This window comes from Cyprinus carpio, chromosome B14, assembly GCF_018340385.1.
Source record: "Cyprinus carpio isolate SPL01 chromosome B14, ASM1834038v1, whole genome shotgun sequence".
Classification (NCBI taxonomy): domain Eukaryota; kingdom Metazoa; phylum Chordata; class Actinopteri; order Cypriniformes; family Cyprinidae; genus Cyprinus; species Cyprinus carpio.
The window spans coordinates 15,556,326-15,628,414 of NC_056610.1; the positions used below are offsets into that span (position 1 = coordinate 15,556,326).

At 35.6% G+C, this 72,089-nt stretch overlaps 4 protein-coding genes across 4 annotated transcripts; 3 read left to right on the forward strand and 1 right to left on the reverse strand.

Moving 5' to 3' along the window:
* The first annotated feature begins 30,563 nt into the window (after positions 1 to 30,563).
* LOC122139631 (H/ACA ribonucleoprotein complex subunit 1-like) lies at positions 30,564 to 33,901 on the forward strand. The gene is made up of 7 exons (XM_042738231.1): positions 30,564 to 30,707; positions 31,103 to 31,263; positions 31,377 to 31,531; positions 32,003 to 32,062; positions 32,591 to 32,702; positions 32,846 to 33,034; positions 33,393 to 33,901. Exons 2-7 carry the CDS (start codon positions 31,113 to 31,115, stop codon positions 33,401 to 33,403), a joined length of 678 nt encoding a protein of 225 aa, XP_042594165.1. The 5' UTR covers positions 30,564 to 30,707; positions 31,103 to 31,112; the 3' UTR covers positions 33,404 to 33,901.
* Positions 33,902 to 34,465: 564 nt separating this feature from the next.
* On the forward strand, positions 34,466 to 37,905 carry LOC109098299 (alcohol dehydrogenase class-3). The gene is made up of 9 exons (XM_042738232.1): positions 34,466 to 34,611; positions 35,139 to 35,240; positions 35,704 to 35,845; positions 35,954 to 36,041; positions 36,132 to 36,351; positions 36,433 to 36,693; positions 36,955 to 37,090; positions 37,440 to 37,578; positions 37,697 to 37,905. Exons 1-9 carry the CDS (start codon positions 34,594 to 34,596, stop codon positions 37,719 to 37,721), a joined length of 1,131 nt encoding a protein of 376 aa, XP_042594166.1. The 5' UTR covers positions 34,466 to 34,593; the 3' UTR covers positions 37,722 to 37,905.
* A 370-nt stretch (positions 37,906 to 38,275) lies between these two features.
* Positions 38,276 to 42,081, forward strand: LOC109088767 (eukaryotic translation initiation factor 4E-1A-like). Its single transcript, XM_019102903.2, has 8 exons — positions 38,276 to 38,425; positions 39,632 to 39,735; positions 39,830 to 39,925; positions 40,048 to 40,111; positions 40,194 to 40,307; positions 40,420 to 40,559; positions 41,082 to 41,209; positions 41,305 to 42,081. The coding sequence occupies exons 1-7, from the start codon at positions 38,408 to 38,410 to the stop codon at positions 41,179 to 41,181; spliced, it is 636 nt and encodes a 211-aa protein (XP_018958448.2). The 5' UTR covers positions 38,276 to 38,407; the 3' UTR covers positions 41,182 to 41,209; positions 41,305 to 42,081.
* Positions 42,082 to 42,924: 843 nt separating this feature from the next.
* Positions 42,925 to 53,536, reverse strand: LOC109088716 (alpha-1A adrenergic receptor-like). The gene is made up of 3 exons (XM_042738804.1): positions 53,497 to 53,536; positions 49,671 to 50,558; positions 42,925 to 43,630 (listed from the first exon to the last, which is right to left on the reverse strand). Exons 1-3 carry the CDS (start codon positions 53,534 to 53,536, stop codon positions 43,155 to 43,157), a joined length of 1,404 nt encoding a protein of 467 aa, XP_042594738.1. The 3' UTR covers positions 42,925 to 43,154.
* Positions 53,537 to 72,089: the final 18,553 nt, after the last annotated feature.

A 72,089-nucleotide genomic window follows, 5' to 3' on the forward strand; every position in this document is an offset into this window, starting at 1 on the left:
CCTGTGCAGATCATGTTGTAAATATAGTGGAAAACCACTTTTTGCTGTTCCATTTTAATATAATTGAAAATTCTACTATTATTTACAACAGAATCTCCATACATACATACATATATGATTATATTTGATTACATTTTGCCAGTGTGATGCAGCAGTTCTCTCCTTGTTAAATGTTATTATGAGAGCTCCTGCCAGAAAAACCAAGCTTATAATTTGCCCTAGGGCTGCCCCATGGCACTGCTCTAATCAAGCACAGCTTCTGATGTGCAATAAGTGGCTCCTGACACACACACAGAGAGAAAGAGCAGTAAACCCATGGCTCATGTAATAAGACAAAACCAGAATGCTGACCACCCTGCATGAGTAATAGAATCAGCCTTAAAGGAATGTAATACAGTTCACAGCTAGGAAGTCTTAAGGAACATTTCTAAGGGATCTGCAGCCTCAGGCTCTTTTTATTTTAATGCAGCATATTAAGTTTATTTTCTTTGTTTCAAATGCATGGGTGAGCTGTCAGTTCTGACAGATTTTATATGTGATGTCATTTAATGATGGAATACTCTCGACCCTGCATCATCATCGTCGTATATGAAGATCTCCAAACGGAAATGCAAATGCATATCCTTCAGAACTGTTCCTCTGTCTAAAACAAAAAAAAAAACTCTTTTGAACTGACATTTCTAAAGAAATGTAGGGTCACACTTATCTCCTCAATGCATACATATTACATTTGCGTTTGATCTTTTCTGCTATCAAGTATGTAGTGCTAGATTTACTTTTCCTTCCATCAGTGTGAATGTGAGGTATTTATGTGATGGGATTGAAGTGAAAGGGATCATTCATGTTATGCAGCACAGTTTTGTGTCTCCATCTTTTATTATTTAACATACTGTATAAAATATCAAACTGACAATATTTAAAAATGAAAATCAAATTTTCTTTTACAGTATCAAATTTAAAGGAATGTTTCCTTTCCTTGATCATATTTCAAATAATTTTGTCTAAATTTTTCACTAAATGTTCAATTCGTTGGAATTGTTGATCATTTTATAAAATTAAATTCAAGTTTGATAACCTCATGTTAGTGAACTCTTTCTCTCATGCCTGTATTTTTTGTTTGTCATTCTGCCTGTTTTCTTGCCATTTTGAATAATCAAGTTATAATTAAAACATTTGAAGTGCCTGAGCTTGATTACAGTGTATGGCAAACCATTTTTTAAGAGCACAACCCTATAGCACTAACCCGGTTACAGATTTCAAAATGTGCTGCATAACAGAAATGAAACACAGAGGGAGAGTGTGTGTGTGTGTGTGGGGGAGAGCTTATATAGCTAAAAATCAAAGAGATTATTGATGAATGTGCACCAGGCTTCCTCTTTAAGAATCATTCTCTGCTGAAAATGTCATGGAATAGAACTGAGAGCTTATATAGCTAAAAATCAATATTGAATTATTATAAAGGGCCAACAAGAACTGGCTAGAGTAGATATCTTTTCTATGATACAAACCTGAAGTATTTTGTAGTGACTACTGAGAGAGAGAAAAATAGAGAGACATTTAAAATGAACCTTATTTTATGTTCCACAGAAGATGGAAATCCATAGAGGTTTAGAACAACATGAGGGTGAATAAATGACGACCAAATTTCCCATCTATCTCTTTAATTAAACTACTACGGGCTTAGTAATTGTAAACTCGTCAGATGTCCTTAGCAAACTGGTTTAAATGGAGCGTGACTAAATTATATCTCCCTTTGATTCGCTCATTATCTTTCTGAAGCTTTGTTTTGGTTTGTTGTTATTTGAAAGTATTTCCACTGCTTGTAGTTGTGCACTATCAAAATCAGCAGCTTTCAATTGGACCATTTTAGGAGGCTTGCCATTGTTGCTGAGAGAAAATAAAAAAGCAGGCCAAGAGTTATTGAAAAAAAAAAATCTGATAACAATATCTATAAACACATGCTGATCAGAAGGAATCACATAGCACTTTACTCAAGGGACGGGGAATAATTTATTTTCAGTTATCAGCAATTATAGATAAACTGCACAAATAAATTCATAAATTGGAATAATGATAATGCTGTTTAATTAATATGTAAATAAGTTTGTGGTCAGGGTATTAATGTGTGTAACAACAGTTTTTAGGGGTGGCACATATAACATGGCTTTCAAAACAGCTGGCCAAGGAAAAGCTATTTACAGTAAAAACAAATGTTCTCATATAGTGTTTTCAGCAATATACTGCAAAATGCTTCAATTTTAGGAGGCTCCAAACTATAAAATCCTGTGGCAAAGTCTGGAGTTCAGTGGATATTGTGATGGTATTAGACTAGATTTGCTGGAAATCACAAATGGAAGACGGGGGCTCTGAAATGTACTTAATGGAAGATTTGGAGGATTAGACTCAGTCGCTGTATATCCTGGCCCTATTGATACTCTGACCATATATGGCCAGTCAGGGAAACAGAAGACTGAATATAGCAATTACAGATAACCAGAAATGATTTGCAGGGCTAAATAGGCCATGTTTTACACCATTGTTGTTATCATTAAATAAACCTAAAACAACATTGACTAAAAACAGTTTTAGTTAGCTGAAATAATTAAAACAAAATACAAATATAACTATTAGATGAATAACAAACTTATGAAAATGAGAAATCCTTGGAAACCAACCCAAATATATTAAAGTTGAAGTACTACAATTACTTATACTACAACTGAAATAAAAATAAGTAAAAATAAATAGAAATATTTTAAAACTAATAAAGCACAATAAAAAAAGACAAACACATTACAAAATCGCTAAAACTTCAACTAAAATTGCAATGAAAATTATTTATATATATTTATATATTATATATATATATATATATATATATATTATATATATATATATCTATATATATATCAACATACTAGTAGTAATAGAAAGTTTCCATTCAGCCAAAATGAAAATTAAAATGATAATGCAATGTCTCCAGGACAGTTTGAGTGGAATACTCATTTACTTAATGAGTGTACTTGTATTAGATTTTAGAGTACTTTTATTACATTTGTATTAATATTAAAATTGCAGTTCAGTTGTGTGCACTTCACATGGCTTACATTCATATTTCAGTAATTATTCATTCAGCAGATGTTTTTATCCAAAGTGAATTATCTGTTTCACTATATGAAAGCACTCTTCTCTAAAGTTTCCATTTGGATTGTTTTCAACCACTTAACCAGCAGTTTGAGCTTTGTTTTAGTGCATTTGTGAGTAGTTCTTCACATTTGTCAAGAATGCATCAGGGTAGATTAGCATGTACACTACAAAAGCACTGTAGACACATGCATTTCTGACTACATCTGAATTTGGCTTGAGATGGTTGTTGGGTATAAATGAGGACAATGTCACATTTTAAACATATTCCCATTTCAGCAGACCTGACACCATCTATCCCTTCAGTTTTCAGAGATGTCTCTTTTTTTATGTACTGCTGCAATGAACTCAGATGTATCAAACTTATTGAGTTAAGAAAACCTTTAATAAGAGTACAGGCACCAGTACAGTTATTACTAAGTGTTTTCAGAACTTCAGGAGTTTGTGGAAACTTGGCCTTGAAAAGTGACATTCAGCATAGAACTTCAATCTTTGCTTGTTAACTGTTGGAATTCATGTTCTTTATCCCAAAGAAAGAGAGAGTTTCAAGCTCCGTTCTATATACAGAAATGAAAGACAAATGCTAGAGTGCTCAGACATTTATTTTCAGCATAGCTTACATCAGCAATCACAAGTGACAGATGTAACGCTCGGCCTGAAGAACACCCACCGACAATGACACATGGACTCAATAACAAACCTAATAAACTGTCACAAAGACTGCAGCTTGAGAATAATGCAGTTACATCAGTGGGGTAATGTTTATTCACATAAAACATCAAAATCTCATGCAATCACTCACTGGATACCTTTGGCCTGACTCAATTTAAAGAGCAAGGTGTTGGTGGGAAACAACTGTAAATTAGGCTTGTGTTACTGTAGCTATAGGTTTGGATAGTTAGCTCATGGGTACAAAACTAGTGTACTTGTTTAACATAACTAGTTCCTATAACTGCTTTTGAGTTAAATGGGAATAATAACAGATTACTTTCTTCAGGTATAGCTCTTTGTGTTGCCAATTTCTATTCAGCTAACAAAACTATGTCCTCAGAACATTTTGCTGATGTTCCCATTGTCATGATAACATTATTTCTGAAAGTTTCTAAACATCCATTTTAACAATTAGGAAACTTTCTTCTTCTTCTTCTCTTCTTCTTCTTCTTCTTCTTCTTCTTCTTCTTTTCTCTTTTCTTCTGATCTTCTTCTTCTTCTTCTTTCTTCTTCTTCTGTCCTGAGAAACAAGGAAACCCTCAGTTTTATCATGTTGCAAACATTATGAACATGTTACTTTTGAACTGCTCTCTGAACCTATAGCAAATAGTAATGTTTAAAATGTTTGAATAGAATCCAACTGAAGTGTTTTTTTTTTCTCTCTCTCTCTATAAACTAGCATTCTGATAAGGTTCTCTCAAAGTTCTGAGAACATGTCCTGTTAGCTGGGTTTGGAAAAGTGCGGTATATTAGGTCTTTGATAAATAAATATGAATTAGATTTGACAGACCGATATTCAGTGTAATTTAAACAAGAGTTTTGAGATCTGATTGGAATGTGAAACTCTAATTGTAATTTTTTTTTTTCAAGCAATTTTCATTATTAAACTGCATTTCAAAAGACTTCCGAGAGCTATCAAAATGTTATATTTTATGGCATAAAACCTACATTTGTAAGTTATGGCATGAAGTTATTGCAGAAACCACTTTTGTACTTTGATGATGGTTCAAAACAATACACAATCGGCAGCTCAGAGGAATATTGCTTCATTGTTTCATTCCACGTGTGAATGCACATCAAAGATTCTGACTATCTCCCAAAAAGAAAAAAATAAAAGAACAAGGGAATGGAAACATTTCCAATTATTTACTTGCAGAAATTAATCTATGAGTCTGTGGTGAGCTGCCCTTGGACTGAAGACTGCAGAAGAGCAAAATGACTATTATTCCTGGCAGTGGGTCCTCTGGGAGATGCACTCCTCCTCCTTCCACCCTCCTGTTTTAATTCTGTGGCTGATGAGCACCGGTATCACTGAGATGTGTTTAGTGCCAGCCCCAGCGTGGCCAAGGGGAAGCTGGTGAAAGACACAGTCAGAGATAAAGGTGAAGAACAGAGGCTTTTGGCTCTGGAGACAGAAGATCAAGACAGAAAGGTGGTGTGGAGGCTGAAACAGAGAATTACTTCCTCCCTCCCTAGTTTAAATTGTGTTGATTATGATGAAGTAGTTCTGACTCGCTTGTGCTCTAGGCGAAAAGACATCACAGAAGGGAGAAAAATATGTTTTTTTTTCTTTCTTTCTTTTTTGGATGTGTTAAGTGTTGGCTAAAAGTATAGTATTCAAAAGTTTGGGGGAAGTAATATAAAAAAATTCAGCAAGGACACAGTAAGTTTGACAATTATATTGAATTATATTGTATTCTTATATATATATATATATATATATCTATAATATATATATATATATATATTACCATCTATATATATATCTATATATATATATTTCAGGATTCTTTTCTATTTCTTTTCTTTTCTCTCTCTTATATCTATATATATATATATATATATATATATATTATACCTCGTTGTTTAAATTACACTGAATATCGGTCTGTCAAATCTAATTAATATTTATTTATTTCAAGACCCTATATATATATATATATATATATATATAGTATATATATATCTATATAGATATAAGTATATATTATATAGATATCTAGAAAAGAATCCTGAAACATACTAATGCACAACTGTTTTTAAACATTGCTAATAGTATGTTTCCATAACACCACATGAGTATATTAAAATGACTTCTGAAAGATCATGTGAGACTAAAGACTGAAGTACATGAAACTTCTGAAAATTCAGCTTTTTTTAAATTGTCAATAATATTTCTGAATCAAAAACTGTTGTTGACTGAGTTAGAACACAGCCTTGGTGAGCATAGGACTACTTCATCAAAAAACACTTCTTTCAAAAACATAAAAAAAAAGCATACCGTTAGGTGTGAATGTGTGATTTCTGCCACTGTGAGAGTTCCACAAGACCATACGGAGTTGTGTAGAATAGGTGTATAAAAACAATGCAGTGGCAGAGCAATCGAAGTACTAGTGAGAAAAACAAACATCAATATTTGAAGCTGCAGTTCTGGGTAAACATCAGCAAAATAGGTAATACAGAATGATAAGAAAAATTGAATTTACAACAATAGAACAGGGAAACATTGATATAATCACGTCAGCTGCAAAATCAACGTACATCAAAAGAGCTTCAAATATTTTTTATTAAACTATGTCGCAGAGATTAATTCAAGAGGAGCATCTTTGGAAAGGGATTCCGTGGGTGTTCTACTGAGTACTTCGTGTTTAACTCCTTAATTTGTTTACTGTGCGTGCTTGAGTGTGTCATCGTGTCACAATGCAGCTTGTGGAGGGGTTGTGCAGCATGGAAATAACACTGGTCCCTGCATAAAAATGTACAGTATGCCCTGTCAACACTTGTGTATTTGGTAATTGATAAGTCTAGTTGCAGTATTTGGCTGGCATCAGTAGAACACATTTAAGAACACTGGATTTTATTTTTGTCTATAATTGCTTTAGAGGACACATTAATACCTTATATAAAAATAAACAGCAAGAATTTAGTCCTGTAATCCTCACTGTAGTCTTGTTGGTGGTTCTAATATCAAATGTTTAAATGGAACTAAAGAGTATATGACAGTTTTGGCATGTTATAACAAAGCTGTATTCAGCTCAAGAGATATCAGGACTGTAAACCACTAGAGAAAACAATCAAATCACAGGTTTAAATCATATTACATCAAAAATAACTTCAATTCAACGTGACCCTAACACAAAATTCTAGACACACAAGAAAATTGAAATACTTATGCATTACTTTGAAACAAATATATATTGCTAGTTAGTAAGGTAGTTAAGTGTAGCTATGATTATCGGATCTAGAATATGGTCATGCAGAATAAGACATGAATATGTGCTTTATAAATACTAATAAACAGCCAATAGTAATATGCATGCTAGTTAATACTGCGAATTCGGTCCTTAATGTGTACACTCATGTTAGCACCATTGCACCTTATTGTCCCAGTTTTACCAAAATTTCAGTCACTCAGCTCATAAATCATTATTACAGGAGAATCTGTACAAAGTTTCCAAATTCAACAATATCATGAAAAACTAGCAGCTCTGCCCCTCTAACAAAGAGAGAAAAAACCAATATTTCTCTCCATTAGTCCTGCAGTTGTCAGGCAACTGTGTGTTCTCTAATATTTCAGAGAAATCGATGAGCCACAGAACCGGGTCTTGTAGCTATTCTGACTAGAGGCTTTGTCTTTCTTTCTTAGTGTTCATTCTCCTACCATATGAGGGATTCAGCAATTCTTTGAAATGAAGATAAAGGCTAAAGCAGTAATGAAGGACATTTGGTTGTTAAACTTAGACATTATTGTGACATACATTGCTGCTGTCAAAAATAGAGGTAATGAAATAATTTTTGAAACTATTTTTATGGGAAGACAGACATCTTTATCTCAGCTTTTGCAAGGAATTATGAAGTAAAATTTATTTTGTGACCTTGTGAAACATTTTAATGACAAAAAAATGCAAGACTTTAATATGTTTCCAAATATTTTAAAAGAGCTTCAGTGGCGCAGCGCTTGCATTTGATTTAATGACATCTTTAAAAGTGTTTGGAATTCACCCCCTCTGCTTTCTACTAACACGGGGTATAATATTCGTGAAACAAATTTTATGAAGAGCTTACATCTTATTGAACCAGTAACTCTGACAGCATAAATGAGAGGTCATTGAACTAAAGAAAGTCTTTTACTGAACAGAAGATAAAGCAAAGTAGACAGATAAGATATGAATGCAAGTGATGGATGTGGAAAATTGCTTTTGCTATCTTTTCGAGTGTGATTTCTTTAGGTCAAAATAAAATGAAAAGAGCTTAGTGTTGTTTCATGTGGAAGAAATCAGTTTTTTTTCTGTTCTTACCTTTGTTCATTTTATTCATTCTCTCATTTGTTCCTATCATGGGTTGTGTGTTAGAAGCTAAATAAATAAAAACAAAACAATAATAATAATAATAATAATAATAACTTTCACATTCTAAATAAATAAATAATTAAATAAATAAATAAAACCATAATAATAATAATAATAATAATTGTGACTTTCTGAGTTTATAGAAATGCTAGATACATACTCAGAATTACAAAACATAAACTCTTTCTCATATCTAATTTAATCTAATCTAATCATATGTCTAGTCTAGTCTTACCCTCAATTATGTAAGTTACATGAGCAAATAAAATGAAAGACGTACAAGCCATCTAATAAAACATTAGTTTTCAATTGTGATTTATCTGACTAAAGGTTTTTTTTTTTTTTCTTCTCGCTCCTCCCAGGATTACATTGGTGAAACCTGTGAATGGCCAAAAACTAGACCTCTGCGGTTTGTCACCAGCATAAATATACTGATTTTGTATATTATATTAGTGGAGTAGTTTTTCATCACCTCCTTCTTAAAGATACATAGTTACGCCAGAAGGGTGGTGTCATTCAAAACACTGATTCATTTATGAGTGAAACACAAAACCAAGTGCCTTTCTGTGAGTCATTGAATCATTTACTCAACCAAGTTGGTTTAAAAAAAACAATGTCAGCCCAAACTTTGTATATATTCCAATTAGAAATCTATCCATCTAGAAATCAATCATCTATCTATCTATCTATCTTTATCTAACTAAATAAATAAATATCTATCTATCTACCCTGTATCTATCTATCTATCTATCCATCCATTCATCTATGAGGCCTTCATTCCTCCTGAACCTTCTGTTACTATAGGAAAACAAATGTCAATATGGGTTTCAGCACAAACAGTGAGTAGGTGTGACATCCCCTAGTTGTTACAAGTCAGCTGGTGAGGCAGCACCTTAATACAGTGGAATGATTCTCCAAAAACATCTGATGCCTACTGTTCCCTGCTGACATCCAGCATGATCTATCCATCTTGATGAGATTGTGATCCTTTTTCCTCTTCCCATCTATCTCCCAAAATGATTTAGTTTATGACAATGCATCTGGAGCCTCTGTCTTCAGAACTGTGGCCCGAGGGGAGGAAGACCGCCTGCTGCCGTGTCATTTTGACTTTTTCCTGTTCCCAAATCTGATGCTATGTTCCTTTGCTCTTTTGTAGGATTCACATGTGGGTGTAGTTCTGATGTTTTTAATTGTGTTTAAATTACCATTTCAGCCTGTAATTCTGTTTTAATGGAAGCTTGTTTCCACCACAGGATTAAAAAAATAATAATAATAATAAAAATAATTACACCTTTTTTCTCACAATTTAAACTTTTCTCTTGCAATTCAGAAACAAAAACAGAAACACATCAGAATTGCGAGATGTAAGAATTGTGCTAAAACAAATGTCAGAATTCTTGTTAAAAATTCTCTATTTGTTTTGTTTGTTCTGACAGTGATAAAAAAACAATATTTGTGTGTTTTAAAAAATGCTATTACATTTATGTATATATGTATTTATTTATGTTTGTGTTATTTATTAGTTTTTTATTTTGGTTTATATGTGGTTTTATTGGAAAGCACTTTGGTCAATGTGAGTTGTCTTTAAACATGCTATACAAAGAATAAACAAACAAACAATGTATTTATTTTTATGTATTATTATTATTATTTTTTTTCATGGTGGAAACAGGCTTCCGTGTTTTGCAAAATATATTTTTGAACTCACCTAAACCTTATTTATTTAACCAAGCCAGATATGATCCAATATCCAATATATAGCAGAAGAGAAATCAAAGCATTCTAATGGATTAAAACAGCTTTTCAAAATCTAAGGTGCTGCTCAGTGGGCTGAACGATTCCCATGTTTCCCACTTAAGAGATGTGCTCCAAATGTCATGTTCCCTCTTGTACCTGTATGAAGAACAAAAATGTTCAATGCAGGTATGATGAGCACAATGAATAATACAAGGGAACTGGTAACCATTATTAGATGGGGCACTGTTATTTGGCCTGGGGTGAAAACCATGTATGCTATAAAGGTTACTGCATAGCGAGGTAAAACTGAATCTCCGATACCATTCAGAATTGATCCACGTTCGCTCAAAACTAGCGTATTGTCACACAGCAGATTAACATTGCAGTGACAATGGCCTCGTAACATTGCTGTTAGTAATACAATTATAGACTCATAAAATGAAGCTCAATAAACAAGAGAAGCCTAGGAAGTCTTTAGTGGGAATGTTGTCAGATGTAAGTGATCAATTAAAGCCAGCTTGTTATGTTTAAAACTCACTGATCATTCTTAATGATGTGAAGTTTTGCCGCGCACACAAATACCAATTGATTAGCTCTTGTAATGATGCATTGTATTTCTGCATTGTCTTCTGTGTCCTCTTCCTTTTCTTTAGCAGTAAATTTGCCTGCAGTCTGCGAGGGACATGTTTCTCTTCAGTTGCCTCAGCTGTAAATCTGCCTGCTGACATTTGATCTTACTGTAAGTCACCCGCATTGGAAACGGCTGGTTTTGAACAAAGAACTTTTTTCTTTTTAATTCCCCCACACTGACAATAATTCTAAAGCAGTAGTCAAGGCAACATAGGAGAGGCAGACAATAGAGACACAGCTGCTTGTAGGCATGAGGATTCAAACTCCACAGTGCTGCTGCTGTCTCAATCCAGCTCATTATCCACAACTAAGGCCCATGTAGGAGGATGAGGCATGGACTTCTGGGACAGAGAGAGAAAAGGGAGAGAGTGAAGGGGAAGGGAGATACTTTGGCCCGACAAGTTTGAAGTACTGTTTGTAATTGTTTTCGCAGCCTAGAGGAGGATTGTGTCAATGCCAAGCAAAAATAACGACAATGCAAAAGATAAAATTAGTGTTTATGTTATGAGTGAACTAGGCTATATAGAGATTGAAGGATTGTTTTAGCAATGCCAGCAAAGCTTACTTAATTCTGAAGTGCAGAAGTGCACACTTATTTTTTGGGGAGATACTCATGATTATGTAGGTATTTGATTTTGTTGTTGTTGTTTTCACCAGAATATGTATTTAATTTTAAAAATAGGATCTTGTGATGCCTAATGAAATTGTGATCTGAATATCTGAACTAATCTGTTTCACCCAACAGGCAGTGTCTTTGCAGGGTTTCTGCTGGTCTTAAAAAAAGGCTTTAAAAAGTTTTCATTTGCCCTTCCACAAATTATGGCCTTAAAAAGATCTTAAATCAGAGCAGAAAGTCATACATTCACAAAGTCATGGCATTAGATATTGCATGCACTGCGAAAAAAATAGAAAAAATAAAATACTGTAGCTTCTGCTGTATTTTGTCTCATTTTTAGTACAAGTATCTAAACATTAAAATCAAGATACATTTACTTGAAATGCAAAATGAAAAGTCTAAAGCTACTGTAGCTTCAGGATTTATGTGATTTATACCAGTAGAACACAGTCCTATTGGTTTCAACCAATCCCTGACCTTTGATTTTAGAAGTAGTGTTAAAGTTTGGATTGATCAAAAATGTTGTTCCAAAAAGAAACAAAGATGTTGATCCAAGATAATCTCCCACACTGTGCCAAGTGTACTCGGATGTTCGCGCTGTCGGATCAATGGCAGAAATGAAAGGTCAAAGGATGTTCAAGGTGGCCATGAGCTGATTTTTTCCTACAACAGAATCTAGTACATGAACATTAGATGTGTGAGAACCCCATTATCTGTCAGTTCTACTTATATAAATGACTATTTGTTTATTTACAAACCTCCTCTCACCTGCATCAAGAAAATAAAACGGGTCAATAAATTCCACTTTTATTATTTCTATCTGCCAGGTGGTGAAATTAATTACCCTGAAAAATGAACAGCGTTGTAACATCATTCAGTTTAGAGAACTGCAGGGGGGCTATGTAAATATCGTCAGCAGCAAGATGGCTCCTCCAAAGCTGTAAAAGCTCTCTTTGACACTCAGCATTACCTCTGCTACAGCTGATGTCCTGTGAGGAGAACTCTCTCAAAATAAAAAATGAAAAGCTTTTGATGGTGTTAAAACGCAAAACAATTTCAATCTTTTATTCCTCTCAGGTAGCCATTATATTCCAGGAGACTCTACCTAAGAAGTGCCGTCCTGTGCTGCCAAGTGATTTCTAGCCCATTTACTGTCCTTTTATGTTCTGCCTTCCCATTTAGATGTCCTGATTTCTCACCCGTTGTTTTCTACATGCTGCTGTTTTCTACATCAAGCTCTGAAGATGCTGCCAGGAGTACTGGAGAATCCTCTTTCTGACCGAATCCTATCACATTATATTGTTGAGATGGTTTTGATCAGATCTTGTTTGTACCTTTTGAATGTGGATTGTCTGCAGCCTCTAATCGAAGAGATTATCTATCTATCTATCTATCTATCTATCTATCTATCTATCTATCTATCTATCTATCTATCTATCTATCTATCTTTAGAAATCAGAGTTATATTCAAATAACATTTATGCACTGTAAACCTCCAAATATCAACATATTAAGTAAATTCATAGTTAATGATTTAGTTTGCTGTTCCACTTGAAATTAAAACACTAAAAGAAAAAGTATGTTTTTCAAACTGTACAATTTGTAAAACTTGATCCAGAGTTATGATATCTAGCTGCTGAAATGATTACTAAATAATTTAAAAACAAATAAATAAATAAAATAAAAGTAAGATTTCAAAAAGTAAGATAAAAAGCACTAATACTTTGTTTTATATGTTGCCAGCCAGGGGCCTACTGCACAATAAGGGGCCAAACACAGGCAAACACTTCAGTTTGGGGTCTTTTATTCTCGACTGTGACCAATGGGACACAGCATTAAAAGTAGCTTTGGCTTTTTTGGGGGGTTGAGGATGTTATTAAATATGGCAAAAATAAAATAAATTTTTAATTTGGAACACAAGTAATCCAACACGAACCCAAGTTACATGTTTCAAAATACTTGCATAAAATGAACAAAATAAAGAATAATACTTCAATATAAGGCAATAATAACTCAGCCTGAATTAATGACCACAATCCGGAGCTCACAGAGGGCCTACTCAGCATTATATCTCCCCTCTGATAATCAATGAGAAAAGCATTACTGAACTATTACACAGCAAATAGGTTTCCCACTGTATACAATTTTCATAGCATATTATATTATGAAATAAGCAAATACTATACTTACGCTCTATGATTCATCAACAAATTTGAGACACAAACAAAAGCCATGTGAGCTCGCAATCAATGCTCATCAATTGTTGCAAATCACCAAACAATTGCCTCTGTATATACTCGCTGATGGAATATGACACGAATACAAGTGAATATTTATCACCTTTTTGGTGTTTTATATAGTTTATATCACCTCTATCTCTCAAACACACTAGGGCTGTGTTACACTCCACATTTAGACACACTTGTGAACTTCCCTAAGCACTCCCCCTCGGGGGAACCCCACTGCCATTTTGAAGTGCGTTCCACTCCACGAGGAAGTTTTTTATGGACAGACCCTCGACCCCTCGATTTTGACCGAGGGAGCGAGTCTGCTTCATATCGCGTTTCATTTATCCCCACCCCAAACAAGTCTATAATATGTACAAATATATATATATATAAATAAAATTGATCAAAAATACAAATAAAAACTTTTTATAATATAAATATTTATTTTTTTTTTTTTTTTTTTTTTTACTTCTATAACAGCCCAACAGCCCAGACATACCTATGTTCCTATAGAATGCTGCACCAAACAAATTCATACGGGGAAAAAGAATAAACCAACTGAATAGTTGATTCTAAGTGATCAAGGGCTTAGGATGTTCCAGTTCAGCACAAGGGTTCTGTCAGATGTAGGCACTCATGCAACGTAATCAATGACGTACATCTGAGTAAACGAAACGGAGGGAAGTTTGCAAGTGAAGGGCATTAAAAAAAGGACTGGAAGGCAGCCCTGCAATGTAGTACACTCGGCTAGGCACTACTCCCACAAGCACTCTCTCAAACGTTATCTTGACTCGCTGAAACCTTAAAGCGCCAGCATCACAATGTGCTTATATGAAACAGTTATCAGTGTCTTTATTGTAAATGTATTTCTCATAATATATGTTTATCTAAATTAAACATTTACATATCAGGTAATTTTTCCCTATTACATATATATGGATTTTTACATGCTGACATTTGATGTCATTCGCTTACTTGAAAATATAACCACACTGCCCACACTTGAAAACACTTGAAAGCAGGTTTCTGTAAGGATGGTCCTTTCTTTTAAAAGTTAAGACAGCCCTGTTGAGGCAGCTTTTTCCAAGCTGCCATGCAGTTCACCCATGGGAGGTAGTGTCATGTATAACGACAACTAGCCTTCCTTTGTCTGAGGCTGAAGGATTTAATAGAGGCCAACCAGTGGATCATGGCGAGACACTTCACACACCCCTGCGGTGGAGAAGAGCAGTGAGGTGACAGTGGACTCTTTCTATGATGCAATCAGGCCTGCATTTGCCCTCGAGGGGCCTGTGATCTTGTTGATTTTGTCTATTTTCCCTGTGATGTATTCACCATGAGGTGCGTCGCCCCACAGGACTGTGTTCCAGGACCTGATCTAATGTTAGGTTGTAAAGCTGGAAGGCAAAAGGGAAGCCATTTCATGGCTCTCAAGCTCAGATGTGAAAGTAATACTCGGTATTACAGCAGGCCTCTCTGGATTGAACCTGTCATATTTAGTTATTTCACTGCCATTGAGGATGTGTGTATATAAAAAAAAAAACACGACTAAACATTGCAACCACGTGCATGGTTGATGCACACTCATAAGCTAAATGATTCTATATAGATGGACGATGCGTGAACTCGCAATGACATAAAAGAATGAGCGGCTGATATGTCTAGACATGATCCAAACCTCAGAGACAAGAGGGAGCAAAAGGCCCTTTTGAAAGTTTTACCAGCAGAGTGACATTGAAATGTCATTCTGGCCGTTTTTCCCATCCACACTGCTGAATACGCCATTACAGTGGCTTTGTTCTTGACGGGCACTTTCACTACAAAGGTAGGAACCGGACGCGGGGAGAGTTTTGATGAAGCAAATGCCATCAGAGGGGCATCCTAGGTCTTCTAGTCCACCACAGCTGATGGGATTACATTTTGGGAATGGAAAACTCCTGCCTTGTCTGCACAAGCCACATGTCTATTCTTCAAGTAGACAAAGTGGAGCAAGAAAGGAGGCGGGGGTGTGGATGATTAAATGAAATGTTGTTTGGGTTAGTATGCTCAATGGGATTGAGGGTTCATTGTGTTGGACAGATAGGGAAGAGGCCAGAGGGAAGTTCTGTGGTGAGATTAACTCTTAAGCCTTCCATTCTTTCTGACTACGTATACTTTCAATCAGAGTTCTGTAATCACTCCACTCCAACTCCATTCCAGGTTTTCCATTTCATGCTCATTTGTGAGAAAACACCACAATAAAGCTATTACATTAGTGCAGGATTAGTATGATTTAGGATTAGTATGATGATATGATTGCTTATGATGATATGAGTAGGATTAGTATGATGATATGATTGCTTGGGATTTCAAAAAAGACTACACAGTCATCACATTTCAAGTTTTACACACATTTATTTAACTTGTTTATGCATTACATTAAAATAATAATAAAATATATTTAATTGTTACTACTACTTCAGTTGATACTACTTTAATTATGTTTCTATAAATGTCCAGTTGCAATGTTTAGATGTGCAAATCTATTGTGCACATTAAATAAGTTCACTCAAAGATGAAAATCACCCCATGATTTACTCACCCTCAAGCTTATTCTATGCATGTGTTTTTCATTATTTTAGTTTTTATATTTTTAAGCCACAAAGTTACAAAAGCATCTCTGCATTGACTCATCAGCTACATTTGTCTTCAGCATATTCTTGAAAATAATTATTAAAAATTTGAAAACAATTTTAATTGAATCGTGACCAATTTCAATATGCATCAAACTGCTGTCAGAGCAAATATTTGCACCCCTATACATATGATATAGATGAGAGCTACAAATTTCTACCACACATTTTTTTGTGTGAAATTAACATTTTATCACATTTTTCTCACCACCTTTTATATTATTCCACAATATGTATATATATATATATATATATATTATATATATATATATATATATATATATATATATATATATATATATATTGTTCTCTGCATCATTTTCCCAAGATGTCTTTCCTATAATTTCACAAATTCCTTTCATCATGAGTGTCAATAGTCTGTTGTTGACCATTCTTGTTGACATTCAGTTGCATTATGGGCTGATGTGTTGCACTCGTGATGGAGTGATATCAGAGTGATTTTGGAATGAGAGAAAACACAGACGCTCCAGCTTTACACTGCTTACTCCAGGCACATATTCTGCTTTCAGTCCTCGTGTATGAACAGGCATTAAAAGATCTTTCCATAGTTAAATACACAGACTGACAATAAGATTAATTTTGGCCTGTTTACCAGAGATCAAATGGGATCAGCTGACGTGATGAGTTGTTTGCTGAAGGATGAAGTAGCACGAGAACTGTGAGTGTTGATGTGTCACACTGACCTAGCCAGAACAGCTCTGCATCATGCCACTCGCCTAATGAGGTTTTTGACAACGGCCAGCTGTTCCTGGAGAGGTGAAGAGGGTATCATCTCCAGAACCATCACACTTGCCCACTTTGTGCCAGCTTACTGCAGTCTAATTGACATCTGCCTGACTCTGTCTTCACAAAAGCTGGACGGGAAAAAGCTAAAACCAATTAAAATCCGATCAATGAGTGCTTTCTTCACGTACACAAAGAGCTTTGTGCGGTTCGGTGCAAGTTTTTCTGTTTAAGCACCCGTGTGGTTTGTTTTCTAGCTTTGTTTTGTACCAGTAAGCTCAGGCTGGGAGAACAGTTATTACAGGCTCTTTACAGAGGCTGTGTGTGACCCCTGTCTGAAGGTGAGCGCCACCGGCTGCTCCAGCATAGTCCATCACAACACCGCTTTCCATTACACTCCAGGTGCTCTTCAGTACTGCTGATACACACAAAACACACACTCACACACAATGTAGCTCCATCTCACCTGAATTGTACCTTGTAACCCCTCAGCCCACACGCGTACACATCCACGGGGCTGTTTAAAATACAGTCATCGCTCAAATCCACCTACCCACTAATACACCCGCCACTTATAAACACACTCACGTGGGTCGTCGCAGTGACGGACTGAAGTGAGGCCTCACCACCTCAGGTCCGCGCTCCTCAGAGAGGCAGCCAAGGGCCGAATCCCTTGCGGAGGACTGTAATAAGTGTCAGCAGTGGCTGCAGATGGGGTCAAGTCTTTATTCAGAGATGAAAAAGGGAAATGAAAGGCCACAGTTCACTCTGTAAGTTACATGGCACACTGCAAAATAGGCAGTTTCTAATACTGCACTTGTTTTGAAGTAAGGGGAATTTACAGTGATGAAATGTGGCTGCTGATAGTGCAGTTAATGGCTATATTGTTCAAGTGCACAAATGCCACAATTTAGATATTTATGAATATGCATTCATTGTCTTTGAAAAGTGAGTCATTAATGTAAAGTGCTATATTAAATATTCTATTTAAATGTATGCTTTTTGACAGTTTGGTGTTTAGTTTAAATAATTGAATAATGGCAGACATAAAACAGAATCAAGGAGATGCATCTATGGATAAACTATAAAAATCTATAGGCCTATGAATTATGAATTATGATTATATCTATGAATTATATAGGCCTTTATTTCACTTTAATATATCAAAAGCTAGTTCAAAGCTATTTTAGATTATTCCATTCAAATGACATATACCCTAGTGAAAAATATATATACATAAATGTATTTTAAATTATTTCATGCATTCATTTTTTTTTTTTTTTCTATTTACGTACTTAATAAAACTGCAATTGTACTTTTAGTATACTTAACTGGTCTGCTAAATTGGAACAACCAATTTTGTACTCATTGCACTTTAATTGTGCAGAAGTAGTGCTAAAGTACTATTAAAGATATACTTAGTATATTTGATTGTGCTAAAGTGGAACTATTGCAAGTACACTTCAGGTACACTTTAAATATTTTATATTTAAAGTCTGATATTCATACAATCCTCATCAAAAGTGCCATTACAACACATTTTAGACTTAATATTAAGAAAAGTGCACTATGCACAAGTAATATGCAAGTAATATGCAAGTATACAAGTATACAAGTAATAAGTAGAGTTTAATTATATAAATATATATATATATATATATATATATATATATATATATATATATATCTATATATTTTTTTATTTTTTTTTTTTTTCTCTCTTTTAATAACTTGGGTACACTACCCTAGTGGCAATAAATACATTTAAAAGGAATATTTCATATAAATTCTGTTAATTTTAACTTTATATTCATCAAAGATAAAAAATGTATCATGGCTTTCACAAAAATATTAAGTAGCACAACCATTTTCAACATTGACAAAAATATTAAATTCTTGAGCACCAAATCAGTAGCCTGTCTTACAATGATTTCTTATGGATCATACAACACAGAAGACTGGAGTAATGGCTTCTTAAATTTACTTTTGAATAAATATTAAAATACAATTGCAGTAAATTGTAATAATATTTCACAACATTACGGCTGTACTGTAATTTTTATTAAATGCAGCTTTGTTGAGCATACAGGAATTCTTTCAAAAACATTTCAAAAGTGCCAACCCTAAACATTTGATTGACATTGAATGATTTGAAATGTTATTATTGAATTTAGAAATGATAACTTTATCAGTTCTAATAATTATTAAATCAAATACTAAAAACACCAGCATGCTGCTGAGAGTTTTTTTTCTCACTTCTGAGAGGGCGTCTTTAACCAAGGATCCAAGGATAATTTTCCACTTCAAAATGTCCACCTCCATAACTTCACTGGTTTATGGCCAATTAATGCTTACGCCCAACATACCAATCATAACACAGCTTTTTGTTTAATAAAATGTGTTTTCACAGTATGTGTGTCCCTTTATAAATACAAAGGCATCACAATGTTTTCTAAAATCCCATTTTTCTAGCTCCTTTTCAAATGGTTGTTTGGCCCTGTAAACACTTGTATCAGTGTTTCACTAACCACAAACATTGCATTACATGTTAGTAAGAATCCAGTGACTTTATTCAATCTTATCTGCATAGTAATGCTCTGGATTTTGTACATTAGAGTGACTGAAATGATCAATTTTTATACTCTTTTGCTTCAAACCAAGCTTGCGTTAAAAGATGCATTATACTTTTCAAATTACATTTCAACTGCCAATGCATTTCCTCTCTCTTATCCTTTTCTCATCCCACACATTAGTGATCGCCCTAATGTGGTCATGAATCTTATATGCCCGGATATTCATAGATTTGCTGAGTCTGTGTTTAGAACGCAGATTTAAGAAGCTGTCAGTAAGAGAAATGAACGACAAGCTCATATATAAATCTGATCACCTAGATCATTAGGTGTATTATAATGTTATGTCATTGACATGTATAGGAAAATCATTTGTCAAAATCAGGGAAAAAGCATGGATGCACTGAATTAGGAGACATATAATGTTCTGCCAACTGCATTTTCTAAAAAACCTGCTAGATTAACCTTTGACTTTTCTCCAACATGTTCACAGAAAAGTAAATCCATCACTTTTCCAAGAATCAAAGTTAACCTTTACATTTTCTTCAAGATGTTCGCACTTGGTTATGACCCGCAGGCTAATTAGCATATATGAACAGATAAGCACACAAATTACATCTATACACCCACACATCCAGATTCTGTATTTCTGCCTTTCTTTCTCTCCCTCTTTCTGCTGACCAAACCAATTATAACATGAATGCTAACGATCACATCATGGATCAAATGAGTTTGTTATCAAACACGTTTACCCGCACTGTCCCAGCACACCCCCACATGAACACACATGCACTCGAAATGGCAGTCTCGTGTTCATTTCAACCCTTTCATCTCTCTCAGCCCCTACTTTTACAAACATGCACTATATAGCACTGGCGCTAACATGATAGAAACCAACCGTTCCCCTTTCCGAAAGCTCGAATCATCCACGCTTCATGCTCGCAGGCAGTTCAAACTCTCTCCTAACTCATTAAAGCTGATTTGGGATTATTTACATGCCGCTGGGAAGCACAGTAAACACGATTAGGTTGGACAAATACCGGGGTCAATATTTTGCAGACGTTCCAATTAATAAAACATACCATACGATATGAAGCTACCGCTATCTGCAGTAGAAAGGAGGGCAGCTAGGCAGGGCATAATTGGCAAGACAAAGAAACAAGGACCCCTACTGTTATGCACTGACATGCCTGTCACTGTAAAGACAAGGCGCTACACCAGTACGCTAGCTCGAATGAGCATCGATGAACTGAAATATTCTTGGAAACCAAAGGAGAAATTGAAATGTAAAGAGAAATTGAGGTAAAAGGGGAAAATAATGAAAAAAAAAGTGAAGCAGAGATAAAAGCGAGCCACGTAAAAGCACTGAAGTGATAGAATGCTGAGAGGAAAACTGCAAACATACACACATATCCACATATACTTGAAGTCTGAGGAGAAAAAGACACTTCACAGCTTTTCACTTTATCACAAAGCCTCCCCTTGTCCCTCGCTAAAATTAGCCGGTGTTGACGAGAGCTCCTTGCGTGGCGATAAAAGAGATGAATTATGCAAAGGGATTGCACAGAGGAGAAATATGAGGCAGGTGAATGTAGGGGGAGAAGCCGAATTGCACTGTGAATGTGTGTGTTTGAGGAGCTGTTTATACATGTATGTTCTATGTATACATACAATATTCATTACACTCAGCAGACATCTTTGAAAGAGCCTGAGCAGCTATTTTCGATGTAGGAAACAGGCACATAAGCTCCAGTATATATTTAGAATGAGGAAAGAGCAAAATTAACAAAACTGGTTGTCAGAATATGCATACATATACAGACAACCAGAGCTATGTATATATATATATATATATATATATATATATATATATATATATATATATAGGAATATATATATATATATATATATATATATATATATATAAAGAGTATGCAGATGTGAGAATGAGAAGAAATGGCAAGTATGCGTGTTCATACATCCATCTTAAATATGTGAGATTAGAATCCCAAAGCATAGTATATTGAAAAGAATATGCCAAAAGTCCCCTGATGGTCTCCTATTTCAGGTTGATTTTTGAAGTGTGGATCCGTGCACACTCTCTATCTCTATATATCTCTATCTCTCTATATATATATATATATATATATATATATATTTTTTTTTTTTTTTTTTTTTTTTTTTTTTTTTTCTGTATGGTATAGCTACAGTAATGCATCAGTGTATTCTATAGTTAAAAATGACAATGATTTGATCAAAAAGTCAACTGTCTCTTCAAACTAGTACAATTGTCCATAAAACAATTGTGGAATATAGAATAGTATACACATATAAAAGTGATTAGCATTGATAATATGTATAAACTGGGAATATTTGACTGTATGCGAAGAACACTGATTTCTATGCAAGGCCCATCTCTTTCTTTTCTCTGAAAACTCTCTCTGATAAAGCAATGTGTATGTACTGTGTGGGTTTTATTCTTCTTTATAATATTTTAAAAGACAAAAAGAAAGCCCAAGTAACACAAATGTACATCTCAAAGGATGAATTATTGTCCACTTTTCAAAACAAACATGAGGTAGAGGCAGAGTTCGAGATAACACTTTAGATGTACTGCAATGAAAACTGTGGACACAACGGGCATAATTCAGAGATGGAGAGAGAGGAGGGAGAGGGGAAGGACGGATGATGCCGTTTAACATAGAACTGCAGATGAGGAGCTGCTGCAGTATCAGTGAGGGTGGAAGTGTCAGTGCTTAAATGACCCCCATCTTCTCCCTCTGTTCACCCCCACCTTCTCTCTTTTAGACAAATTTACCTAGGCCAGCAATAGGAGGTCTGTCATACCTGAAGAAAGCTATCCACTTACATTCCCATTCATCTCAGTTGATTTGAAATCTGCCATCTCTGCTGATAGGTGCTCAGTTCTGCAGCCAGGATTTTTTGAGGTCTGGTCTGGGGTGATTCTTTTGTTTCTTAGAATCTTGGTCTGTCATCTGTGAAGCATGCTGTGCAATCCAGTCCATGAGTGAGAGAGCATTGTGCATGCTGCAGACAAAAGTAAAAATTCTGTCATTACTTACTCAACTCTGTGTTGATCCAAACCTATATGCTGTTATCGTTCCTGTGAAAACACTTTTCAGGTACTTTTTCAGCAGTTCAGTGACTATAGCTGTCAAGCTCCACAAAGAACAGAAAAACACTTTAAAAAAAACATAAAGTTCCATATGACCTGTACTTTACAGTATATGCCAAACCTTTTTGAGCTTTGTGTGAGGAACAAACTGAAATTTTGGTCTGTAGTCTCTGAAAATCATTGCCCGTTGCTGCAGATCTCAGAAACTCTTCTCCAAATTTATCCTTATAGTGTTCATAATAACAGTAGTGAAATACATTTTTGGGTTAACTATTCCTATAATTATGGGTGGTGTTGGCAGGAGGGTAGCAGTGACACATTGCATGCCATTTTTAATATCATTGCATGCCATTTACTTATATTTGGATACTACTATCCACTGTAATCCAATCAATTTTAATGCGAGTACCATAGAAAGTTCATATAAGTTTCAATAAATTGCTTAATTGAACAAAAATGTGAAATAAATGAATAATGCATTTTAATTAAATTCATTAAAACATTATTTAATAATAATAATAATAAAAAAACAACTAAATATAAAATTAATTTAACTGCGTTACCACAAAGGCCCCACAGTAACCAGTAAAAAAATAATGCTTCATTTCATCCCTGCATCTGTCATGGAGACTTGTAAGAATGTTAGTAATTGTTTAATGTGTCATTGGTGGCATGACTATGGAATACTCAGCTTGGATTCTTTGTTAACAACTAGAAAACTCTCAATGGTAGAAAAACAACACCCCATCAGCAGGTACAAGGACATATCACGTCTTGCTGTGTCTGCTGGGCTCTTGGCACTGCATGAATCAGCACTGCTATGGTCGGCAGAATATTTTTGATAAAGCAGATATTAAATATAAATGGAACCATATTGGGCACAAACACAGTGGCTATTGAAACATTGATGTGACATATAATGGAAAAGTGAGGAGGATTTATGGGTGGGGGGTATTTTCCCTCAAAATGGCTTGGGAGGAGCAGCCCCAATACACAATTTACGAAGTATGATTCAAGAAATAAATATTTAAAAATGAGAGACATGTTTTTTTCTTTACTGGGCATGCCACACATGCTGTATAAAATGTATGACTAAATTTTGCCATGACTGACATTATTTACAATAACTTCAATCAAAACCTGAATAAGTAAATCAAGGTCTTAGGGTTCACTCAAAAATTACATGCAGGTGTCTTGAAGCCAAGTTAGAATTAATCTCTGTAGGAAGGTGGACCTCTTGAAGTATGTGTGTGTTTATCTGCTATCAGATGAGATTAAAGAAAAAAACTCACACACTCTTTCTAAATGTTAGCAATCTTCTCAGTGCAAACATATATCTAATCATGACACGCAGTTCCTTGACATTTAGCAGATGATTCTTTCTCAAGCGGCTTATACTACACTAATTACAAGTAAAGTGCCTTGCTCGAGGCCTTAACTGTGGTAGAGCTATACTACTGTATAACCTCAACATCATGGTTCAATATTATTGAATCTTTACAATTCTTAATAGCAAAGTCCAACCAACACTGAAAATTATGTTATTATTTACTACCCTTATGTCAAACCCATGACTTTCTTTCTTCTATAGAGCACAAAAACTTCATCAACACTCTATGATGAAGGTATGAAACATGTGAATAAAGAGGCTTTTGATCTCCAAAATGACTGAATAAATTAAAAAAGTCACATTTAATAAAAATAAAACAAACTCTAGAACAGCTTTGTTTGAGAAACAGAACAATAATTAATTATTGACAAAAAAAGTGCACCCAAGTCTGTTTCATCACACAAATCAATCATATATCTTCAGATGACTTGAAAAATGCTACACAGGTCATATGAATCACTTACTTTTAAGGTTATTTGTGTCCTTTTTGGAGACTGCATCCCCAGTCAGTTCACCTTTTGTGTTTTCCACAGAAGAAAGAAAGTTTGGAACAACATAAGGGTGAGTAAACTGTAGAATGATCATTTATGGAATAACAAATTATTTACCCTACCTTGAGCCACGTAAGATTTCAAAAGTCCCTCGGTCCAGTTTATCCAGTGATGGCACCTGAAAACTCCTGCAGACCAGTCTGATACCTGGAAAGAAAATAATTAAAGAGAATGGGAAACCTAATAATACACATTATCTTCTCTGATTTTGTTGAAAGGATTGTGTGGATGAACAGTAGGGGCAGGGAGAGCATGGGAAACCTCTCAGCTCTAATGACACTGCTATTTGAATGTATAGGTGCTTTCAGGGTATAATCTTGGCCATCGTTGTTATGCTGAATGGAATGGAGAAAAAGTGTGGAGGCAAAGTGAGATGGAATGTGTAAATCTGTCTGATATCAAAGGTAACCAATTACAATACATTAAAGTATTTGATTTACTAACATCAAAGTACAAAAAAGAGATTTGTCTGCTTGTAGCTAACAATTATCTGACCTGGTGGCATGGCCTTTTTTCTTTTTAGTTTCCCATTTGTAGCTGTGCCATTATGGTGATATTCTCTTAATGTAATCAAAGAGTCGGCTTGAGATAACATGAAGATAGTTACAGACTCATAGATAAATTCTGGTCAGTGGATTGAATATAGACATTGAATATGTAGAAAAAGTCAAAAATCTGACTTTTTAAGTTTCCTTCTTTATGCCTTTTTAAACTTCAAACTACAATAAACTCGGCTGCTGACACAAAACCAACAAAAACCTCTGGAATCTTAACAGATATGACTTTTATCACTGCTGTTGTAGGGTATCAGACCCAAATCAGACAATTAAAGATTTGATCAGGAGCATGGTTGAAACATGAGAAGCCGAATTCCACAGAAAGGCTCAAGACACAGGATGTCTTAAATCAAATCCTAGTGCAGCCAGTCTGAAGCAAGCTTAACCAAGCAACTCTTTCACAAAACAGCTTTCAACATTAAACAAAAGAACACTTATTGACAATTCCAAAACAGGGAGGAGATTGTCAATTTTGGGGCAAGTAAGCAAGATTGATGGTCAAAGAGATGCACAGCATGACCATCACATGAGGAAGATCATTAGTAGAAACTGCTTTGGGTGGTTTTCCCCACCTAGAAGAAAGAACCAGGTTGAAATTCCTTAGAAGACCTTTCACCTCTCTGGTCTTCACAGGACATATCCTTACGCCACAGAATGGCACAGAGACTGCCTTTCCATGCATATATGCACCTACATGACGCTAAAAGGACTTATAAATTAATATCAGTCCATTGCTTAACTCCATATCATATATGTAACCCACACATTTAACTATCATGTTTCTAATCACTTATTGTGTATGTCTTTTTAATAATTGTTGAATAGCTTAAGGGTTCTTATTCATGTTTAGTATGTGTGTGTTTGAATCTCTTTGCTTGAAACGTTTCTGCCAATCAATTATTTGTCAAATGTATCATATTCTTGTTATGGGAATCATGTTCAAAATTATACTCTGCAAGAGCGGGAAAATTGATAACGCTGTGTCTCCGAGTCCGACCTCGATTTATGAATGGGGCTGAGAAATATACAATGCCACGAGCAAAGACAATATCTAATTGGTTAAGACACTATTTGGGAGGTGTCCCACAACCCGGTTTGAATACTCAGGACACCATCAAAATTTTGCTTTTAGCATTTTGGGCTTTTAGTTTTAGCTTTTAGCTTTGGCTTTTAGTCATGCCTGCTTTTAGCTCTTTAGCTTTTAGTCATCACTTTTAGCCATGCTTTTTGCCATTACTTATTGTGGTTTTTTAGCGCCATTCCAGCGTGCTTTGGCCTGCATGCCCGCTGCTACTTAGCCATGATGAGAAGAAACACCACCTAGTCAAACTTTATCCGAGTCCGACCTCGAGTGCCCGTCTGAAACTTCAACCAGCCCACAACTCCGCATCTTCAGACAACACAACGCTGTGTCTCCGAGTCCGACCTCAAGTGCCTGTCTGAAACTTCAACCAGCCCACAACTCCGCATCTTCAGACAACACCCAACCACGGGCTTCCCAAGACATAATTTCAACGACTACTGGACTTCCAGCCAATCAGCAACCTTGGGAAACCCCCTTTTTGATGACAACAAAGGGAACTCCCTTCACGCAGACAACACAAGTAACGTACCTCCAGACTCTGAGCTGAACTGGTGTATATAATATAATTTTAACCTCATTGAGGAACTCAATGCGAGGGTTAATTAAGTGATTGATGGTTGTTCATGTCTATGCAATTTCATGTATTGCTGTAAACTTGGGATTTCACATTTTCATTCTCTTAAACTCATTCTTTCCTAACTTTCTCTCTTCCTGCAACTTGTGTGAATGTGTGAGTGTGTGTGCTTATGTGTTAGATTAGTTTATATGTCTTAGATTTATCTAATAAAGCCTTATTCATATTGAAAAGAGAAGTATCTTGTGTCATACTGTGCCAATTAAGTCTTTTCACTATAATTTGGATATTAATATCCATTTGATGATATACGGCTCGTTCAGTGAATCGCTGGCCGACTCAGTTATCAGCCGTAAAACAGTGATTCTGTCCAAATTCCCTTTAAAATCTTAAATGATTATCTTTGAGCTAAATTGACCTGTTTCCCTTACACTGTTCTTCCCACTCTTGGTCTTAACACTTCACTCAGTTTGGTTAAATCAGACCCAGGCTGTCAAAGCATTAAAGGAAAGCAAACATAATGTCATCTCTTATCGTCTCTCATCTCGAGAGGTGAAATGCCAACACAGAATGCATCACAGCCTGGCTCTAAGCATCAGATGACCTGTCTTCAGATGTCCCTGAACACTCAGTTCTCCTCTCCCACTCAGAATGCACTGACTCAACCTGATCAGAGAACGAGTGTCATTCACACAGGCTGAGAGAACAGTGTGCCATTTGAAATGGACACACACATGCACACCACTTGCGTTTCTTTGAGTGAAACCTCTAATCCATTGGGCTTGCTGCCTCCTGAAGCAGAATAAAAATGCTGTTATATCATGCTCGTACTTTGTTTATACTTTGTTTCAAAGAGTACAAGGCCCTTTGGAGGCCCAGTGGAAAATCAATGGCCAGAATAATGATGTAGTCTTGGGTTGGCTTGGATCTGTGCTTTGCATTCAGTGTCTTTCTGAACACAGATTGGATGCGAGCCCTCACCCTTTTGAGTAATTTCATTCAGTGACGTTCTTTCTTTCCTTCTGTCTTCTTCTGTCTCCACACGTATATCCACAGGTAATGACGGTAGTAGGGCTATTTGTGCACAGAAGCCCAAGGGAGGGGAAAAAAGGAGTCATTTATAATTGGCCAAGTTGCGTAATGTACAATAAAAATGATCTCGAGCTAAATTTATTTTTAAAATGTAATTTATGATTTTTTTAGCAGCCACACTCCAGACTTCACTGTCACTCACATGAAATCATGAAAACATTCTAATACCTGTATGATGATTTGGTGCTGGTTATATGATTAGTGTTGAAAACAATTGTGTTGCTTAATATTTTTGTGGAAACTTTGATTTTTTTTTTTTTGTTTTTTTATTATTTTGAAATAGAAAAATTTAACTTAACCTATTGTCATTATTATGAAAATGTACAAAATGTGTGAGAGACATCTTTTGGTATACGCATCCCAAACAAATCCAATTACCAAATGAGTTACCATTATGAAAATGTACAAAATGTGTGAGAGACATCTTTTGGTATAAGAACAAAAAAAATCTTGGATCTAATGAGGTGCTCAGTGGTCCATGGGTTTCCCTCTGTGTATAATTATGCCAGAGCGGAAATGTACTTACACTTAGGGGAGATAAAAGGATTTGTAAAGCTATGTAAGTACAAAAAAAAAAAAAGAAAAAAAAGAGTGGCGTAAGCGATCAATAATTAATTTACTTTTAGCAGTCAGGGGCAATAACAAATGAGTTACCATTACATCTAAAAGGCCACATTGCCTGTTTGATCTGACTGACCATTGTGGGAGTCACGAATTTACCCAACCAAGAAATCGATACGAGAGGATAGGAACCACTCCACATTCGTGCAATTAAATCACATGGTTCATGTCCTGAAAGGTGCAAAAGGAATTTGCTACACAAGTCTTCCAAGATAAAGAACTAGTGATTCAGGCAAGAGTAAGAATGAAGAATTTAAATTGGCAAGCATTTGAAAGCCACCTTACTTTGAATGTCTTTGTCAAGATGAATAGATGTTTGGCTACTTTAAAATAAATATTTAATATTGGAACAACATTTCATACACAGTTTTCATCAGTTCATAGATTTACGTTGAATATGGCGTCATTTTGGATTCAGAGCATTGTTTTTTGAGCATGTGTGTGCTTTGTGTATGTCTTCCATCTCCTCAATGAGAAGCAGCACAGCTTCTGAGCATGTGTGTGCTAGCCCAACATCAAATATTGACATTCAAATGCTGTAGTGTCTCTCAGGCAGACAAGTAGAGATAAAGTCAAAATTCCAGTCACTGCTGAGTTCGAGGATGTGTAGGTATAAAGGCAGGATTTATTCTCTAAAAGGTTTAAGGAAAGTGTAAAGGTATTTGTGGTACAAGCTATACAACACAAGGTTATAATAAGCTCCACATAAACTGCAGCACTTCTCTTGATCTAGGGTACTCTCTCTCTCTCTCTCTCTCGCTCTCTCTCTCTCTCTCTGGCTGTCTAGTGCTCTCTCCCTCTTCTTCGGTACAATACTCAAGTTCCCATGCTGGATGCTGACAGTTGCCTGCGGCATTCAAGAAAAAAATAAAAATAAAAAAAAAAATAAAATAAAAAAAATGAGGTAGAGAGATTCGGGGGAAACTGACTTCTATTTACAGATATCGCCTTCTCCTGTGTAGACCCAGGAGAGCCAGCAGTTCCCTGATCAGAATCCAAATGTTCTGGTCCCTCACTATCATTAGAGCCCCTCCAGAGAGACTGTAATCAAGCTGCTCAACTCATCATGTGTCAAGAGTGACCTCTGCTGCTTCCTCAGTGCATGCATTCATATTTCTTACATGGGTGAGAGCTCATTAAGACTCTAGACGTTCAGTCAGAAAAATAAAAAATAAATATATAAATAAATAAAATCTTTAATTTAAATATGGCAATGATTTGTGTGTGTTTTCTTTTTAAGGGAAAAACTCTTGTAAAATGACACATATTATGTGAAATTAAGAACGAGTAACAAAAATGTACTACAACCTCAACTAAAAAATATTTAATTTAACATGCAACAAGCTAAATGATTCACATATATTGTAGCATGTTCAAAAGGTTACGGTTCTTAAAGGAATGTGTTAATGTTGCACTTAATTCATTCTGTTGTTGTTAAATGTTCTATGAGTTGGGACAAGACAAGCCCCGTCCCCTGGATGTGTGTGAGGGGAGTACTGGGGAAAGAGGGGCAGAAGATTTCCCCGCTGGTTCTCTGAATGTGGTGCTCTAAATAAGATGGGGTTGTATGACGTGGCTGTGGCCGACAACAGCCTTAAATACTGCAGAATGCCTCGTTATTGTTTCGAGAACGCTACAGTATATTTTAAAAGGTATAATAGCTTTAAAATATTTATTTTAATATACATTCCCTATTTATTTTAATATATTTATACTGTATCTCAACTCAACTGTAATCTTCTGAGGCCATCAGATTGGAACAAATCTTGAAAATGGGTTGATCAAAAGAAGAAAAAAAAAAGGATTCTGAATTTGGGTTAGATCACAAAAGCCAGTCTTGGTTTTGATCTGGATTGAATCCTCAGTTTGTGTTGTTCGAAAAATGTAAGTAAGATTGAGATAGCCTACTTTTAATCAAAAAAAAAAAAAAAAAAAAGGTTTATTTTGAATGAACCCATCAGAAGGGTGGATTTCAGGAACTAAAATGTAATACAACTTTAAAACATTTATCACTGATTGTAAACTACATCGGCACAATCATCAGAGATGGACCAGTCAGAAGTAGTTATTTGTGCAAATGCAATTCAAAACTAGAATGCAATACACTCGCACTTTTTGAACAACTGGCCCCTGCTGCAATGCCTCTATCGCCCAGACATGGTATTGACTTCCGTGTTTACGACAGTCTGTGAGTCGGTGTTCGTTTACGGCAGGCAGTGCATGCAGTGCAGGCAGTGCAGGCACATGTGTTTCCGGAGTCAACAGCGTGCTCATTGATAGTCCAGCCAACCATATTTAAAGGTAAATTGTGCTTTTCGCTTTCCAATTCGAGTTTCACAATAACATATGTTTGAGTAGAATACTTTAACATGGTATTGGTATTATTTGCCTATATTGTTTTGCACTCAGGTGTATTATATATGCTAAAAGGCTAACCTCCTTAGTTAACCATGCTCGACTCGACAGTACTCCACTACCAGGGCTATTATTTCCTTGCTTAATGGTTATGATTATGGTTTACTATAAGGAATGTTTTATTTTTATTTATTTATTTATTTATTTTTATTCTAAAACTATTTGCATTAAACCTGGAGATGCTGTCTTTCTATCAGGGTTTGTTTCGCTCACGATGATCAGATTCGTTGAGCTTTATGTTGTCCTAATTAGCCAGAGACTGGTTTCATGTGTTTTTTCAGGTGCTCCGTCATGTCATTCCGCGGGGGTGGTGGTCGAGGAGGGGGTCGTGGTGGTGGTTTTAACAGAGGTGGCGGTCGTGGAGGCGGATTTGGAGGGGGTCGAGGTGGCAGAGGTGGATTTAACAGAAATCAAGACTTTGGTCCACCGGAATATGTTGTAGGTAAGGTGCCTTTGTTTTCATTCATGCATCTCTTTCTATTTACGCTAGATTGCGGTTGCACTGCAAGACTGCATGTCAGGTTATAATTGGTATTCATGTTTTTCGTGTCTCAGCTTTGGGAGAGTTCATGCACCCCTGTGAGGATGATATTGTCTGTAAATGTGTGACGGACGACAATAAAGTCCCTTACTTCAACGCTCCTGTATACCTGGAAAACAAGGAGCAAATTGGAAAAGTGGACGAGATCTTTGGGCAGCTTCGTGATTTTGTATCCTTACATGTTATTGCATGGGATCTTGACATTGTTGTCAGATCTTACAAAGACTTCTAAAACTTCATACTGACGTCCAGTGAAGGGTTCTTGTATAATTAACCCTATTAAATTTTTGACGAATTTCAAAGGCCTCTAAATTATCAGCATGATCAAAACATTGCTGAAAAAAATGTTGTTCACAATAATACATACCCTCTAAATCGTATTTCATATTTTTTAGCACGCTATTTCTAATGTCTACTTTCAGGTTGTTGTGCACGCTGTTTTGCTGTAAAATCTTTAAGGATTTTTAAAAGTGCAAGATTGTATACACGGATCTTATTAATATCTTAAAATAAACACAAATGTTTTAAAGTTTTTAAATGTTTAGATTAATAGTAATTAATAATAATAAACTGTTCATTTGCAGGGTTGATTAATTAAATTTAATTAAATATGTAAATATGTCCTTAACAAATACCTCAGTATTTTTCAGTCAAACTTTCTGAAAATATGAAGGCGTCCTCCTTCAAGAAGTTACAGAAGGTAAGTTCAGTCTTTTTGGTTTCCTAGATGTGAAGTGATGGTTTGAACCGTGTTTTTTTTTGTTCATTTTTTTTCAGTAGTAGGAGGCTAGTTGAAGCATAACATGTCTGTTAACTTTATTATTATTTATTATTATTATTTTGGATTACATATGTAGTAATGTATAATTTAAAGTGAATAATCATTGTCCCTGTTATTATAACAACATTTATAGTAATTATGTACATTATAAAAAATAATCACACCACAAAATCTTACTTTAAGCAGTTATATTTTTTAAAGAAACACCCCACCACTTATCAGTGTTATTTCCAATATTAGACAACGATCAGTGGGTGTTTCTTTAAAATTATCCATCATTTAGAAGCAGATATTGCTTCAGAATATCAAAGGGATTCTTAAGAGCCTTCAAGCAATTTTTGCAGCTTCCTTTGTCTGTTCTGCCTCTTATCAGTGCACTAGGATGTGACTTACAGTATTATGCAGATATTTTTAATTAGCTTTTCTCGTTCTCTCCTCTTGCATCAGTTCTACATTGACCCTATGAAGCTGCTGCCCCTCCAGAGATTCCTCCCTAGGCCTCCAGGTGAGAAGGGGCCGCCCCGTGGAGGTAGAGGAGGAGGAAGAGGTGGGAGAGGAGGTAAGATCACACAAGAAAATGTCATACATATGCTGACCGATTCCGTTTGATCACCATCTCTGGTTTTAACCGTTACATAACTTAAACATTGTGGTTTACCTTTGAAGCTATAGACCCTAAAGTAAATGATGATGTATTTGCAGGTGGCTTCCGCGGAGGTCGTGGTGGCAGTGGTGGTGGTCGTGGAGGATTTGGTGGACGTGGAGGATTCGGTGGACGTGGGGGAGGATTTGGCGGACGTGGAGGAGGAGGTGGGGGAGGATTTGGCGGACGCGGAGGAGGAGGTGGTGGAGGATTCAGAGGAGGCAGAGGTGGAGGCGGTGGATTCAGAGGTAATTATTTATGTTGTTCATCAGAATATAATGAAGAAATTGGATGAAAGTACTGAATTCAGTTTAATGGAGGAATTTATCCAAAAATAAAAATTCCATCATGTACTTACCTTCATGCTTTTACCAATCCACAAAAAAACTTATATATTTTGAATATACATTAATGTTAAAAAGTCGGTATCTTTTAGAAAGACATCTCTTATGATCACCAATGTTGCATTTGCATAGAATCATCTACATTGAATAGCAGAGTATTATATGTGAACAATATATTATATCTGATCTGCTTTTTCATTCAATTAAAACATCTTCAGTGTAGTGGAAGAAACATGTCAAATTTTTCCTACTTGCTTTGCAGGTGGAAGATGATGAAGGTCTCTCGGTATGGGATGTGTCCTTTCCTCTGCCGGGGAGACTTCCAGTGAGAAGCCAGAAGCAGCATTTGGGGCCTAGTCTTTAGACTGTTAACTGATGCCTCTTTTGTACAGCTGAACTTTTTACTTTTTGTACCATATGTGTATTTTTCTGCAATAGATTTTTTTTTTTTTTTTTTTTTGGGTATACTGATAGGGCTGATGTTTTAAGTTACCACATGCCTGTGTACAAAGAGGGCGAGTGTCTCCCCAACCTTGACTGGTTGGTTAGCATCCACTGACGGCTGGACCAGTATGGACTTGAATAACATCAAGGTTATGTAGTGTGACAAAATGCTCAAACCAAATCCACAGATAATAACGTAAAAAAACTTTTCATTGTTGGATTATAATGGATATTTGCATTTACAGAATAGCAATTTGTTTCATTTGAACTCCAGATGCCACCATGGACTTGCAAAATAAAACTATGGTATATTTACTGTACTTTTAACTTGGTGCCCTTGTTTTTACTAATTCTACTGTGATTTACCAACATGTTTGTTCACAAATTCCAAAGGAATCTGCTATTGCTCAAGTGTAGATACTGGGTTTTCACATCCTCTTTGAATGGGGGAGATTCCTGATTCTGCAAAGCTGCCAGACACTGTTTATAAAAAGCAATGTTTACTGTTCAACAGCTGGACAAAATGTTTAGTCAGGGTTTTTCCAGATCTTCTGTGTGGAACCAGGCAGCATTGGGATATTACCTTGACTATTCTTGGAAAAACAAGGCTATGTCACTGATTACAGGTTATATATATATATATATATATATATATATATATATATATATATATATATATATAACACGTTAGTGTTTTAACATGTCTTTGTATATGGTAATATAACTAATTACTTACTTAGCCATGAAACTAATAACTAAGTGAACATGCATCATACCAGAGATCATACTTTGACTAGCCTGTTTATAGTTGTAGGGAAACCCGCACTTTGATTTTTTTAACAAGTCAACAAATAAATCGTTTAGCAAAAGACCAATAAAATGCTAAAGCGCTGCTTGCGCTGAGAAAAACAACGAACTTTGCTCAAGCGTAGTAACATCGTGGTCTCTCATTGGTTGAAGAAAGGGTTCTTCAGTTTGCCACACCCCTTCCCTTCCTCTCGTCGTGGTGGAAGAAAAGCATGGACACAACTGGGAAAGTAAGTTTGCAGCGAAATTTGCTCTCACAGTTTGAACTACGTCAAGTATTTACAGTGTGCATGTTGGGCGCGTTTAATTTGGCAATATTTGCGAAAAACCTTGCGAGTCAAAAACGTTTTCAAATAGCAGCACTTGTGCATGACAGGAGTGCAGATCTAGGCATACAAAGATCCATTGTGCTGCTTTGACCTGTTTTCTGTATTCTGAAATGTGCAGTGGATGCATGAACGATCAGAAACATGTTAGTCTATAATCTTTATTGTTGCATTCGACGAGCTTTAAGCATAGATTCATTACAACATGTAAATAGAGATGCACCATATATTGGGCCGATTTTGCTATACTGTACATTAACTGTATTAAAAATCACATAGATTTGTGCTTCTAACTGCTTCTCGAACTGCACTGTATCTGTATAAAATCATCCAGAGCAGTAGCTTCCTTAACCTTCATTTCATTGGGAAAAGGAGTTACCTAAACTTTACTTCTAAAAGTATGAACTGATATCGTCACAATTCATCCTCAGGTGATCAAATGCAAGGCAGCAGTGGCCTGGGAGGCTGGTAAGCCTCTTTCCATTGAGGAAGTGGAAGTAGCTCCACCTAATGCCCATGAAGTTCGAGTGAAGGTAAATCATTAATCTGAACATTGCACCTCTTGACAAAAGTTGTGCATGGAGAGTAGATGACATAAAGTACCTTGGTGCTCTATAAAACCTTTGTTTTTAACATTTTAATCTGACAAATCAGAGGATTGTAAGATGTTTTCATAACTGATAGCGTCAAGATTTCACTTTCTAATTGCACCGGCTCTACTAAAGTTGTAGCAAACCGGCTTGCAGCTGCACCCTGTCAAAGCACCATGTTTTGTGACAGATTTACACCGGGCAGGTGCATCGATGTTCAGTCTTGACCCTGATGTCTTGTCTTGAGCATGATTATGCAGAAGAGTGTTTGTCTTCTTTATTAAAATAATTAAGCAATCAAGTCATTTATAGAAAAAATAAATAAATTGCAAAAAAAATAAAAATAAAATGCATAGCTGTTCAAAATCTGTAATCGTGAGAAGTCTCATGTGGTTGTATGTTTCAGATTCATGCTACAGGTGTGTGTCACACTGATGCCTACACTCTGAGTGGAAGTGACCCTGAGGGCTTGTTTCCTGTCATCCTGGGTCACGAGGGGGCAGGCACAGTTGAGAGTGTTGGCGAAGGGGTCACCAAATTCAAACAAGGCATGTCAAAATGGACTATTTACCCTCACGTGAATGACATTTAACATGTAAAATGTGAGCAGTTTTTGGAGTTTTGCAGAAATCCTGAAACTCTTTTACTTTTTGTAGGCGATACTGTTGTTCCGCTGTATGTACCCCAATGTGGAGAGTGCAAGTTTTGTAAAAATCCTAAAACCAACCTGTGTCAGAAAATCAGGTAATAATGAATGTAATTTCATTATTATTTTCTTTTGTGAAAATGCACTACTGTTTAAAAGTTGGGGTCAGTAAAAAAAAATTTTTTCAGGGTAACCCAAGGTCAGGGTCTGATGCCTGATAAGACCTCCAGGTTCACATGTAAAGGAAAGCAGCTTTTCCACTTCATGGGTACTAGCACCTTCTCTGAATACACTGTGGTGGCTGAAATCTCTCTGGCCAAAGTGGATGAAAATGCCCCCCTGGACAAAGTGTGTCTGCTGGGCTGTGGCATCTCCACTGGATATGGAGCTGCTATCAATACTGCTAAGGTCTGTTTTGATTAATTAATGTGCATTTCTTTACATTTTGCTGCCTCAGAATGTCTTATGTACTTGTATTCACCCTGCCAGGTTGAGGCCGGCTCCACATGTGCTGTGTTCGGTTTGGGAGCAGTGGGGCTAGCAGTCATAATGGGCTGCAAGTCAGTCGGTGCCACCAGGATCATTGGCATTGACATCAACCCAGACAAGTTTGAAATTGCCAAGAAGTTTGGAGCCACTGAGTTTGTGAACCCCAAGGACCACAGCAAGCCCATTCAGGAAGTGCTTGTGGAGCTGACAGATGGAGGAGTTGACTACTCCTTTGAATGCATTGGCAATGTTGGCATTATGGTGAGCTGCAGAAACATCAGCTGTTTAGTTAAGGATGAACAAAAGCAGGCAAATACAGCCACCCAGCTGTCTAACTGCTTAGCTGAAGTCTGCAGTGCTCCTCACAATATTTGCTTCCATGGTGACTCAAAATTAGAGACAAAATAATCATCACTATTTGTCCTAATGCGAAGTGCGTAATTGCCCTGTTGTTTTATACAGCTTTAGGTTCAGGATGAACATTGTTGTTGCCATGTTTCTTATTTTCATGTTTGAATTTAGAGAGCTGCTCTTGAGGCTTGTCACAAAGGCTGGGGAACCAGCGTCATCATTGGTGTGGCAGGAGCAGGGCAAGAAATCTCCACCCGCCCTTTTCAGCTTGTCACAGGGCGCACATGGAAAGGCACAGCTTTTGGTGGTGGGGATTTTATTTTATTTTATTTTATTTTTCATTGCTTTTATATTATTGTATTGTAGTTTCTTTTTAATAATAATAATAACTTTTATTTTTTGTTTTTTTTAATAAAAATGTATTTATTTGTTTTTCAATTTATTATTTTTATATTTGATAATATATGCATTTTAGTATATATTTATAATTATTATTTTGTTGTTTTTCTTACCATTTTATTTATTTATTATTATTATTAATACACTTTTATAATAGAATGTTACGATTTACATTTATAAATGACATATAGCATATAAATTATGATATGCCGGGCAATTCACTTTATAAGAGAAGCATTCATTTCTCTGTCTTTCAGGTTGGAAGAGTGTGGAGAGTGTCCCGAAGCTAGTGAATGACTACATGAATAAGAAGCTGATGGTGGATGAGTTTGTTACTCAAACATTGCCCTTTGCCCAGATCAATGAGGCCTTTGACCTGATGCATGCTGGGAAGAGGTACATACCTTATAACGTGCCTGTTTTTACTTTGGTGCTATCTGTAACGTCATATTAATGCTATACAGGGAACAAATTGGTGTCTAAATGCAAACTTTCTTTTGTGTGTCTTCCACAGTATCCGAACCGTCCTGCAGCTTTAAGTCTCAAGTTCAGACATGAGTCCTAACTGCCTTGTCCAGCCAAGAAACAAACATACTAATCATTAACACCCTTGTCTCCGTAGTTACTGTGCTTGGCTGGCTGTTGTGTTAGAGTCTGTTCTGATAATGGTTATTGGTATGTAGAGTTTGTTACACACTAAATAAATCTGATCACCAAACAGAACTTTCTGTCTTTTTTTTTTAATAGTCAAAATATGAATGGCTTGATCTATTCTGTTGTATGTATAAAACTTGAATGTGTGCATTTAAAAGCATAGAAATTGACCAAATAAATTATTTGATTAATATAAAGCTGTGTTGCAAACAATTCGGTCATCAGATAATGGTAAAATGATGATTCTTAAATGTTATCTTCCCTGATCCATTCTACTCTGTGATCGAAAATGTAAAAATACACCGTGACAAACGTTTCAAATGAACCAATTATTATACTGTATGCATAAATAAAGCACTTAAAAGGTTTTAATCGAGCAGTGAAGTATCAATGACTCATAAAGTGCCATACGTGATTCATATCCCTTTACGGCGGGAGTTCATTTCTCTCGGTGTCCTCTAGGGGTCGCTGTCCAGACGCGTGCTCCTCGTTGACTCACATGTGCTCGGCTGAGTTTGGCCAATCAAATGTGTGTTTTCACACACGGAAAGACCCTTCACGTTTATAGAAGATGGCGACTGCTGAACCGGTGAGTCAATAAAAGTGCTTTTACAAACATTATTGTGATGACACCAGTGGTGGTTATTAATGTTAAATAAGTGTTTCATTTGGTTCAGGGATTTTAAAGAAGCTGATCTGAATCACTATATTGCTGTGGAGTAATATCTCTCACAGCAGACAGTCAAGTGCGCTCATGTGTCTGACTGTCGCACATATGCGTTTGAAGGATATTGTGCAAAAGTGTTAAATATGTTATGTTTTTATGTGAAGAGGAGGGCTGTGAGCATATTTGAGGTTTTCTTTTAAAGTTGAGCATGTGTTAAACCGTATCTGTTCCTGTAATGTAGACTCAAGTTTTGCTGATGTGTCACTGAAAATATGGTTAATGTGATGGTTTTCGGTCTTTGTATGGACACATCGCATACTGTAGCTCAAAATCAGTTATTTGATGTTTTGACAAGATAAAAGTACACACGGACATAAGTGGAATTGTTAGGTGTTTAGTTTGGTCAAGTGTTAATAAAGTAAGTTTTGGCGAATTTTACAGAATTTTGGTTGCAAGATAATGTTTGTAAAAATAAAATGATACTTAAGGGAACCATTTCGACGGACAGCCTTTGGTGAACTTTTATGTACATTTTCAGAAAAGGTAGTTTTCTGAGAAACTTTCATAAGGATCCATAAGTTCCTGCCAAAGTTTTCATAAATATCCACCATTCCTCCAGTAACTGTGTCATAAGACAAGACTTGAAATATATATATTTAAGTTCCTTGAGTACGCAGCAAGATATTAAAAAGGTTCCTAGGGGTTTTTAGAGTTTTTTTTTTCCAGGATTGAAATCTTAAGAAGCATAATAGTGGCATCAATTTATTTATTTTATTTATTTATTTTTTAAATATAGTTCTGGTAATATACTAATAGGAGGGTTCCTCATTTTAAAAGTGTGACTTCAGACTTGGAAAAGTCATGCAAATTAATTCTAATAACTCTATTTGCATTTTTATACTGAAATTAATTTATCTAAGTATTTTGTTGAGCAGAAATTGTGGGTAAAAATATTCTTAAAAATCCTACATTTTAAAAATAGTAGATCACAAGTCCAATGAATATTGTTGCAGACAGTGGCATTGGAGTCCAAAATATCAAGAACCTATTAACATGTCACATTCAGCTTGCAAACCTTGAGCTGAAAATAATGGAAATATAATAAATTGTTCTGTTCTTTCCTTGTAGGAAACTTCAACAAATCCAACAAATTCAGAAGAAGAAAAAAACGACGAAAATAAGCAAGAGATAGTGAGTCTTGAAGATTATATTAAACATCCTCTGCAGAACAGGTAAAGCCACCCAGTTCACACGCATTTCATGTTTTGTGTGTGTGTTTTTCCTAAGTATCTGAAAAAGTTATCAAGGGTTGTTTTCTTTTGGCAGATGGGCTCTTTGGTTCTTTAAAAATGACAAAAGCAAAACATGGCAAGCTAATCTCCGTCTCATCTCAAAATTTGACACAGTGGAAGACTTCTGGGCGTAAGTAATAATGAGAGAATTGAAACAGCACAAACAGCGTGATAGATTCACCAACCACTGATTAAATAAACAGACTGTGAGTACACTGTGGCACTAACAGAGGTTTTGATGCTCTTTCCCAGGTTATACAATCACATTCAGTTATCAAGTAACTTGATGTCAGGATGTGACTACTCTCTCTTCAAGGTAAGCCACAATATAGCATTACAGCATGATGCAAATAATTTTGAATTGATCTAAATTGACCCGTGTGCTCTTTTTGGAGCAGGATGGCATTGAGCCCATGTGGGAAGATGAGAGAAACAAGCGGGGCGGCCGCTGGCTGATCACTCTGTCCAAACAGCAGCGCAGAGCCGACCTGGACCGCTTCTGGTTGGAGACGGTAAATCTATACTCCAGTCGGTTTAACTGCATTAGCTGCAATATTTATACGGTGTTTGAGGACCTAAAGTCTTAGAAGTTCTCTCTCTCTCAATTCTGGTTTTGTTTTTCAGCTTTTGTGTCTTGTGGGAGAAGCGTTTGATGACCACAGTGATGATGTCTGTGGTGCTGTCGTCAACATCCGAACAAAGGGAGACAAAATAGCGATATGGACGACAGACTACGAGAACAAAGATGCCATTGTACACATAGGGTAAAATCATTCAGTCCACTTAAAGCCTTCAAGCTCGTGTTCATCTGCCCAACACCCGCATCTCAATCAAAATCTATGCATAGAATTAAGTCTCAGCTCTACATTTTTTCCTTTTCCGATAATCTGTAAGGCTTGGATGTATATCACAATACAGAAGAAAAATACTGCTGCTACTTGCGTTTCAGTGTGACTTTAATTTTCACTTTCTTTTCATTTGTGGTTATTAGGTAGCGCACTAGGTAGATTTATTGCCAACTTTACACTGCAGAGGTGGCACAGAAGGGCTTCTGATACCTAGACTGTTTAATGCTGCTCAGAGGTGGAATACATGCATTTGCACAGCAATTACAGCTTTATATGTTGATACATTGGGCTGAGATGGGTCTGCGCAGGCATCATTTATTCTGACTATTATGTGGAAGTAACACTGAATTTTCAAAAGGCACGGAGCAGACTTAACCCTGAACTTAATGTTACTTCTTGAATATATCTGAAAATTTGCATGTATTTGTCTATTCACAGGCGTGTGTATAAGGAAAGATTAGGTGTGCCTCCAAAAGTCATCATTGGATACCAGTCACATGCGGACAGCCACCAAAAGTGGTTCCACCACCAAAAATAAGTTTGTTGTTTAAGGAGCCTTTTAAACAGTGAGTATTTCTGATAGTTCTTTTTAAACTTTCATATCGTTATATTGATATTAAATATCCTCTCTTAAACTGTTCATGCTATAATTTCATTTCAGATGCTGCAACAACAGTAAGAAACTTTATCAAGTTCAAATCTTCATCAGAAGAGACAAAACTGACCTGGGATCTGACCTTACACAGGATGCTGTGGGGGAAACACTAGAAAATGAAAGGCCTTCAGAAGGGTTTAATCAGAGGAATATTATATTTACGAAACTGTACATTGTATAAAAACAGAGCCACGGTCTTTTTTTTTTTCTTTTTTTTTTTCCTTTTTTTATAATGTCAGCAGCATACTATTAACTGATCTTTTGCTGGTGGGGATGGGAAGTGGGAAATTTTTCTTTCATATCCTGTTGGCCTTTTTATGTTGAGTTGCAGTAACTAAATCTTAAGTGTAATTAATTTATTTTTTACTTAGACATTTACACTTCTGCTTTAGATTTAGTGTTTAAGTGATTTGGACAATAAACTGATCATGATATTTCTAATTACACTATTCATATAATTCTTGTATTGCAGCTTGAGAATGTCAAAGGTTGATTCTGTTCAAAGACTGTTGTATAAATGTGTATTTTTGCAGTCTTGTTTTCCATTACTAGTGTAAAATGTTCAAGGCAGTATTGATAACAGATCTCTGGTTCTTATCTTTTCCTAAGGGGTTTCATTGAGTAGCCTGAATTCTTTGCAACGAAAAAATAATAGAAGCCCTTTCTTGAACATGGGTGCTTATGAAAAATGAATGTAAATAAAATGTACAAAGCATTGTCTATACCCAGTGAAGAGCTTCTGAAATGCATCTGTTGATGATAAATAAATAATCCTCTCTGAGATTCTTGAGATGTGGGAACAATTTTCTCATTCCAGTAGAAGCTTATAACCCATTTAGCTAAATTTATTAGCTTCCCTTTGCTCATAAATCTAGTTTTATGTCTTTTTGTTAATCATCTATGATGAAAAAGAATGTTTGTTTGCTAGAACAATATTTAAGTGTACTGTATATCTTAAAGACAGCTATACAACTTGAAAATCAGTAAGTAATTATTTCGTATTGGAAATTAATGAAAAATGTTCAGCACAATTGCTTTAATGCTGTGTTTGTTAAAGAATACCAGAGTATTCACACTGTGCTGTACATTAACACCAGGTTGTATATTAGATTTAAAGGGATACTCCACCCCAAAATGAACCCGTAAAAGCTCAGTTCGTCAATTTAAGATATTTTGGATGAAAACCTGGAGGCCTGTGACTGTCCCGTAGACTGCCAAGTAAATAACAGTGTCAAGGTCCATAAAAGGTATATATAAAGTGCAATCTGGGTTATATGAGCCATCAGACGTGCAATCTGGGTTATATGAGGCAATAGAAACACTTTTTGTAAGTGAAGAAAACAAAAATAACGACTTTCTTCAATAATTCCTTTATCAACGGTCTCTGTGTCTCTCGATATCACTGTATGCTGTGTATGCTTTTCTGTGTCATCCGCGATACCACTTACAGAAAGTGTTCCCATCACGTCATATAACCCAGATTGCACATCTGATGGCAGATGGAGTATTCTGACAATGACTTTCATACCTTTTTCTGGACTTTGACACTGTTATTTACTTGGCAGTCTATGGGGCAGTCACAGGCCTCCAGGTTTTCATCCAGAATATCTTTTGTGTTCCGAATTGTGTTCCGAAGACGAACGGAGCTTTTACAGGTTTGGAACGACTTGGGGGTAAGTGTTTGATGAAAAAAAAAATTAATTTTGGGGTGGAGTATCCCTTTAAATAGCTTAGAAAGAAATAGGATTTCTTAGTACTATTCTTGACCATAAAAATACTTAAGGCTACTGAAAAAACAAAAGTAGTCTTGTGCCACTTAAAGTTCAACATCCTCACTCTTTCAGTTGCTCTTGAGGCTAATTTCTGAAAGCAGCTTGATCTGGATTGCCTACAGACTGGGTTGGATCTTCCTCCACAGGCTCAAGATGATGATCCAAAGTACTCTCAGATAACACAGAAGGTGTCCTACTCCGGGCATGTTTGGGTCCGTCCTCCTGGAAATGCGACAGGCCTTTGGTATGATAACTAGGGCTGGGGCTGGCAGAGGACAGGGTTCTCTGGCTCCCATTTAGGTAACTACCATAGTTCACAGAGTCCTTTGAGTCCTGCCGTGAGTAGAAGGAGTTGATGTGCGAGCCCTGGTAGTTGTACGCTCTCCAACCTGGCCGTTTTCTGTGGTGACATCTGCATTTCAGGATGCGGATGAAAGCTAGCTTGAACTCCCGGCTGTAGCAGGGATAGATGATTGGATTCAGGCAGCTGTTGAAGTAACCAAGCCAGAAGATGATTTTGAAGATGGTTTCTGGAGGCCTCAGGCTGACATTGAATGCGACTGCAAGGAGAGAGTGCACATCGGTGAGGTTGAGTTTTATACACTAATATTGTAACATCAGTTTTCCAAGTTATTCAGATTATAAACTAGATTTACATGTAACTTTTAATCAAAAAGTTCTAGGAATTTGAAAATGACACCATCTCCAGAGAAAATGTAAGTTTTGAAGTGTCTTGAAGGTAACATTTTCTGTGATGCTGTGTGAAATTATAGGGACCTGAATAAACGTGGGCTTCTCTCTCTCTCATATAACGCTACATAACTGGTGTGCCCCCTGCTGGAACAATTCGTGACTGTTTGTGATTGTGCTCCCTGCTGATACAACTGGTGTTTCTTTTAAAGGTCTGTCATTTGCTTTAGAATCCAGCAGGTGGCAGCAATGCTTGCTTATCAAATTTTCTGCTTGTTGCTTGTTGAAAACGTTGAAACCAAAAATCTATCCAGATGTGAATAACATGTAAAAAAACAGAACAAAGTAAACCTAAAAACAAAATCTTACATTAATGAATATTTTATATTTTATGTCAATAAATGTTTTGTTTTTTCTTTTATTGAGAAATTGGAAATAATAATAAAATAAAATAAATAATAATAATTTAAAACTAAGTCCCAAGTGTTGCATTCCTGTGGGATAACACTATATGTACTCATGAAATAAATACTTCTTAATTACTATAATGAAACAGTACAAATAAGTTTTGTTTACTCTTTGATGGGAACTCAGAAGAAAGGGCATGTGATGCATTAGACACTGGTTATACACAATAAAGAGGGATGTTTGGATGATTAAGTTTATGCTTTTAGAAAGCGCAGAACTATGCCAATAAAGATAGCATTTCACTGTACATCTACACAGTTGGTTTTATGCTATTGATGTTATTCAATAAACAGCACAGAGATCATTTTAAAACAATTCATAGTGGCAATATAATAATAATAATAATAATAATAATAATAATAATAATAATAATAATAATAATAATAATAATAATAATAATAATTTAACAAACAAAGAACAAAATGCTTTGAAAAAACATTTCTAAATATTTTAATTGTCTGAATTTCTGATAATTACATTGAATATTTTAAGGAATATTCTTCCAAATTTGAAAAAGCAAGATAGATAGATAGATAGATAGACAGACAGACAGACAGACAGACAGATAGATAGTGTCTGATTGTTTAGACATGTTTGACATCTATAAAAATTCTTTGCAACTAAAATTATTTCCAGCCTTACATAGTAATGTAAATAAAAGTTTTTTGTTTTTTTTTCTTTCTTTCTTTTTTTCATAACCTACATGTAAGTCTAGAAATAACCTGTTGAGTTGAGTATCCAAGTGCATACATTTTCATTTGGCTGTTTAACAGTCCAACAGGACATATTAGTGCTGTCAAATCAATTAATCGCATCCAAAATAAAAGTTTGTGTTTATATAATATATATGTGTGTACTGTGTATTTTATATTTATATGTGTATATCAATACACATATACGTGTATATGTATATATGTGTGTGTGTGTGTGTGTGTGTGTGTCTCTTTATATACAGATATAAATATACACAGTAAACAGGTCCTTCTCAAAAAATTAGCATATTGTGAAAAAGTTCATTATTTTCCATAATGTAATGATAAAAATTAAACTTTCATATATTTTAGATTCATTGCACACCAACTGAAATATTTCAGGTCTTTTATTGTTTTAATACTGATGATTTTGGCATACAGCTCATGAAAACCCCAAATTCCTATCTCAAAAAATTAGCATATCATGAAAAGGTTCTCTAAACGAGCTATTAACCTAATCATCTGAATCAACTAATTAACTCTAAACACCTGCAAAAGATTCCTGAGGCTTTTGCAAAACTCCCAGCCTGGTTCATTACTCAAAACCGCAATCATGGGTAAGACTGCCGACCTGACTGCTGTCCAGAAGGCCATCATTGACACCCTCAAGCGAGAAGGTAAGACACAGAAAGAAATTTCTGAACGAATAGGCTTGTTCCCAGAGTGCTGTATCAAGGCACCTCAGTGGGAAGTCAGTGGGAAGGAAAAAGTGTGGCAAAAAAACGCTGCACAACGAGAAGAGGTGACCAGACCCTGAGGAAGATTGTGGAGAAGGACCGATTCCAGACCTTGGGGGACCTGCGGAAGCAGTGGACTGAGTCTGGAGTAGAAACATCCAGAGCCACCGTGCACAGGCGTGTGCTTTTGAACCAGAAACAGCGGCAGAAGCGCCTGACCTGGGCTACAGAGAAGCAGCACTGGACTGTTGCTCAGTGGTCCAAAGTACTTTTTTTTCGGATGAAAGCAAATTTTGCATGTCATTCGGAAATCAAGGTGCCAGAGTCTGGAGGAAGACTGGGGAGAAGGAAATGCCAAAATGCCTGAAGTCCAGTGTCAAGTACCCACAGTTAGTGATGGTCTGGGGTGCCATGTCAGCTGCTGGTGTTGGTCCACGGTGTTTTATCAAGGGCAGGGTCAATGCAGCTAGCTATCAGGAGATTTTGGAGCACTTCATGCTTCCATCTGCTGAAAAGCTTTATGGAGATGAAGATTTTGTTTTTCAGCACGACCTGGCACCTGCTCACAGTGCCAAAACCACTGGTAAATGGTTTACTGACCATGGTATCCCTGTGCTCAAATTGGCCTGCCAACTCTCCTGACCTGAACCCCATAGAGAATCTGTGGGATATTGTGAAGAGAAAGTTGAGAGACGCAAGACCCAACACTCTGGATGAGCTTAAGGCCGCTATCGAAGCATCCTGGGCCTCCATAACACCTCAGCAGTGCCACAGGCTGATTGTCTCCATGCTACGCCGCATTGAAGCAGTCATTTCTGCAAATGGATTCCCGACCAAGTATTGAGTGCATAACTGAACATAATTATTTGCAGGTTGACTTTTTTTATATTAAAAACACTTTTCTTTTATTGGTCGGATGAAATATGCTAATTTTTTGAGATAGGAATTTTGGGTTTTCATGAGCTGTATGCCAAAATCATCAGTATTAAAACAATAAAAGACCTGAAATATTTCAGTTGGTGTGCAATGAATCTAAAATATATGAAAGTTTAATTTTTATCATTACATTATGGAAAATAATGAACTTTTTCACAATATGCTAATTTTTTGAGAAGGACCTGTATATTTTATAAACACATTTTTTTTTATTTTGGATGCGATTAATAGTCTGATATACGAATGTATGAAAGCCTTTAAAAATCGGATATCTGCTGAAGCAGTTAATTAATAACCTGAATATAAATTGCTGCTTCTGTTTATTGTAAAAACAACATTTAGCAAGATTTCTAGAATAAGTTTCTTCACCCCCTTTTTCATTAAATTTCAGTGGTAGAGCTGTGGATTTTTAGACTGAGATCCCTGGTGTATAAAGCGGAGGCACCTCAATGCTGCAGCTCTAGTGCATTGACCCACTGCATTCAAAGTACCATGGGAACCATGAGACTTGGCTGAAAAAAAGAATTCATGAATGAAGGCCAAAAGAGAATATAAGTGACAATGATCTATTAGAAGGCTAACATTTCAAAAGAAGTCATGAATAGACCTTAAAAAGGCATTAATTAATGTTAGCAACACCAAAGCAGCTCACTCAATTAAATAGTAATAGTCTCATTATTCTGATTACTGCTCTTATCAAAGGACTTTCTAGAATGTAACTGTTCTAGAATAATAGGATTCCAAGAAGAAGCAAACAAGTTTGAGATATACTATTCACAGCCTTGCATCTGTTTTTCCAAATTGTATGCAGTCAAGTAGCTCACTGGGTTGTCTTGCATTGTCTAGTATGACAGTTTTGGAAAAATATCAACGATTTATGTGACATAACTTATAAACCTTGTTAGCATGTGTATCTTGTGTATTCTTTTCCTCAGCAATGAATGAGCCAAAATTATGAGCAGGTCTACTTAAGCTGTATTGCTAAATAGCTACATTATCTATTACATAAACATTAGCTACATTATTTATTACATTAATACATAGCCTACATAAATAAATAAAACGGCTGTAATAATATAGCTGTTTGCTTTCATTATGTTTTAAGTATAGATGCTTATTTTTGCCACACAATAAAAAGAAAAAAAAAAAGAAAAGAAAAAAGTCAATTGCAAGATGTGCAACTGCAAGGTATAAACTTGTTGTTCTGAACAGAAGAGTGAGAATAGTAAGATGAAAAGTTGCAATAACCCTTTTTTTTTCTTTGGTGGAAATAAAATGTAATTGCAAAAGTCTAAATTCTAAATGTCTACCTTTTTTTCAGAATATCTTCTGTGTTTGCATCTCAGAATTACAAGAAAAAAAATTTTGAATTGTGAAATAAAAAGTCACAACTATTGATTTGAGTTCAAATAATTTAAAAGTTTTAAAGTTTCCATGTAAACACAAACTGACATTGTTTAAACAGACTTGCTAACTTAAAACATCATATCATGATATATTCATGTAAAAATGACCTCTGTAGTAGCTACAATAATTCAGTACTGTAAAATCACTACTGTTTTCCACAAGTTTTTGTTTTCTAAAATTCAAAGAAAGCCACAGTTGCCTAATTATGTAGTAATTTCCAAGCTCCTGCCCTGCTGAGATAACCCTGTCAGGGACAGGAATGACTACTATGTTAATTCATTAATAATAACCTGCCTTTGAGTCTGAATGGCTGCGGTCAAGACCTCGTTCTCATATTCCCTGCTGTGACAGCCAAACGGCGGATGCCGCAGACCCCACACTGGGAGCCCCATGAGAGGGAGGAGGAAATAAAGTGCAAAAAGATTTATTCTGTCTTAACCTCTACTCTGTGGTCTTCCCACTGACCACAAATGTCCAGCTGCAGAAGGCTTAAGGGATAAATCACTTTTATGTATTTCATGTGGGTGTATAGGTGACTCAGTTTAGTTGAATAACATAACACAGAATGCATTCTTCCACTGTAATATAAGTTCATTTTCCTGAATATTATAACTTTTTAAAATTATTTTTGTTTTACTATTTTTTGTATGTTATTATTATAACCCTATAGGGATGTGAAAATCCTAATTGTTCTGTATTTTGTGTTGTTCCTGTAAACAGTATAGCAAGATTTATTTAAAATATTAAAAAAAAGAAACGTTTCTATTTGTCTTACCAAATTCTCAAGACATGTAATCAGTAGAGCAATTATAATGGTTCCTTATTTGTTAAGCATTAAATTAAACATTAACAATGATCACAACTTGTGAGGATTGTTTCATGTAAATTGATGTTTGCTAACGTTTCATAGACCCCAAGTAATGACATGAGAACAATATTGACAGGCATATGAAATATATAAGGCATCAGAGTGTATAAGGGCAAACAAAATGCAGGGCAGGATGTCATTACGAATTTAGAATTTTAAGAATGTCAATATTTGAACTAAAAAGTGTTATTTTCACTACTAACACTAGCTGAAATAATATAGCAATATCGTAAGTTGGTATGGTCTCCAAGCCTGGCCTAGCTGATCTGTTGGTCGGTTTTAAAGGCATTTTCCTACTAATTGGAAAGACTGGCATACGAGCTAGACCATATCAGACTGGTGTAATAATTTGTGCGTTTGTGTGTGTGTTCTCTAGATATATATTGTGTATCTGGGCTTTAAAAAGCTTTTAGAAACACAAGGGTATATTTAATAGACCTATATGTTGTTTGGGTAAGTAGTTTTTTAATTGGGAAAAGCTGTTATATGTTTTATTTATACAATTTATTAAAATATGTGCTTGCTAAAACAATAGTTAGATGTTTTTGTTACCTTAAGTTACCTTTTATGTTGATTTTCTGTTTCATATTGTTTTCCTGCTTAAAGAAAGAAAGCAGGTTTTGAGATGTTCAGGCTTAAAAAGACCAGCTTAAAAAAGAGCTAAGATCATTGTTATTTAATTTTGACAATTATTATTATTATTATTTTGTATTTATTTATTTTTATTTTGCTGATATGCTTCTCGTAAACAACATGGAGGGGAGGGGGGCAAATTGTGCAACCGTGTACGAGAAATACCTACCAATTGGTAAAGTGAGGAAGAATGGCAACCAGCACAACGTAAACATGCCAACCACAACCCCTAAGGTCTTAGCTGCTTTCTTTTCCCTGGAAAACTTCAGAAGTTTGACCGCCAGAGAATTCCTCGCCTGAGACGGGCGACCCTTGGCTGCCGCTCCGGGGTCCTCGTGCACCTGCGAACCCCTGTGAATCCTCAACGTTATTTCACCTGAATTCATAGTTTCCGTCTTCACGCCGGCTTCCAGATTCTTCGTTGTCCGTTTAGCCACCACATAGACACGACAGTACATGATTAGAATAACAATTAAGGGAATATAGAAGGAGCCGAGCGATGAGAAGAGCGCGTAAAAGGGTTCCTCGGTTATTACGCACACCTTGTCGTCCGGTGACGGAGGCTCCTTCCATCCTAGCAGTGGTCCGATGGAGATGACCAATGACAGGATCCATATCCCCAGCATGGCCAACAGAGCTCTGCGTCCTGTCACGATGTTGGGGTATTGCAAAGGATGACTCACTCCGATATAACGGTCAATGGAGATTACGCACAGACTCATGATGGACGCGGTGCAACATAACACATCAACCGCTGCCCAAGCATCACAGAAAATCCTCCCGAACACCCAGTAACCCAATATTTCCAATGTGGCTGATACGGGTAACACAGTTGTGCCAAGGAGCAGGTCGGCAATAGCGAGATTAACGATGAAATAGTTAGTTGGAGATCGCAGGTGCCTATTGCACACCACTGACAGTATCACCAAGATGTTTCCAGCCACAGCGAAGATAATGAAAGCCCCCAAAGCCAAGCCGAGCGGGACGGCACGGGACAGGAGGAGAGGCTCGAGTTCTGTGCCATTTAACTCGGAAGAGTTTGAAAACTTCGCTGACCCTCACGCATCCAAGGAACCGCTTCCCCAAGACTGTGTGACTTCATCTTCATTTTGTTGGTTCAGTTTGGCGAAAAATAAACTCCATTGCTGACACGTTGGTTGGCTGCTTTAGTCAGGTTGCTGTTAAACGAGTTACTGATGAGCAATGATGTCATTCTGATGCTCTCATGTAATGTGAAAACAAGAGTCTCTGTCTCAGGGGTAAAGCGTTAATACCGCCCATTCCTGCTTCAGTCCAAACTCTGAGTAAATGTTGATTTATTGATTTAATGATTTATTGATTTTTTTAAACAGAGAAGTACTGAAAAGGGAGGCTGTGAAATGTCTTACACTTTTAAATAATATTTTCATATTGGTCTGCAAACTCAAGTTTACACTGATGGTATACAAATTGGCGCAGAAAAAAAAAATTCAGAAATTGGAAGTAAATTTTACAATTACAAAGAAACAGCAAGTAACATTAAAATAAATATGACATTTTGAAGTAGGGAAACTGAAACTAAATAGTAGTATAAAAGTGTAACAATAGAAAAACATACAAAATGGGCTAACAACAGACAGAAAATGATTTTTTTTTGTTGTTGCAATTTTTTATTATTATTATTAATTATACTGAAGTGTGTCAGTTAAAATGCAGTAGGTAGAAATTTGCACTCCAAAAAAAAAAAAAAAAAAAAAAATTCTTCAGAGTCATTGGTTATCTACTGCAAGAACCTGTTTTAATAATTAAATCTACATCTGAAATTTTTAATGGCCATGTGGTTATCGCCTACTTTTATTTTATTTTTTTTCACCTTTTTTAAGCCATCAAGGAAAATTCAAGTGTACAAGAACATTGTGTAAAGCATGCAGTAAACTAGTGTGACATCACAGGTTGTTTTCTGTATAAAAGCTTTATATTTTACACTTGAACCCAGACAAAACCACATAAACATGTGACTTTTGTTACAAAATTTTGTCTCACGCAATGCCTTTATTATCTCCTGTGGAGTCTGAAGATGAGCTCATTGGGTTGGAGGCATGAGGTTTTAATCCCCAAGTGTGCCAGGAATAGAGAGCCTTCTTAGGTCCTTGTTATAACATGTTTTTTTAGGTCCTTGTTATAAAAATTGATTCAGAATTCAGTATTTATTTATTTATTTTATGTTCCATTTAACTCATAGATTTTATCAGCTCATGCATTCCCTGTAAACTGAACCCACATACTTGGTGTTGCTAGGATCATGTTGTAAAGAAACTCCCAAAGGTGTCCGATATTGCTTCGTATTTAAAAAAAAAATACATAATGATACATAATGATATGATATTTAGTGAACAGGCATCTATATATATATATATATATATATATATATATATATATATATATATATATATATATATATATGATCATAAAGCTAATTTCTTAATATACCTTTAACATTTTGCTGACAAAAATGTTTCTACATGGGTTTAAAGAAAGGTGTATTACATGTACAAGCACAATAATTAATTAAAAATCAAAATGACTGAAAAAGCAGTATAAAATTATATTCACAAGACTGGAATTTCACATCAAAGCTGCAATGGTTCGTCTTCAGGCTGCGATTTTTGAATGTGTGCAGCATTTGAATGTTTTTGGTTTGTGACAAATCACATGGTTTTGATCACATGATTTGTATTTTTTGGTATAAATTATTGCTTTATAGCAAAAAATAAAATAAATAAATAAATAAATAAAAGAATCTGCTTTTTCCAGTCTTTTTTTTTTTTTTTTTTTTTTTTTCTCCAAACTCTTGGGAATGAGATAAGTCAGAGATTAATAAAACATGGTGCGCTTTCTTTAATACAGATTAATCCTAGTTGGAGGTGTTTCCAGTGTAGAATCTTCTTTGACAGTGCAATATAGTCCATGCCGAGGGTTAATCTTTTTCCAGGAAACCTGCCCATACATATTAATTAAGCTCCCGTTGTTCTTCATGTCAGAGTGCTTTTATTACGATTAGGGGTTTATATGTAGATGGAACATCTGAGTCCTGATTAGAGGATATTTTTGAATTCTTGAATCAGACACTATCAGGTACATTTAATACTTGGCATTAGGGAGCATCCATGTGCAAAGTACCTCCTGTGTCCATTTTCAGAGAACATATTCAGATAGAGATATTTCTGGTTGTCCATGCACCTGGAAGGCGTTTTGTTTGGCAAGGGAACATTGCAACCCCCTGACCTCCCTGGTTATTAATCAAACCCATGGCATCTACTGGTGCCCAAAATAAGAACACAAATCCATTCACTTAAAATCAGTTTACGATGCCTTGAGATAACTCTGAAAATAATATTTTTTCTAAACATTGCTCACATAACATAGTCTTATATAGAGTTAAGGTGGTATTGAGTGGCTTTAAATGGAAATAGACTAACTGACTTAAAAGCCTGGGGGAGAACGGCAGCTCGGACATTATAATCTTCCCTGCAGGAGACAGATGATCAAACCCTAGTGTTTCATTGATTCTTAAAGTGATAGTTTATCCAAAATGAAAATTCTGTCCTTATTTACTCACCGTTATGTTATACTATTTTTCCTTGGGGACACAAAATAGTTTTTTCATTTTTAGTGACAGGTCTTAATGACCATCATAGTAAACATCATAAAAGACAATTTTCAAAATAGAGTTATTTGGTATAAAAGAATGTTCTGTGTTCTTTTACAGAACAGATCAAATACATCTCCATCATCAGTTAGAGTAAACTATGTGATTGCTTGTTTACAGCAAGTCAGCTATATTTGACTTCAGTAGTCTATGTTCTCTTGTTTTGGGTTTTGAAATATGTAAGCATGTCAAGCTTAAGCATAGATGAGAGGAGTTTTTAACTGACGCTAGGGACTTTTTAATACCCAAATCATCAGACTGTGGGAACTAAGAATGCATCACCTTCTCTACGGCATGGGGAAAGTACCCGAGCTGAGAAAGGGGACGTGCCACTCCCTCTGGGCCATGATATAGACTTAAATGCCTTATCAGTTAGGGATTTGACTTTTTCCCATGAGGTTTAGTTTACTATACATATGATATTTAAAATAATTTTTCTGACCTTCTTGGTCTTGATGAATGATTTAGGACCAGGTCCGTTCTGGTTAATTAGCATTTGAGTATTTCATAAACATCAGGCACTTTTATATCGCAGAGGTTGATTTTTATTGAAACAAACATAATTCAATCTTAAAATTGTCATGGAGACTTTTCACCATGCCTTCATCATTTATTTTGGCTTCTTTTTTAAATGTAATTTATGTATGCATTTTATTGTTCTAACCTTATTCCAAAGCTTTAGAATAATATTAAATATAAGATGTGATGTGTAAAGAAATACAAAGGTAAATATCATATAATATTTTACATCTCAATAATATATCTAAATTACGACCTATTACAACCCATTACGACCCCATGGTTGTTCTGCACACTTAATAAACAAGCTCCAGCTGGTCCAAAATTCAGCAGCTAGAGTTTTTTCTAGAACCAGGAAGTATGACCATAATAGCCCGGTTCTGTCAACACTGCACTGGCTACTTATTAAATATCATATACATTTTAAAATCTTGCTAATAACTTATAAAGCCCTGAATAGTTCAGCACCTCACTATTTGAGCGAACTCTTATTGCATTATAGTCCTCCACATCTGTGCATTCTCAAAACTCTGGCAATTTGATAATACCTATTAAAATCAACTGCGGATGGCAGATCCTTTTCCTAGTTAGCTCCCAAACTCTGGAACAATCTACCTAACACTGTTCGGGAGGCAGACAAACTCTGTCAGCTTAAATCAAGATCTCTTAAACCCATATCTCTTTAACCGGGCTTACACATAACACACTATTTCTATTATTCAAATCTGTTAAAGGATTGTTAGTTTGCATTAATTAGGTCAACCGGAACTGGGAACACTTTCCATAACACACTATGTACTACGCTAATATAAGTATGTTTCTTTCTTAATCCAAGGTCACATTAGCCACCAGATCCAGACTGTAACCAGATCAGATGGTCACTGCAATCACCCGGATCAAGCCATATCAGTCCAGATGTTGGATCAGCACCTAGAGATGCCCTCGACCGCCCTAAATGTCAGCAGAGACCATGTCAACTAGATGAACAGACAAAACCCCTTCGAAGACCTTGTCACTTAGACGGCCACCAGGACAAGACCACGGGAACCAGATGAGTCCTCTGCACACTAGAACCTAGAATTAAACTGCTGGTTTCGTCTGACCAGAGGACAACAGCACACTATTTTGACACATTATGTCCGTTTAATACTGTAAAGCTGCTTTGACACAATCTGCATTGTAAAAAGCTCTATATAAATAAAGGGGACATGACATGACTTGACTTGATTTTTATTTATTTATTTATTTCAGCCTATAGTTAGCCTATATCAAGAGATTCCTTCCACTCCTACTTTCATTACTTAGCTTCTGACAAGTAATGCTGTGATGAGCACTGAACTGCTTTAGTCGAAATGCAAATCTTTTTCCTCTTAGCTAGAAAGGTTCATATTAAAAGGGTGTCAGATTAATGTTGAAATCTTAACATGTCTCTTTTTCATTGTATTTTGTTGTGCTTCAGACTGTGAGATACTCTTGAGAGCTCCAGGAATAGGCAAACCTTCAGCGCTGTTACAGCTCTCTAAGCCACCATAACATTTCTACACGTTGACATTTATTAAAATGTATATGATTTATCTCAACAAAACCTTCGGAAGCTAAAGTGCAGTAAACATAAATTAACCTTCACTTTCAGAAATAAAGTCCCTGTGCAAGCTACATTATGCAGATTTCACACAAAGACTCCACATAACTCTATCTAATATAAAGCATGTCATTTTAACATTTCCTTTGTGCGAAAATAAAATGGCTAGGGGCATGTAATAAAACCTTGTCTGTGGTATTTCTTTTTGCAAAGTGCACCTTTGTAAAATCATGTTCAAATGCCTTAAGTACAGCCAGCCTTGTTGTGTCTCAAGGGTAAAATGCTCTTTAGCACCGTGCTCTTTGGCCATGGTGTTCGCGTTGCACTTTTTTTTAAACCCTGGCATCTTTGCAGACCTCTCGATGTGGCTTTACCCTCCATCTCAGGTCAAACAGACACCAACACAGTTTTGTTACAGACATGATGTGGATCCCAAGAGACACAAATCTCATTTACACTTCAAGGAGGAAGTCTCAGGCAGCTCGGGCTGAACATGCCCTCGTGCTCTTAGTGTCAGCTATGCTTGCCTGAATTACAGTTAGTCTGAGCTGACGGCTGTGACAGGAAAGAAAGAGGGCTTTCTGGAAGAAACAGCCTGTCTGAAATATGCGTCGGGGTACATTAGTGTTTGTGCCTTTTGGATGCCGTTGAAGAGTGGAAAAGAAGCGGTGTAGACTAAAGGTGCTAACGGAACATTTATGGCTGTGCTGTGAATTTTCATGGGCAAAATCCAGTTATTTCAACAGGAATCCATGTGATCTGCAATAGTTTGAAATATTTGCCTATGTAGATTTTACACTGAGTTCAAGTTGGTCAAACTTCATCCTAACTTCATCCTAACTCTTCATCCTAACTGATTTGGAGAATTTTAGCATTTCCTCACTATTGGATCCTCTGGCAGTGAATGGGTGCCATCAGAATGAGAGTTCAAACAGCTGATAAAAACATCACAAAAATCCACAAGTAATCCACATTACGTTTTTTTTTTTCACTGAAAAAGTTGTCTTGTCTGAATCAGGAGAGAAATATGCACAGATCAAGTACTGTTTATGAGGAAAAACAGCTTAAAACAGTTCTAAAAATATGTCGGTTGGACTTTTTCATTGGAGAAAGTGTTATCATGGACTCATATTTTGGTCAGGAGTGTTGAAAGTCAAAACAAACAAGCAGCTTTTAACTCCACAATATATTAACTGATGGACCGAAGATTTTTTTGACCAAAACTTTTTTTTAACTGTTTATTAACTCAGGTCAAAAAAAGATTTTGGACCTGAACTAGTGAACAGTTGTATTTTCATTATCAACATTCGCTATAGGACCTTATTGTAAATTGTTACCACTTCAGACATAGCTAAACTATTGACAATGGACAAAGGACCTTTTTTGCTAACACAATTTCTCTAATGTGACCACCACTCTATTGTCTTGTCCATGTGACACACAGTATCTGAAAGAAAGAAAAGCAAGCAAGAGCTTGAAGGGCAGTGGTATGGTCAAAGTAAAGCTTCCATCTCCCTTAGGCCTAACTCAGTGTGAGCCTTTTACTAGAAGTTGTATAATATACATGGTTACATTGTGAAAAGCTGAATGTAAAACACATGGTGTCTTTATCTGTTGTGGCTGAGGTAGGAATCCAGTCTTTGAAAGCAGCATTCATCTTGGTAGGGAGGAACTAATGCCAGCGACTTGATTTAACCTGTACTCTTTTCAAGTGTACTCTGGCAAATCAAAGCATCTTTCATGCTGGGATTCTCTCTTAAAAAGTTTTTACATTGTTTACGTTTCATATAAGTTCAATTTTAGAATCTTTTGATCAATTTGATGTTTATATGGATAAAATAATATTTCTACATGCCTTTAACCCTTAAATGCATACCTTGGGTCTTTAGCGACACAGGACATGATTCTCTACCCTTTCTTTCCTTCATTTTTTTTTTAAGTGAGACATCAACTTTCAAAGTATTTCTCAATCAGTCTCTTACAATCAGTCTCTGACAATGACAGCGATACATTCATCTGCCCAAATTGAACCCTTTTAAGTTTCAAAAGGTAATGAAATGCTTTATTTTATTCTTCTGTAATTGTTCTTAAAATATCAAGAGAGTTTCTTGCTATTGCAGCAGTTAGAGATCCATCCGTGCTGGATATATAGGTCCGGGTCGCTAAAGACCAGAATATGTAATAATGGTTGGCAAAACATGCATGCATTTAAGGGTTAAACCTTTTTGATTATGTTAATACATGGTTTTGAGTAGATTAAAAAGTGATATACAAGCACTGGGAGCTGGTTGTGCCAAGAATAGTCTGTTCTGGTCTGTTTTTTTATATTCTCAACAGTGAGGACACAGGCAAGTTGCTGAGAGCACAGAGGGACACTCAACGCTTTCTGAATAACTTGATTTAACAACATACTCGAACTCCTCAGGGAACAGTAGTGCAAACAAGGTTGTTTAGGACTTCCTGTGTGTCTGAGTTATAGAAACACAGGATTTTTTTTTTTCTCTCAAATTGTCATAATCGGTTTGAGTGTCCTCTGCTGTCTGTGTAAGGTGGTTGGTGTGATCGAGTTATTTGTTTGACAAGTATGTGTTATGAAGTAAATCTTCCTTTTATTCCAAATAAACTGTACTCACAGAAGCTTATGTTATTCCGCCGCATATTCATCACTTTGAGAGAAATGCATTCTTTGGAAACGAGTGGTAAAGCCATGGTTTACATAACATACTTAATCTGTGTACAACATGCTTATGGGAGCAGAGTGACATCCGCTGCAATTGATCTTTAGATATTCTGGGAGCAAACAAGTGACAGAGGCTGAATGGACATTTAAGGAAATGTATAAACATCCCTGGAAGAAGAGGAGTGGGGATGGCTCTCTTGATATCTGTTTGTGCCAAGATCTAAATCCAAAGGGGGAAGGAGAGATATTTTCATCGTGAGAAATGTTAATTGTCTTGAGACCCCTCAGTCTGGACATAATGAGGATAATGCTTTCTCCTGCTCATCTTCTTCATTTTTTCTTCCTCTCTATATGAATATAGCCGTTTTAAATGCAGTGCTTCTTATAAATAATATGCAGTGTCCAATATTTGAATCAATGCTTCTATTAAAGTGGTGTGCCTAAAAAGTTGAAACAAATAATTGACAATTACCTGCAATTATTAATCAAAAGAAGCAAAACCTGATTAGTCAGAGATCATGCTGGATAGATAAAAAAAAAACTATGCTCTTTAATGTGCACAATGCTTCCATCTAGTGGCAATATTGTTATCTATCTATCTATCTATCTATCTAATAGATTCACATTTTGTATTTTATAAAGTATGGAAAAGGAAAGAAGGAATGTAAAAGTAAACTTTTATTAGGACAAAAAAAGAAGAAAAGAAGAAGAAAAAATAAATAAAAATCCACAGATTTTCATAACAGTCTGTTTCCTTTGATATTTGATCTTCTTATTCTGAGTAGTTCTAGGTGTCCTCTTTGGCAGCATGACAGCATTTCACAGACACAGACTAATGAGTCTCCTGCAGCCAATCAGAGGAAGGTAGCCCATGACATCTGGGAGCATATCAGTAAATTCAGGGCACATGCGATGCTCTCTGGGAGAACCAGTCATTTCATCCTTTCAATCTTTAGATCTTTTTCATTCTCCACCTTTGTTGCACTGGGATTGTCTGATGTTTAGAATGCAGTTCACCAGACCAACTTCATACCATTGCTCTCAGTCCTGTTTTCCCTACTCCTGAACTTCCTCCATATTTGGCAGCACGCTCATGAAGCCATCAAGACCCATGACATTTAATCAGAGGCGTAGAAATAGGGCAGGCAATTGCCTGGGGCCCCGCATTTTGAGGGGACCCCCGACAGCTGACCATTTGAACAATCAGAAATGTCATTATTAATAAAACATGGAGCAATATATCTGCATCCCCCCTAGGGGACCCCCTCTCGCGTTACACTGGATATGCTTGCTTTTTCCTTGTGATGCGTGGACTGCCGTTTTCAAACTGGCATGCTTACTCGTGCATTTGCAAATTTAAACATGAAGAGGACTTATCAGTCTGCAGCCAGAAAAAATCAAGAAGAGGAGGAAAAGAGGAAACATGACAGCGGTAAATGATGGAGATAAGACTGACTTAAGGATACTTATATAACAAACAAATGTTATCGTTGTTAATTCCAGCTGATTTTCATTTAATTATTTGCAAGATGAATTACTGGTAATAGTCCAATAACTATCAGGGTTATTGGGAAACAGGTTAGCTAGGGTTGCACTTAGCAGCAGCATATTATATAGTGTTTAGCAGGTATTAATATAAGCTGTAATAGAATAGGCCTAGGTGGTAACGGGAAAGATGTGCACATCACCACATCACCGCTTGGCAAGATTCTGTACCAGTGATGCAAACTTGTCACCTTTCTGTGAAATTCGTTTTGAATTCAAAATGGGTTAGGTTTAGGGTTAGGGTTAGGGTTAGGTGGGTTAGGGTTAATTTTTGTTTTTGCAAGTTTGCGTAGTTCTACATGCTCACATATCTTCCTATTATAATAAAAAAAGAAAAAAAAAGAAAGCATACATGGTGTAAATAAGATATTCATTGTGTAGTTGATTATATGAGGAGTTTTTGCGTGAATAAGTTCCGCCATATAATGATAAAAATCCACCCAGTGTTTTTTTTTTTTTTTTTATCTACTAAAATCTTTACCCGTTTCTCAAATCAAGCCGATCTCAGATGCCTGTCTTTGTGACGTCACACAACCAGGCCCCTCCCATGATAGTTTGATTGAAAGTAATTTTTTAGCACAGACTGGACTGGCGTCTTACCTTAGACCCGTCCTGAGTGAGCTGTCATCAGTCTGCCATTGTTTCGACACCGGACCAGATGTAGACAAGAATGTTTCCTAAGCGACTGAGGTGTTTTGTTGTTGGATGTAATAATGAACATAGCAGTCGTCATTTATTCCCGACATCTGAGCCGCTTAAGACGCAGTGGATTACTTTTCTTTCTGAAGGGAATGCACCCCCGATCTACCTAAAAGCGTCTATCTTTGTGCAAATCATTCATAGTCCATCTTCACCAACAGAAGGAGTATATGTTTTTTTTTTAATGAATCCTTGCAAATCACCTTACCTAATAATGTGCTAATTAGCAAGTTTAATGATGAATGCGGCTAAAGTAAAGTCTCTCTGAGAGCGGCTCGGAAGAGAGGGGCGGGGTCAGCAGAGCTCATTGCTCTGAAAAGAGCTGTTTTTGACAGGGTAAATAATGTGTTTTTTACACTACCATTGAGAAATTTTAACCAAACTATGTTACAGACTTTTCATTAAGACTTTCCATTAAAGAATCATATCAACTGGTGGAAAATGGGCATCCGATGACCCCTTTAAGTGATTCAGAGCAAAACTACAGCAGCAACAAATCTGTGTTGCCTTGAGCAGCTTCTACAGATAAAAATAACTTAAATTTTTCTTTGATGTGTCCTTTTTAGGTAGTGTTTTTAAATTTACATTTTTTTAATTAAATTAATGTATTATTTATTTATTATACTATTAATAATTAAATTTATTTAAATACGTAACTAGTTAACTACAAATTATTTACCAAACTAGGCTCTTGGTGTCTGGGCTTATTTATTTGTTTATTTTTAAATGACATGAGACTTTGTGACTTCCTGCACTTGCTTTAATTCATAGCCATTTTAGATTAAATCCAAAAGCAAGACGTGAGTAATACAAGGGAGTTGAAATGGCAACTGAGCTAATGGGTGATACTCTGCTGCCATCTACTGGATATAATGTTAATTTCATGTCATTTTCATCTTAAGTCTGTTTTCCACCAGGAGACAATTTTTTCCGTCTCACTCATGTGCAATGTTTTTTTTTTTTTTTTTTTTTTTTTTTTAAAGACGCCATGTCAAGTTCAAAGACGCTTAACTGTAGGCTACTGGAAAACTATGTTTCTGTAGAAAGCTTGACCCAGTGAGTTTTTTTTTTTTTTTTTTTTTTTAATACAGACTAATGTCTCCAGTAATGAATTAAGGCTAATGGTTGTGATTATCTTGGAAGCCTTAGAGAAAATGATTTGGAAGCTACAATCAGCAATTTATTTTTGTTGTGCCATCACTTTTTGGCAATTGTGTATTACACTATTTATATGAACTAATGAAGATACATTGTAGCTGTAAATTTCTAACTAGTGCAACAACTAGGCTTATACAAAAAAAAACAAAAAAAAAAAAAAACAATAAGATTTTGAATGAACAACAATTTGTTGAAGAAAGCATAACATACATGAGGGAATAAGCCTATATGTCACTCCAGAAACTTTGCTGCTTGTATAGTGTATGGCCGTTAGCAGCACGAAAAACATTTTTATTTAAATTCTGAACAGATTATATTTAGCCTAGAAAGTGCGCAAATAGCTCTTACTTTATAGTAAAGGTGTAATTTACTTCAGTTCATTGCGATCTCACAAAGTTCCTTTATAATCAATGAACCTCTTATTTACATCTTGTTAGCAGAGTGCGGTAAAAAAAAATAAAAATAAAAAAATACGCAATGGCCAATAACAGGTGTTCAAGAAATCAACAGATATGTCTGTGATTGGCTACATTGCTCAGCGCTACGAAAACACGTTGGAAAAATAATCTTTTGGCGATTTCCAGAGCGCAAACATAAATACGCACTGGATCCTTTACCAAATCTGTTTCGCCAAAATCCTATTATTACAGCTTTAACTGAGGGAGCTTTTGACTGCGTGAGAAAATGGATGTGTGGCGTGAGAGTGTGAGAAAAGTGTCAATTGCGTGAGTCTCACGCTGAATGCTTGAGAGCTGGCAGCTCTGGGAGATTACGCAGATTTAAATTAGTGTTTTTGCTTAACTCTGAAACATTAAATGTGGAGTTATCTGCTTTTGCTATAAAACAACGGTCTTTTAATACACACACACACACACACACACACACACACACACACACACACACACACACACACACACACATATATATATATATATATATATATATATATATATATATATATATATATATATATATATACACATACATACTTTCAATGAACTTTAATTTTGTAAGTTTCCTGTATTTTTCTCTGAGTTATTATTACTTAATCAAAACATCCCAATTGCAGTTTGATTGATATTACTTGGAATAAAAAAAAAAAAAAAAAAAAAAAAAAAAAACCTTGATTTCTCAAAATAAAATGAACTCTTTAAATATTTCTTACAAATATAAAACTGATTGCTAAAAAAAATAAAATATTATTGTGGTGGGCTGGTACAACAACAACAAAAACCTTATTATTAACCCTTAAATGAGTAATGAGTAGGCCTACTGATTTTATTGTTTTTACGCTTGTGTGTTTGCATGTTTGAGATTGACTGTCAGTCTGTGTTTTATTTCAGTAACTCCTTTGGCTATTACACTGATAGGTTAATTTTATGTTATTTTATACAATAAATATTTTATATTATTTTGCAAGTAATGGTACTAACTCTAATTATACCTTATTTGAGGGAAGTGCAGCATGCATTAAAACTGAGCATAATTACATAAAATCTGCATCTTCATTTTCAGTGGTGCTAAAAGATTTTCTTATGATAATTATAAAAAATAATGTAATGTGAAATATAATTCCAGGAACATCTCACATGCATCTATCACTGTTTCGTCTTGCAATTCATTCTCTAAATGACACAGCACTCCTAGAGGAGTGGTTTCTCTTCAGTTGAGCCTAGTTTATTTATTTATTTATTTATTTTTGTTTTTGGAAAAGAGTGGAATCAAATTGTTTCTTTGGAAAAGAATGATTAAAGAAGGTGACATTCAGCATCAAGAAGGTAGCACAAATACTATGAGTCTAATCTATCACTGGAATACATAATGCATCCACTGGGCTGCATGCTGCTACCACACAAATGTGAGTGGACGTTTTCAGATGGGCCTTATTGTACAAAAATGATTACTTTCCCTCCACTGAAAAATGCCCCTCTGATTAAATGCATCACTGCATCAGAGGGGACCATGCTTTGTGTGGCTTGCTTTTGCTTGTATGTGTGTGTGTGTGTGTGTGTGTGTGTGTGTGTGTGTGTGAGTGTGAGAGAGAGAGAGAGAGAGAGAGAGAGAGAGAGAGAGAGAGAGAGAGAGAGAGAGAGAGAGAGAGAGAGCTCCCATTGGCTAATCATTGAGAAAATTCTAGTTTTGAAATAAGTCCAGGACAATCACATTTATAAAATGAAAGCAAAAAATAAAAATAAAAATAGAAAGAAAGAAAGAAAGAAAGAAAGAATAAAATAAAATAAAATAAATCACACATACCCACCCACGTCTCATCCAGCCTCTCTGTGTCAGGCTTTATGAGTGCTTGGGGATCATATCTTTTTAATAAAAGACTAATTACATATCAACACTTTTAATTAGAGAAAGGAATTTGTTCTGAACTGACTCTTTATTTTAATAACTAAGATAGTTTATTTAATTGTTTGATATTTTGTCTAGATGAATACCCATTGAAATGCACTGTTCAAGTGGATCCTCTTTAATAAACTGTTTATTAGTTAATAGGGATGAGCGTCTCGATCCTGAAGTATTGATATATCAATAATGATGTGAGTAATGAAAGTATCGATACTCAAATAAAAGATATCAATTGCATATAATATGCATTAAATTATGTTAGTGAATAATTGTGTAGGATAGAACTATTTTCCTGCACATCTGAACAAACGCAATTGTTGCAAGACAGAACCAATTAATCACAGAGAGCATTCACTCATTCACTCACTTCTGACAGTGCATTCAAACAGGGCTGCATTTCCCAAATGTATCTTTTGGGAACAGCAGCCTAAAATAATGCGTATAATAGGACAAAAAGATATATAGATGATATATATATATACTATAGATGATATATATATATATATGTTTAAGTTATTTCACAATAAACAAAATTAAATTGTAGCCTACATAGTTTGTGCAATTACATTTATTTAAATTAAATGCTAAAGTTGATATTGATCATGTTCTGTAATGTTAATATAAATCGTACACTGTCAGAATAAAATGGTTGCATTTTATGCGTGCAACAGCCTGTCACTGGCAGTCCCTTATGAAAATGAACCACCAAAGTGAAAATGAACCAATTAAAGTGACCGTAATTCAACTATTTGTAGATTTCCATGGTTACCACTAAAGTAAGCATATTTTAACCACGTGTAAATGAAAATAAAACCTAATAAGTTGCAGTTAAGGCATACTGAATGTTAAAATGTGTTTCAAATATGATAGTAAGTGGATATCATTACCAGTTTTACCAATTTAATAAGTTAATAAATTTCATAATTGAAAAGTTCCGTTTTATAAGTATCGGATTGGTATGGGTATCAACGATACTGGCATTCAAAAGTACTGGTATCATATCAAAAACAAAATAAGTGGTATCGCACATCCCTAGAAGTTAATTGGTCAATTAAATATACTCAAGGCATTGAGTATGCATTACATTTGAAAACAAACAAGGACATAAGTAAAAGTGAATTTTCATAGTATGTGATCAATGTAAACTGATTAATCTTATATATATTAATATATTTACTATAATATTGCTGTAGCATTGAATATTTTGTACAATGTGATTAACTTTTCGGAAAATGTAAGATAATATACACACTTAAAAAAAAAATATCCTGTTTTGGTGACAATGTTTCAGGTATTATGAGATGACATATTGGTTCTGTATTTTTTATAATTAATAATTTTTTTTTTTTTCCTTTAGTGATATAGTGTTAAAATACCAGTCTATTAGAATTACCAAAATTGGCTTTAATTGGTTACACAAAATACCCCAGTATGCGCAACTGAATGGGGCAATGATAAATTGATTTGTGGATCGATATTGCGATTTTTCTGCTCACTCCCAGTTCCTTACACACACCACTTGAACCTAAAATAATCATTCATAAAGTTCTTAAAGGTGCACTACAAGTGATTTTTGCTAAATGATTTTGATGTTTGAACCAAAACAAACACACCAATACCCCAATAGCATTTCACCCTATTTGTATATCTTCACCCAACGCATACATGCACAACCCTGGCATAACGACGATCACGGAAACAAGGGAAGATGACACACAAGCATATTCAAACAAAAGCCAACACAGATAAGTTTTGTGAAACAATGAAAAATCGCAGTATTGATCCACAAATCGATTTATCATCGCACTGCTAACAAATATAAATCAATAAATAAAAATACATAAAAAAAATAAAATAAAGTTAACAGGTTAAAGTTCAACCAGAAATGAAAATTCTGCCATCATTTACTTAGCCTCAGGTTGTTGGTAATCTCACAGTTGCTGGTCTCCATTGACTTTCACAGTATGTGAAAAAAATATGTATGGGAAAAACTGTTTGGATACCCACATTCTATCATGACCACTTGAGTTTAGCACAGTAGAATAAATGGCAGTGTTAATGGGCCTCATTTATGAAACAAATGAACGACAGAAAATTGGGCATATAGTCATTTCAAAGCAAAACTTGGAATTTATCGATATGAACGTGAACAGTGGCTATGATCAAATCTCACGTCTGGTCTCAGCTCGTGTACGCAAGGTTTTGAGTTTCCTGAACTTGTGCGCAGCATAGTAATATGGTGGAGAATTGTAGATTGACAGCGTTTTGTTTTATTTTCCTGACCGTCAAACAAAGCTCATTGGTCAATCATTAAAGATTAAAATCTTTTTTTTTTTTTTTTGGTTTTATACAGGGCTTTAGCTTTATATGCACAAATAGGAGCGTAAACAAGACCATGAGGATTCAAATGTTGCATCATCCAACGCTTCTGTGAAAGGAGAAAAACAGAAATCAAGTCTATAAAAGGCATAACATAAATAGGATCACACAAAATATATAATAGGCTATAATATAATTAACAGATTAACAAAAGGGAAAAAACCACTGTGCAACAAGTTTAGGCTATACGCTCGTTTTTGTTTTAATCCATCTGATCACACAGGCGCCTCATGCAAACACCAGCAACATTAGTTCTACGGTTGCTTGACATTTCAGCCATCCATCATTAAACTAAAATTCATTTAACCAAACATAAAAGTTACACTGTTTATTTTAAAAGGTCCGCTGTAAAAAAATTTTTTGCGCATGTAAAGGATTTTACACTGATATTAGAACATGGGTGAATTATAAAGCCATGTTTAGGCTACTTTATGAATAATAGTTATGCAAACCAGTAGGCTTTTTAATATATATATAAATTACATAAATGAATGTAGCCTAATTGTTTGCAATTACAAGGTTAAAAGGTGTTTTTGGAGTAAGATTATTTTCTCTTTCATGAGATTACTTCTTCTCTTTGGCCGGGTTTCATTTCTCCGTGTCGTAAACTCTAGGGGCGAGGCTTCTAAACCGGGTGTTTTTAGGGGCGTGATATTCAAATGACAATTGTTTTCTGCCGCCACATTGATCAACATATGATCATTTGTACAATGAGATTGGCAGCATACTAATGTTTCATGAATCACACATGAACTCTGTCATAAGCTGATTTGTGTGCACAGATCTGCGTTCGTTTCTACATTAGATTGATAAATGAGGCCCAATGTGTTTAATCTTGGAGGAATATATCTGCTACGCTGCTGCTGCTGCTGCAACAGAGCAAGTACTAAGACTGGCAATACATCCACAGACATGCTGCTGTGACTGCATATATAGCAAACATGAAATTACCTTGCAGATCTATACAAGTGGAGCTGGGGAAGGTGGAGGGTTTCTGAAGTGCACTGCAACTGATACAGAAAGTACTAGCTCAGTATTTAAATGTTGAGCAGTAAACTCATTGGCTGCTGATGCGAAAAGAAACCAATCAGCTGCACTGTATTCTGAGCAGTTCTAGGTGCACAATCAACTGGAATAATGATGTTGTTATATCAGATTGAGATGGAACAAATTATCACACACCATCTAGAATTCAAACACATAAATATCAACTTCATAAAAAACATATTTAGCAGTCTTTAACAGAAGAAAGAAATTCATACAGGTTTGGAGCAACTTGAGGGTGAATAATTGATGACAGAATTTACATTTTCTAGCTTAACTATCAATAAAAATAACAAACATTTTTTATCTCACAATTGCATTTTTTTTTCTGTAAAAATTACAAACACTTTGTTGTTTTTACAGTGCAACTATAGCATACATTATTATTTAATTTTTATATATTGTTGTGAATTATAAAACATTTAAAATTAATATGTAATGTCTGCATTTGTATTTGCTGAGTCACTGTGTAATGATGGATAACATACGATCAGTCATCGTTATTGCAAAATATTTTACCATAATAACTGACTGACTGTACACTACCTCTAACGCACTACTGCTGAAAGTATTTGTCAGTATTAAAATGCTCATAACGTCTTGCTTCTCATCTAGACGGACCAAAACAGCTGAGTAAGCCCTCATGTCTCTGAAGTTCACTCCGCCGTCAGTCATTCTCATCCGTCCCACGGTGGCATCCATCCCGGAGAGGAGTGGCACTGTCTAGAAAAATTAGGCACACCCCAATAATCTTTAATATTGTTTCATGAAGCATAATTAAAAAGGCTTTATCATTGGATAGAGGACAGCTTCAGTAATGAACTGTCTGCATTCATGCAGAGAGCCATTAATACACATACAAATACGCACACATGTGCACTGACTCACACGCACACGGGCGCACACACATATCAGATGCAACCTTCACAAGCACATTTATGGCCCATTGTCAGTCTGTCTATTGAGTCACAGTGACGAAATTAAGGAAGTAAATATCTTGTAAACTGCCTCTTTCTCTCTTTCTCTGTGTCTCTTAGGGTCATTTATTCCCTCTGCTTTTATTATCTCTACTTTTACAGGGTGATTATGTTTCAATGACAGACGAGGGGAAAGAGAGAGCAAGTAAAAACGGGAGAGCGAGTGGGAGAGAGTAAAGCTAATAAGTTAATGCAATGTTACTGAGAAGAGAGGGATGATACATCACTTCGGCCAACTTAATGAAATACTGAATCTGCCTCCATTACTCACAAACCAATACAGAAGATTACATTTCATTGCAAAGAAATCTCTCTCTCTTTCTTGGCTTCACACGGCTTTAAAGAACATCCCGCCTACTTCATTCAGTGGGCCAATATGCAGATTATATTGTATGAAAGAAATATGAAGCCTTTTATTAATTTAAGGTGTGTGTGTCTCAAAGTGTGCATGTTTTAAGGAGCTTTCATGGAGAAAAGGTGCAAAGACAACTTATTTTTCTTTTGTAGATAAGAGTAAGTGCTGTAAGTACCTTACCATATTTGTACTTATTGCAGGTTTGGACAAAAAACAGAAGGATAAGACAAATGGCTGTCAAGAAAAAAAACAAAAAATAATCAGTCATACATAAATAAATAATGGCTTGATTAATTGCAAACTGCCTTGAAACCTTTTACTTTTAAAATGTGCAGCGCTCATTTATTTAATGAAATCAAGTGGGTTTTTTTTTTTTGTTTGTTTGTTTTTTTTGGTTGGTACGATGGCTGTATCTTGATTCCTATTTCTCCTTCCTCAAATTTAAGACCTCTTAGAACTATAATTAAGATGTGTGTTATGTCATTTAAAATATTTAAGACTTGTTATTATTTGAAATTTCATGTAAATACATTTTTCTAACTTTTTAAGGACTCAACAGGACTTATTAGCACTCATGCACATTTGGCCAGCATAAATGAAGTGTGTACCATGGCAAAAACAACATTTTAAACCATTCATGTTTCAAAATAGGGATTACAATAATTCTTTACTTTCACTTTGTTGTCAGTAAGCATTTTTCAAAAAGGTTAGATGTTTAAGAAATATATGCATTCACTTTTGTATAAGAGCAATTCATAAGAGCCATATTTATGAAATTTCTTTACTTCAGTGATTGTCATGTCCGTATTGTTTTATGTTACACAAACAACATTCATAGTTGAAACTTCCTATACATTGCTTACTTCTGTTTGGTCTTCATTTAGAGCAAATGTTTCTATTCTTTTTGCATTTCAGAGCTTACACATACAGATATCTCACAAATCTACTATGATCTGTGAATCTATATCAATCTATATCACTCATTTATCCGTCAATTAACAAAAAAAAAAAAAAAAAAAACAAAAAAAATCTTCTTTAGAAAGCCAATCTTTCTACAGTATATTGCATATGTTGATATAGCTGTTTCTGAATTGTACATTTCAATACAGAGCTTCTAAAAAATATATAATTTCCCAAAATGCCATGTCCTTTTTTTTATCATGTCCACAATGCAAGAGTATTTCCTGATTTTAGAGAGAGATAAAAAAAAAAAAAAAAAAAAAAAAACCTGTCTAGAATGAATTTTGATGTCTGGAGTCTACCTGCTGGTTTAGGATGACACATGCTGCTTCTGAACTGGTAATTTGTACTTTTTCTGAGAAGTTGCATTTTACGTTGTCATTGCAAATGTCATGTCATAACCATCTTTACACAAAAAGCATATTTTTCTATTGATAGTTGTTCTGAAGTACCCATGTGCTTTGAAGGTGCCTGATCCTTTTTTATGAAAGGCTCTTGAAAGCATGAAATGGACTTAAATTTTCTTCTCTGCTTGCTTTTAACATCACAATAGTTGAAGGATTTGAGGACTTTTGCATGGTCATTTGGTGCCATCGACCAATGTTGTCATATATCAGTCTACAGCATAGTAGTTACATGCTATATGACATGAAATGGCTAAAACAACAGATTTCAATTAGTTTGGTACTGCTAGTGGTGCATAAATGTCATTTTTACCCTTGTAAAGATTAGCAATATATGCTGGCATTACATCCATAACGCCTGCCCACAACACTGTTATGCAAATGTGAAAAGTGGTTGTTTACCTGGAATTTATAATAATGTCTTAATTCATTTTCTTACTTCAGTAGTGAAGCAGTCAACAGGGTTGTGCTAAAGATAGCTTCTATTAAACTGAGATTGAGATTAAGATTCATCTGCTGTTGTAAAAACTATCAGCGTGGATCAAAGATTAGTTCTTACCCACAACTGAATAATGAGGGCTACATGCAGCACATAGAAACAGATCCAAAATGTACCATGGTATTATTATGGTGTTTTGGACTACAGGAATAATATGTTTTTTTATTCATTTATTTATTTATTATTATTATTATTATTATTATTATTATTATTTAGAAACATATTGAGATTGGTTTTGGTTTATATTAGATTTATTTATTTGCTAATATTGGATGTTCTCACATGATCATTTCCCCTCTTTCACAATTTCCAATCTTTTCCCTAATATGTACTATGTTGGCAGTATTACTATGCTATTCTGTATCTTTGATTAGCATGAATCTAAAACAGTAGATTTTTGTAAGGAGGTGTTTATCTAAGAGTTATGAATTTGGTTTTCTACTATTGTGACTGGCCATTTATAATTGTTAAACACAAATATTATTTTTCTTTCTTTCTTTTTTTTTTCAGACAGTATAACCTTTAGGTGTTTTATTTCTCTTAACATCTACCAGAACGTTATCCCTCTATTCAACCACTGACTTTGCTACTGGTTCTTAGACAAAATATCAGCCTTTCATTTACCATATTTAAACATGTTTATGTTTGTTTCAATGTTTCTGACTCATTAAATATACATTTTTACAGTCAACAGTTCAGACAATAGCTCACTTAGGTGCTTTGTTCCGATTTATTATTTTAGTTTAGTCAAAGACTATAGAATACTTTAAAATGACTTTGGTTTAGTTTAATTTAGTTTTTTTTCCTTTTTATTTATTTAGTCAGGTATTTATTTTTGACTTTCCATGTTATATTGTAAATTCCTTTTTTTTTGTAGCTCAATTTTTGCTTTTTTGCTTCGCAGAAATCATAGGGGCCTACTCACTTCTGTAAATCTGACATTGTTAGCAATAGATGAAGTACTCAGAATCATCTGGTAGCACAAACATCTCATAATTGCATTTGGTAATAAAGGAAGATAACTTGTGCAAATGTTTGTGTTTTTTAATACTAAAGAGACAACACTGTCAGCATTATTATTATTCGGCAGGCGAACACGCGCATAAATGTTTCACAGTCTAATGTTCTCCTCTACAAAGACCTCAATTATGACTTTGTTTTTGAGAGCGAGTAGAGAGGAGCCCAGGGCAATCACTTATTCTCTGTCCGGCAGCAAAATGCAGCTAAATGACTTTCTTTATTCAGAATGTTCCGCACTGACGGCTCTTTAGTGGAGTGCTGTGAGCCAAACGTGCAAGATATACTAACACCCTGCATCTTTCAATGACACCTTGAGGCATAGGTGAGACGGTTTTGGTTCAAAAACACAGATCTGAAGCTAGATCTGCAGCCAGATGCTATGGTGACAGAATCATGATTTCGTTCATCAAATCTCCGTCACTGGAGACATACACCACAGGGCAAGAATTGTTTGTGCATGCTAATATTTGTGTGGAGAGAGTGTTTGTTTCTCTCAGGCTGGTTTGCGTGTATGTGTGTTGGTGCAGTCACAATCTGAGAAGTTTTTCACCCTCTCATCACTTACATGACCTGTCAGCCTTACATCTTACATCTTCCAGCACTTAAAAGTCAAATGAAAAAGCCCCGCTGTCATCTCCGACTCACACACTCCTTTAAACGTGTCTCCTCACCCAGGCACAACGGAGGCTGCTCTCTCTCTCTCTCTCTCTCTCTCTCTCTCTCT

What these genes read in the sequence shown, in the direction of transcription:
- LOC109098299 (XM_042738232.1), top strand. An exon ending in AACCTGTGTCAGAAAATCAG is followed by an intron (nt 36,042 to 36,131) that starts GTAATAATGAAT and finishes AAATTTTTTCAG; the next exon opens with GGTAACCCAAGGTCAGGGTC. An exon ending in CTGCTATCAATACTGCTAAG is followed by an intron (nt 36,352 to 36,432) that starts GTCTGTTTTGAT and finishes TCACCCTGCCAG; the next exon opens with GTTGAGGCCGGCTCCACATG.
- LOC109088767 (XM_019102903.2), top strand. An exon ending in GTGACTACTCTCTCTTCAAG is followed by an intron (nt 40,112 to 40,193) that starts GTAAGCCACAAT and finishes TTTTTGGAGCAG; the next exon opens with GATGGCATTGAGCCCATGTG. An exon ending in ACCGCTTCTGGTTGGAGACG is followed by an intron (nt 40,308 to 40,419) that starts GTAAATCTATAC and finishes TTTGTTTTTCAG; the next exon opens with CTTTTGTGTCTTGTGGGAGA.
- LOC109088716 (XM_042738804.1), bottom strand. Translation starts at nt 53,536, where the DNA reads ATGGCCCAGAGGGAGTGGCACGTCCCCTTTCTCAGCTCGG. An exon ending in CGTCCCCTTTCTCAGCTCGG is followed by an intron (nt 50,559 to 53,496) that starts GTACTTTCCCCA and finishes TGGATGCGTGAG; the next exon opens with GGTCAGCGAAGTTTTCAAAC. An exon ending in CTTCCTCACTTTACCAATTG is followed by an intron (nt 43,631 to 49,670) that starts GTAGGTATTTCT and finishes CTCTCCTTGCAG; the next exon opens with TCGCATTCAATGTCAGCCTG.
- LOC122139631 (XM_042738231.1), top strand. Translation starts at nt 31,113, where the DNA reads ATGTCATTCCGCGGGGGTGGTGGTCGAGGAGGGGGTCGTGGTGGTGGT. An exon ending in CCTTCAAGAAGTTACAGAAG is followed by an intron (nt 32,063 to 32,590) that starts GTAAGTTCAGTC and finishes CTCTTGCATCAG; the next exon opens with TTCTACATTGACCCTATGAA. An exon ending in AGGAAGAGGTGGGAGAGGAG is followed by an intron (nt 32,703 to 32,845) that starts GTAAGATCACAC and finishes ATGTATTTGCAG; the next exon opens with GTGGCTTCCGCGGAGGTCGT.